Source organism: Balaenoptera borealis (assembly GCF_965194805.1).
Source record: "Balaenoptera borealis genome assembly, chromosome: 7".
Lineage (NCBI taxonomy): Eukaryota > Metazoa > Chordata > Mammalia > Artiodactyla > Balaenopteridae > Balaenoptera > Balaenoptera borealis.
Window position 1 is genome coordinate 3,958,822 of NC_138864.1, and position 72,089 is coordinate 4,030,910.

General features: G+C 46.2%; 9 long non-coding RNA genes across 9 annotated transcripts; all 9 read right to left on the reverse strand.

Moving 5' to 3' along the window:
• Positions 1 to 2,050: 2,050 nt before the first annotated feature.
• LOC309631902 lies at positions 2,051 to 3,443 on the reverse strand. Its single transcript, XR_014246634.1, has 2 exons — positions 3,117 to 3,443; positions 2,051 to 2,295 (listed from the first exon to the last, which is right to left on the reverse strand). It is a non-coding gene; the product is annotated as an uncharacterized lncRNA (long non-coding RNA).
• A 4,754-nt stretch (positions 3,444 to 8,197) lies between these two features.
• Positions 8,198 to 9,656, reverse strand: LOC309631502. The gene is made up of 2 exons (XR_014246319.1): positions 9,431 to 9,656; positions 8,198 to 8,609 (listed from the first exon to the last, which is right to left on the reverse strand). It is a non-coding gene; the product is annotated as an uncharacterized lncRNA (long non-coding RNA).
• A 4,032-nt stretch (positions 9,657 to 13,688) lies between these two features.
• Positions 13,689 to 15,123, reverse strand: LOC309631858. Its single transcript, XR_014246619.1, has 2 exons — positions 14,755 to 15,123; positions 13,689 to 13,933 (listed from the first exon to the last, which is right to left on the reverse strand). It is a non-coding gene; the product is annotated as an uncharacterized lncRNA (long non-coding RNA).
• Positions 15,124 to 20,002: 4,879 nt separating this feature from the next.
• On the reverse strand, positions 20,003 to 21,294 carry LOC309632125. The gene is made up of 2 exons (XR_014246746.1): positions 21,069 to 21,294; positions 20,003 to 20,247 (listed from the first exon to the last, which is right to left on the reverse strand). It is a non-coding gene; the product is annotated as an uncharacterized lncRNA (long non-coding RNA).
• Positions 21,295 to 27,011: 5,717 nt separating this feature from the next.
• On the reverse strand, positions 27,012 to 28,446 carry LOC309631600. The gene is made up of 2 exons (XR_014246399.1): positions 28,078 to 28,446; positions 27,012 to 27,256 (listed from the first exon to the last, which is right to left on the reverse strand). It is a non-coding gene; the product is annotated as an uncharacterized lncRNA (long non-coding RNA).
• Positions 28,447 to 33,325: 4,879 nt separating this feature from the next.
• On the reverse strand, positions 33,326 to 34,617 carry LOC309631904. Its single transcript, XR_014246637.1, has 2 exons — positions 34,392 to 34,617; positions 33,326 to 33,570 (listed from the first exon to the last, which is right to left on the reverse strand). It is a non-coding gene; the product is annotated as an uncharacterized lncRNA (long non-coding RNA).
• Positions 34,618 to 38,649: 4,032 nt separating this feature from the next.
• Positions 38,650 to 40,217, reverse strand: LOC309632737. The gene is made up of 2 exons (XR_014247041.1): positions 39,716 to 40,217; positions 38,650 to 38,894 (listed from the first exon to the last, which is right to left on the reverse strand). It is a non-coding gene; the product is annotated as an uncharacterized lncRNA (long non-coding RNA).
• A 4,746-nt stretch (positions 40,218 to 44,963) lies between these two features.
• LOC309631869 lies at positions 44,964 to 46,255 on the reverse strand. Its single transcript, XR_014246626.1, has 2 exons — positions 46,030 to 46,255; positions 44,964 to 45,208 (listed from the first exon to the last, which is right to left on the reverse strand). It is a non-coding gene; the product is annotated as an uncharacterized lncRNA (long non-coding RNA).
• A 9,436-nt stretch (positions 46,256 to 55,691) lies between these two features.
• On the reverse strand, positions 55,692 to 56,964 carry LOC309632126. The gene is made up of 2 exons (XR_014246747.1): positions 56,758 to 56,964; positions 55,692 to 55,936 (listed from the first exon to the last, which is right to left on the reverse strand). It is a non-coding gene; the product is annotated as an uncharacterized lncRNA (long non-coding RNA).
• Between the last annotated feature and the right edge of the window lie 15,125 nt (positions 56,965 to 72,089).

Consider the following 72,089-nt stretch of genomic DNA (forward strand, 5'->3'; position numbering starts at 1 on the left):
ATCAAAATGCCCCATGACACTTGTCATCACAATGCTCCATGGCCTGTGTCCTCACAATGTTCCTTGGCCCCTGTCATCACAATGCTCCATGCCAATGTCATCAAAATGCCCCATGACACTTGTCATCACAATGCTCCATGGCCTTTGTCATCACAATGTTCCATGGCCCCTGTCATCACAGTGCTCCATGATACGTTTCATCACAATTCTAGATGACCACTGTCATCACAATGCCCCATGACAGATGTCATCACAATTCGCCATGGTCCTTGTCATCACAATGCTCCATGAACCGTGACATCACAAGGTTCCAGGACACTTGTCATCACAATGATCCATGATCACTTTCATCACAATGCTCCATGAAACCTGACATCTCAAAGCTTCATAGCCTTTGTATTCACAGTGCTCCATGGCCCCTATAATCACAGTGCTCCATGGCCCCTATAATCACAGTGCTCCATGACCCCTTTCATCACAATGCTCCAAGACCCCTGTCATCACAATGCCCCATGACGCCTGCCATCACAAATCTCCAAGGCCTCTCTAACCAAAAAGCTCCATGTCCACTGTCATCACAAAGATCTCTGCCCATATCATCACAATGCTCCTTGTCACCTTTCATCACAATGCTCCATGCCCTTTCATCACAATGCTCCAGAATTCTTGTCATCGCAATGTTCCTTGACCGTGTCATCACAATGCTCCATGACCCTTGTCATCACAAAGCTCCATGACCCCTGTCCTCACAATGATCCATGACTCCTTTCCTCACAGTGCTCCAGTACCCTTTTCATCACAATGCTCCATGCCATTGTCAGCACAATGCTCCTTGGACCCTGTCATCAAAATACTCCATCCCCTTTTCATCACAATGCTCCAGATAGCCTATCATTACAATGCTCCATGTCCGTGTCATCACAATGCTCCATGCCGTTGTCATCACAATGCTCCAGAACACTTGTCATCATAACACTCCGTTCCCGTGTCATCCCATTGCTCAATGACACTTGTCATCAAAATGTTCCTTGGCCTTTGTCATCACAGTGCTCCATGATAACTTTAATCAAAATTCTACATGACCACTGTCATCACAATGCAAGATGACCAATGTCATCACAATGCCCCAGGACACGTATCATCACATTTCGCCTTGGCCCTTGTCATCTCAAGGCTGTATGAACCGTGTCATCACTAGGTTCGAGGACACTTGTCATCACAGTGATCCATGACCACTTTCATCACAATGCTCCATGAACTCTTTTATCTCAATGCTCCATGGCTTTTGTATTCACAATGCTCCATTTTCCCGATAATCGCGTTGCTCCATGAACACTTTCATCACAATGCTCCTTGACCACTGTCACCATAAGGCCCCATGACGTCTCTCATCACTGTGCTCCGAGGCCACTCTCATCAAAATGCTCCATGATCTGTGTCAGCACAATATTGCATGACACTTGTCATCACAATGCTCCATGATCCCGGTAATCACAATGATCCGGGCCAATGTCATCACAATGCTCCATGTCCCCTGTAATCACAATGCTCCATGCCCTTGTCATCACAATGCTCCAGGTCTGTTGTCATCACCATGCTTCATGCCCATGTCATCACAATGCTCCGTGAATCCTGTCTTCACAATGCTCCATGGCCCATGTCATCACAATGCTCCATGACCACTGTCATCACAATTCTCCAAGGCCCCTCTCATCACAATGCTCCACGACACTTGTCATCACATTGCTCCATAACACCTGTCATCACAGTGTTCCCTGCCCATGTCATCACAATGCTCCATGTCCCATATAATCACAACGCTCCATGCCTGTTTCCTCACAATGCTCCAGAATTCTTGTCATCACAATGTTCCATGACCGTGGCATCACAATGCTCCATGGCCCTTGTCATCACAATGCTCCAGAATTCTTGTCATCACAATGTTCCATGACCGTGGCATCACAATGCTACATGACCCTGGTCATCACAGTTCTCCATGACCTTTGTCATCACAATGCTCTATGTCGCTTATCATCACAATTCTCAATGACCACTTTAATCATAACGCTCGCTGACCATTTTCATCACATTTCTCTATTGTCATTACAATTCCCCATGTCCCCTTTCTTCACAATGCTCCATGATGCCTGTCATCACAAAGCTCCATGGCTTTTGTTATCACAATGCTCCAGGACCAGTTTCATCACAATACTCCATCCCCCTTGTCATCACAATGCACAATGAAACCTTTCATTACAATGCTCCATGACACTTGTCATCACAATGCTCCATGGCCTTTATCGTCACAATGCTCCCAGGCACTTTTCATTACGATGTTCCATGAAAACTTTCATCACATTTCTCCATGACCATTGTCATCACAATAGTCCATACCCTTGTCAACACAATGCTGCATAATCCCTGTCATCACAATTCTCCATGACTGCTGTCATCACAATAATCCAGGACAATTTTCATAACAATGCTTCATGCCCCCAGTCATCACAGTGCTCCATGACACCTTTCAGCACAATTCCTAGATGATCAATGTCATCACAATGCCCCATGACACCTGTCGTCACAATTCGCTATGACCCTTGTCATCACAATACTCGATGAACCGTGTCATCACAGTGTTCCAGGACACATGTCATCACAATGATCCATGACGACTTTCATCACAATGCTCCAATACACCTGTCATCACAATGCTCCATGGCCCCTGTTATCATATTGCTCCATGATCTCTTTCATCACAATGCTCCATGACCACTGTCATCACCATGCCTCATGACGCCTGTCATCTCAATGCTCCATGGCCCCTTTCATCACAATGCTCCATGAACCCAGTCATCACAATGTTCCCTGCCCTTTTCATCACAATGCTCCATGGGCCCTGTCATCACAATGCACCATGCCCTTGTCATCAAAACGCTCCAGAACTCCTGTCATCATAATGCTCCATGCCAATGTCATCAAAATGCCCCATGACACTTGTCATCACAATGCTCAATGGCCTGTGTCCTCACAATGTTCCATGGCCCCTGTCATCACAATGCTCCATGCCAATGTCATCAAAATGCCCCATGACACTTGTCATCACAATGCTCCATGGCCCTTGTCATCACAATGTTCCATGGCCCCTGTCGTCACAGTGCTCCATGATACCTTTCATCACAATTCTAGATGACCCCTGTCATCACAATGCCCCCTGACAGATGTCATCACAATTCGCCATGGTCCTTGTCATCACAATGCTCCATGAACTGTGTCATCACAAGGTTCCAGGACACTTGTCATCACAATGATCCATGATCACTTTCATCACAATGCTCCATGAACCCTGACATCTCAAAGCTCCATAGCCTTTGTATTCACAGTGCTCCATGGCCCCTGTAATCACAGTGCTCCATGACCCCTTTCATCACAATGCTCCAAGACCCCTGTCATCACAGTGCCCCATGACGCCGGCCATCACAAATCTCCAAGGCCTCTGTTACCAAAAAGCTCCATGACCACTCTCATCAGAAAGATCTCTGCCCATATCATCACAATGCTCCTTGTCACCTTTAATCACAATGCTCCATGCCCTTTCATCACAATGCTCCAGAATTCTTGTCATCGCAATGTTCCTTGACCGTGTCATCACAATGCTCCATGACCCTTGTCATCACAAAGCTCCATGACCCCTGTCATCACAATGATCCATGACTCCTTTCCTCACAGTGCTCCAGTACCCTTTTCATCACAATGCTCCATGCCATTGTCAGCACAATGCTCCTTGGACCCTGTCATCAAAATGCTCCATCCCCTTTTCATCACAATGCTCCAGATAGCCTATCATTACAATGCTCCATGTCCGTGTCATCACAATGCTCCATGCCATTGTCATCACAATGCTCCATGGCCCCTGTAATCACAATGCTCCATGCCCTTGTCATCACAATGCTCCAGGTCTGTTGTCATCACCATGCTTCATGACCGTGTCATCACAATGCTCCGTGAATCTTGTCTTCACAATGCTCCATGGCCCATGTCATCACAATGTTCCATTACCACTGTCATCACAATTCTCCAACCCCCTCTCATCACAATGCTCAACGACACTTGTCATCACATTGCTCCATAACACCTGTCATCACAGTGTTCCCTGCCCATGTCATCACAATGTTCCCTTTCCCCTATAATCACAATGCTCCATGCCTGTTTCCTCACAATGCTCCAGAATTCTTGTCATCACAATGTTCCATGACCGTGGCATCACAATGCTCCATGGCCCTTGTCATCACAATGCTCCAGAATTCTTGTCATCACAATGTTCCATGACCGTGGCATCACAATGGTACATGACCCTGGTCATCACAGTTCTCCATGACCTTTGTCATCACAATGCTCTATGTCGCTTATCATCACAATTCTCAATGACCACTTTAATCATAACGCTCGCTGACCATTTTCATCACATTTCTCTATTGTCATTACAATTCCCCATGCCCCTTTCTTCACAATGCTCCATGATGCCTGTCATCACAAAGCTCCATGGCTTTTGTTATCACAATGCTCCAGGACCAGTTTCATCACAATACTCCATCCCCCTTGTCATCACAGTGCACGATGAAACCTGTCATTACAATGCTCCATGACACTTGTCATCACAATGCTTCATGGTCTTTATCGTCACAATGCTCCCAGGCACTTTTCATTACGATGTTCCATGAAAACTTTCATCACATTGCTCCATGACCATTGTCATCACAATAGTCCATACCCTTGTCAACACAATGCTGCATAATCCCTGTCATCACAATTCTCCATGACTGCTGTCATCACAATAATCCAGGACAATTTTCATAACAATGCTTCATGCCCCCAGTCATCACAGTGCTCCATGACACCTTTCATCACAATTCCTAGATGATCAATGTCATCACAATGCCCCATGACACCTGTCGCCACAATTCGCTATGACCCTTGTCATCACAATACTCGATGAACCGTGTCATCACAGTGTTCCAGGACACATGCCATCACAATGATCCATGACGACTTTCATCACAATGCTCCAATACACCTGTCATCACAATGCTCCATGGCCCCTGTTATCATATTGCTCCATGATCTCTTTTATCACAATGCTCCATGACCACTGTCATCACCATGCCTCATGACGCCTGTCATCTCAAAGCTCCATGGCCCCTTTCATCACAATGCTCCATGAACTCAGTCATCACAATGTTCCCTGCCCTTTTCATCACAATGCTCCAGAATTCTTGTCATCGCAATGTTCCTTGACCGTGTCATCACAATGCTCCATGACCCTTGTCATCACAAAGCTCCATGACCCCTGTCCTCACAATGATCCATGACTCCTTTCCTCACAGTGCTCCAGTACCCTTTTCAGCACAATGCTCCATGCCATTGTCAGCACAATGCTCCTTGGACCCTGTCATCAAAATGCTCCATCCCCTTTTCATCACAATGCTCCAGATAGCCTATCATTACAATGCTCCATGTCCGTGTCATCACAATGCTCCATGCCATTGTCATCACAATGCTCCATGGCCCCTGTAATCACAATGCTCCATGCCCTTGTCATCACAATGCTCCATGCCGTTGTCATCACAATGCTCCATGGCCCCTGTAATCACAATGCTCCATGCCAATGTCATCAAAATGCCCCATGACACTTGTCATCACAATGCTCCATGGCCTTTGTCATCACAATGTTCCATGGCCCCTGTCATCACAGTGCTCCATGATACCTTTCATCACAATTCTAGATGACCACTGTCATCACAATGCCCCATGACAGATGTCATCACAATTCGCCATGGTCCTTGTCATCACAATGCTCCATGAACCGTGTCATCACAAGGTTCCAGGACACTTCTCATCACAATGATCCATGATCACTTTCATCACAATGCTCCATGAAACCTGTCATCTCAATGCTCCATAGCCTTTGTATTAACAATGCTCCATGGTCCCTGTTATCACAGTGCTCCATGACCCCTTTCTTCACAATGCTCCAAGACCCCTGTCATCACAATGCTCCATGGCCCCTGTTATCATATTGCTCCATGATCTCTTTCATCACAATGCTCCATGACCACTGTCATCACCATGCCTCATGACGCCTGTCATGTCAATGCTCCATGGCCCCTTTCATCACAATGCTCCATGAACTCAGTCATCACAGTGTTCCCTGCCCTTTTCATCACAATGCTCCATGGGCCCTGTCATCACAATGCTCCATGCCCTTGTCATCAAAATGCTCCAGAACTCTTGTCATCATAATGCTCCATGCCAATGGCATCAAAATGCCCCATGACACTTGTCATCACAATGCTCCATGGCCTGTGTCCTCACAATGTTCCTTGGCCCCTGTCATCACAATGCTCCATGCCAATGTCATCAAAATGCCCCATGACACTTGTCATCACAATGCTCCATGGCCTTTGTCATCACAATGTTCCATGGCCCCTGTCATCACAGTGCTCCATGATACGTTTCATCACAATTCTAGATGACCACTGTCATCACAATGCCCCATGACAGATGTCATCACAATTCGCCATGGTCCTTGTCATCACAATGCTCCATGAACCGTGACATCACAAGGTTCCAGGACACTTGTCATCACAATGATCCATGATCACTTTCATCACAATGCTCCATGAAACCTGACATCTCAAAGCTTCATAGCCTTTGTATTCACAGTGCTCCATGGCCCCTATAATCACAGTGCTCCACGGCCCCTATAATCACAGTGCTCCATGACCCCTTTCATCACAATGCTCCAAGACCCCTGTCATCACAATGCCCCATGACGCCTGCCATCACAAATCTCCAAGGCCTCTCTAACCAAAAAGCTCCATGTCCACTGTCATCACAAAGATCTCTGCCCATATCATCACAATGCTCCTTGTCACCTTTAATCACAATGCTCCATGCCCTTTCATCACAATGCTCCAGAATTCTTGTCATCGCAATGTTCCTTGACCGTGTCATCACAATGCTCCATGACCCTTGTCATCACAAAGCTCCATGACCCCTGTCCTCACAATGATCCATGACTCCTTTCCTCACAGTGCTCCAGTACCCTTTTCATCACAATGCTCCATGCCATTGTCAGCACAATGCTCCTTGGACCCTGTCATCAAAATACTCCATCCCCTTTTCATCACAATGCTCCAGATAGCCTATCATTACAATGCTCCATGTCCGTGTCATCACAATGCTCCATGCCGTTGTCATCACAATGCTCCAGAACACTTGTCATCATAACACTCCGTTCCCGTGTCATCCCATTGCTCAATGACACTTGTCATCAAAATGTTCCTTGGCCTTTGTCATCACAGTGCTCCATGATAACTTTAATCAAAATTCTACATGACCACTGTCATCACAATGCAAGATGACCAATGTCATCACAATGCCCCAGGACACGTATCATCACATTTCGCCTTGGCCCTTGTCATCTCAAGGCTGTATGAACCGTGTCATCACTAGGTTCGAGGACACTTGTCATCACAGTGATCCATGACCACTTTCATCACAATGCTCCATGAACTCTTTTATCTCAATGCTCCATGGCTTTTGTATTCACAATGCTCCATTTTCCCGATAATCGCGTTGCTCCATGAACACTTTCATCACAATGCTCCTTGACCACTGTCACCATAAGGCCCCATGACGTCTCTCATCACTGTGCTCCGAGGCCACTCTCATCAAAATGCTCCATGATCTGTGTCAGCACAATATTGCATGACACTTGTCATCACAATGCTCCATGATCCCGGTAATCACAATGATCCGGGCCAATGTCATCACAATGCTCCATGTCCCCTGTAATCACAATGCTCCATGCCCTTGTCATCACAATGCTCCAGGTCTGTTGTCATCACCATGCTTCATGCCCATGTCATCACAATGCTCCGTGAATCCTGTCTTCACAATGCTCCATGGCCCATGTCATCACAATGCTCCATGACCACTGTCATCACAATTCTCCAAGGCCCCTCTCATCACAATGCTCCACGACACTTGTCATCACATTGCTCCATAACACCTGTCATCACAGTGTTCCCTGCCCATGTCATCACAATGCTCCATGTCCCATATAATCACAACGCTCCATGCCTGTTTCCTCACAATGCTCCAGAATTCTTGTCATCACAATGTTCCATGACCATGGCATCACAATGCTCCATGGCCCTTGTCATCACAATGCTCCAGAATTCTTGTCATCACAATGTTCCATGACCGTGTCATCACAATGGTACATGACCCTGGTCATCACAGTTCTCCATGACCTTTGTCATCACAATGCTCTATGTCGCTTATCATCACAATTCTCAATGACCACTTTAATCATAACGCTCGCTGACCATTTTCATCACATTTCTCTATTGTCATTACAATTCCCCATGTCCCCTTTCTTCACAATGCTCCATGATGCCTGTCATCACAAAGCTCCATGGCTTTTGTTATCACAATGCTCCAGGACCAGTTTCATCACAATACTCCATCCCCCTTGTCATCACAATGCACAATGAAACCTTTCATTACAATGCTCCATGACACTTGTCATCACAATGCTCCATGGCCTTTATCGTCACAATGCTCCCAGGCACTTTTCATTACGATGTTCCATGAAAACTTTCATCACATTTCTCCATGACCATTGTCATCACAATAGTCCATACCCTTGTCAACACAATGCTGCATAATCCCTGTCATCACAATTCTCCATGACTGCTGTCATCACAATAATCCAGGACAATTTTCATAACAATGCTTCATGCCCCCAGTCATCACAGTGCTCCATGACACCTTTCAGCACAATTCCTAGATGATCAATGTCATCACAATGCCCCATGACACCTGTCGTCACAATTCGCTATGACCCTTGTCATCACAATACTCGATGAACCGTGTCATCACAGTGTTCCAGGACACATGTCATCACAATGATCCATGACGACTTTCATCACAATGCTCCAATACACCTGTCATCACAATGCTCCATGGCCCCTGTTATCATATTGCTCCATGATCTCTTTCATCACAATGCTCCATGACCACTGTCATCACCATGCCTCATGACGCCTGTCATCTCAATGCTCCATGGCCCCTTTCATCACAATGCTCCATGAACCCAGTCATCACAATGTTCCCTGCCCTTTTCATCACAATGCTCCATGGGCCCTGTCATCACAATGCACCATGCCCTTGTCATCAAAACGCTCCAGAACTCCTGTCATCATAATGCTCCATGCCAATGTCATCAAAATGCCCCATGACACTTGTCATCACAATGCTCAATGGCCTGTGTCCTCACAATGTTCCATGGCCCCTGTCATCACAATGCTCCATGCCAATGTCATCAAAATGCCCCATGACACTTGTCATCACAATGCTCCATGGCCCTTGTCATCACAATGTTCCATGGCCCCTGTCGTCACAGTGCTCCATGATACCTTTCATCACAATTCTAGATGACCACTGTCATCACAATGGCCCCTGACAGATGTCATCACAATTCGCCATGGTCCTTGTCATCACAATGCTCCATGAACTGTGTCATCACAAGGTTCCAGGACACTTCTCATCACAATGATCCATGATCACTTTCATCACAATGCTCCATGAAACCTGTCATCTCAATGCTCCATAGCCTTTGTATTAACAATGCTCCATGGTCCCTGTAATCACAGTGCTCCATGACCCCTGTCATCACAATGCCCCATGACTCCTGCCATCACAAATCTCCAAGGCCTCTCTTACCAAAAAGCTCCATGACCACTCTCATCACAAAGATCTCTGCCCATATCATCACAATGCTCCTTGTCACCTTTAATCACAATGCTCCATGCCCTTTCATCACAATGCTCCAGAATTCTTGTCATCGCAATGTTCCTTGACCGTGTCATCACAATGCTCCATGACCCTTGTCATCACAAAGCTCCATGACCCCTGTCATCACAATGATCCATGACTCCTTTCCTCACAGTGCTCCAGTACCCTTTTCATCACAATGCTCCATGCCATTGTCAGCACAATGCTCCTTGGACCCTGTCATCAAAATGCTCCATCCCCTTTTCATCACAATGCTCCAGATAGCCTATCATTACAATGCTCCATGTCCGTGTCATCACAATGCTCCATGCCATTGTCATCACAATGCTCCATGGCCCCTGTAATCACAATGCTCCATGCCCTTGTCATCACAATGCTCCAGGTCTGTTGTCATCACCATGCTTCATGACCGTGTCATCACAATGCTCCGTGAATCTTGTCTTCACAATGCTCCATGGCCCATGTCATCACAATGCTCCATGACCACTGTCATCACAATTCTCCAAGGCCCCTCTCATCACAATGCTCAACGACACTTGTCATCACATTGCTCCATAACACCTGTCATCACAGTGTTCCCTGCCCATGTCATCACAATGTTCCCTTTCCCCTATAATCACAATGCTCCATGCCTGTTTCCTCACAATGCTCCAGAATTCTTGTCATCACAATGTTCCATGACCGTGGCATCACAATGCTCCATGGCCCTTGTCATCACAATGCTCCAGAATTCTTGTCATCACAATGTTCCATGACCGTGGCATCACAATGGTACATGACCCTGGTCATCACAGTTCTCCATGACCTTTGTCATCACAATGCTCTATGTCGCTTATCATCACAATTCTCAATGACCACTTTAATCATAACGCTCGCTGACCATTTTCATCACATTTCTCTATTGTCATTACAATTCCCCATGCCCCTTTCTTCACAATGCTCCATGATGCCTGTCATCACAAAGCTCCATGGCTTTTGTTATCACAATGCTCCAGGACCAGTTTCATCACAATACTCCATCCCCCTTGTCATCCCAGTGCACGATGAAACCATTCATTACAATGCTCCATGACACTTGTCATCACAATGCTCCATGGTCTTTATCGTCACAATGCTCCCAGGCACTTTTCATTACGATGTTCCATGAAAACATTCATCACATTTCTCCATGACCATTGTCATCACAATAGTCCATACCCTTGTCAACACAATGCTGCATAATCCCTGTCATCACAATTCTCCATGACTGCTGTCATCACAATAATCCAGGACAATTTTCATAACAATGCTTCATGCCCCCAGTCATCACAGTGCTCCATGACACCTTTCATCACAATTCCTAGATGATCAATGTCATCAGAATGCCCCATGACACCTGTCGTCACAATTCGCTATGACCCTTGTCATCACAATACTCGATGAACCGTGTCATCACAGTGTTCCAGGACACATGTCATCACAATGATCCATGACGACTTTCATCACAATGCTCCAATACACCTGTCATCACAATGCTCCATGGCCCCTGTTATCATATTGCTCCATGATCTCTTTCATCACAATGCTCCATGACCACTGTCATCACCATGCCTCATGACGCCTGTCATCTCAATGCTCCATGGCCCCTTTCATCACAATGCTCCATGAACTCAGTCATCACAATGTTCCCTGCCCTTTTCATCACAATGCTCCATGGGCCCTGTCATCACAATGCTCCATGCCCTTGTCATCAAAATGCTCCAGAACTCTTGTCATCATAATGCTCCATGCCAATGGCATCAAAATGCCCCATGACACTTGTCATCACAATGCTCCATGGCCTGTGTCCTCACAATGTTCCATGGCCCCTGTCATCACAATGCTCCATGCCAATGTCATCAAAATGCCCCATGACACTTGTCATCACAATGCTCCATGGCCTTTGTCATCACAATGTTCCATGGCCCCTGTCATCACAGTGCTCCTTGATACGTTTCATCACAATTCTAGATGACCACTGTCATCACAATGCCCCATGACAGATGTCATCACAATTCGCCATGGTCCTTGTCATCACAATGCTCCATGAACCGTGACATCACAAGGTTCCAGGACACTTGTCATCACAATGATCCATGATCACTTTCATCACAATGCTCCATGAAACCTGACATCTCAAAGCTTCATAGCCTTTGTATTCACAGTGCTCCATGGCCCCTATAATCACAGTGCTCCATGGCCCCTATAATCACAGTGCTCCATGACCCCTTTCATCACAATGCTCCAAGACCCCTGTCATCACAATGCCCCATGACGCCTGCCATCACAAATCTCCAAGGCCTCTCTAACCAAAAAGCTCCATGTCCACTGTCATCACAAAGATCTCTGCCCATATCATCACAATGCTCCTTGTCACCTTTAATCACAATGCTCCATGCCCTTTCATCACAATGCTCCAGAATTCTTGTCATCGCAATGTTCCTTGACCGTGTCATCACAATGCTCCATGACCCTTGTCATCACAAAGCTCCATGACCCCTGTCCTCACAATGATCCATGACTCCTTTCCTCACAGTGCTCCAGTACCCTTTTCATCACAATGCTCCATGCCATTGTCAGCACAATGCTCCTTGGACCCTGTCATCAAAATACTCCATCCCCTTTTCATCACAATGCTCCAGATAGCCTATCATTACAATGCTCCATGTCCGTGTCATCACAATGCTCCATGCCGTTGTCATCACAATGCTCCAGAACACTTGTCATCATAACACTCCGTTCCCGTGTCATCCCATTGCTCAATGACACTTGTCATCAAAATGTTCCTTGGCCTTTGTCATCACAGTGCTCCATGATAACTTTAATCAAAATTCTACATGACCACTGTCATCACAATGCAAGATGACCAATGTCATCACAATGCCCCAGGACACGTATCATCACATTTCGCCTTGGCCCTTGTCATCTCAAGGCTGTATGAACCGTGTCATCACTAGGTTCGAGGACACTTGTCATCACAGTGATCCATGACCACTTTCATCACAATGCTCCATGAACTCTTTTATCTCAATGCTCCATGGCTTTTGTATTCACAATGCTCCATTTTCCCGATAATCGCGTTGCTCCATGAACACTTTCATCACAATGCTCCTTGACCACTGTCACCATAAGGCCCCATGACGTCTCTCATCACTGTGCTCCGAGGCCACTCTCATCAAAATGCTCCATGATCTGTGTCAGCACAATATTGCATGACACTTGTCATCACAATGCTCCATGATCCCGGTAATCACAATGATCCGGGCCAATGTCATCACAATGCTCCATGTCCCCTGTAATCACAATGCTCCATGCCCTTGTCATCACAATGCTCCAGGTCTGTTGTCATCACCATGCTTCATGCCCATGTCATCACAATGCTCCGTGAATCCTGTCTTCACAATGCTCCATGGCCCATGTCATCACAATGCTCCATGACCACTGTCATCACAATTCTCCAAGGCCCCTCTCATCACAATGCTCCACGACACTTGTCATCACATTGCTCCATAACACCTGTCATCACAGTGTTCCCTGCCCATGTCATCACAATGCTCCATGTCCCATATAATCACAACGCTCCATGCCTGTTTCCTCACAATGCTCCAGAATTCTTGTCATCACAATGTTCCATGACCGTGGCATCACAATGCTCCATGGCCCTTGTCATCACAATGCTCCAGAATTCTTGTCATCACAATGTTCCATGACCGTGGCATCACAATGCTACATGACCCTGGTCATCACAGTTCTCCATGACCTTTGTCATCACAATGCTCTATGTCGCTTATCATCACAATTCTCAATGACCACTTTAATCATAACGCTCGCTGACCATTTTCATCACATTTCTCTATTGTCATTACAATTCCCCATGTCCCCTTTCTTCACAATGCTCCATGATGCCTGTCATCACAAAGCTCCATGGCTTTTGTTATCACAATGCTCCAGGACCAGTTTCATCACAATACTCCATCCCCCTTGTCATCACAATGCACAATGAAACCTTTCATTACAATGCTCCATGACACTTGTCATCACAATGCTCCATGGCCTTTATCGTCACAATGCTCCCAGGCACTTTTCATTACGATGTTCCATGAAAACTTTCATCACATTTCTCCATGACCATTGTCATCACAATAGTCCATACCCTTGTCAACACAATGCTGCATAATCCCTGTCATCACAATTCTCCATGACTGCTGTCATCACAATAATCCAGGACAATTTTCATAACAATGCTTCATGCCCCCAGTCATCACAGTGCTCCATGACACCTTTCAGCACAATTCCTAGATGATCAATGTCATCACAATGCCCCATGACACCTGTCGTCACAATTCGCTATGACCCTTGTCATCACAATACTCGATGAACCGTGTCATCACAGTGTTCCAGGACACATGTCATCACAATGATCCATGACGACTTTCATCACAATGCTCCAATACACCTGTCATCACAATGCTCCATGGCCCCTGTTATCATATTGCTCCATGATCTCTTTCATCACAATGCTCCATGACCACTGTCATCACCATGCCTCATGACGCCTGTCATCTCAATGCTCCATGGCCCCTTTCATCACAATGCTCCATGAACCCAGTCATCACAATGTTCCCTGCCCTTTTCATCACAATGCTCCATGGGCCCTGTCATCACAATGCACCATGCCCTTGTCATCAAAACGCTCCAGAACTCCTGTCATCATAATGCTCCATGCCAATGTCATCAAAATGCCCCATGACACTTGTCATCACAATGCTCAATGGCCTGTGTCCTCACAATGTTCCATGGCCCCTGTCATCACAATGCTCCATGCCAATGTCATCAAAATGCCCCATGACACTTGTCATCACAATGCTCCATGGCCCTTGTCATCACAATGTTCCATGGCCCCTGTCGTCACAGTGCTCCATGATACCTTTCATCACAATTCTAGATGACCCCTGTCATCACAATGCCCCCTGACAGATGTCATCACAATTCGCCATGGTCCTTGTCATCACAATGCTCCATGAACTGTGTCATCACAAGGTTCCAGGACACTTGTCATCACAATGATCCATGATCACTTTCATCACAATGCTCCATGAACCCTGACATCTCAAAGCTCCATAGCCTTTGTATTCACAGTGCTCCATGGCCCCTGTAATCACAGTGCTCCATGACCCCTTTCATCACAATGCTCCAAGACCCCTGTCATCACAGTGCCCCATGACGCCGGCCATCACAAATCTCCAAGGCCTCTGTTACCAAAAAGCTCCATGACCACTCTCATCAGAAAGATCTCTGCCCATATCATCACAATGCTCCTTGTCACCTTTAATCACAATGCTCCATGCCCTTTCATCACAATGCTCCAGAATTCTTGTCATCGCAATGTTCCTTGACCGTGTCATCACAATGCTCCATGACCCTTGTCATCACAAAGCTCCATGACCCCTGTCATCACAATGATCCATGACTCCTTTCCTCACAGTGCTCCAGTACCCTTTTCATCACAATGCTCCATGCCATTGTCAGCACAATGCTCCTTGGACCCTGTCATCAAAATGCTCCATCCCCTTTTCATCACAATGCTCCAGATAGCCTATCATTACAATGCTCCATGTCCGTGTCATCACAATGCTCCATGCCATTGTCATCACAATGCTCCATGGCCCCTGTAATCACAATGCTCCATGCCCTTGTCATCACAATGCTCCAGGTCTGTTGTCATCACCATGCTTCATGACCGTGTCATCACAATGCTCCGTGAATCTTGTCTTCACAATGCTCCATGGCCCATGTCATCACAATGTTCCATTACCACTGTCATCACAATTCTCCAACCCCCTCTCATCACAATGCTCAACGACACTTGTCATCACATTGCTCCATAACACCTGTCATCACAGTGTTCCCTGCCCATGTCATCACAATGTTCCCTTTCCCCTATAATCACAATGCTCCATGCCTGTTTCCTCACAATGCTCCAGAATTCTTGTCATCACAATGTTCCATGACCGTGGCATCACAATGCTCCATGGCCCTTGTCATCACAATGCTCCAGAATTCTTGTCATCACAATGTTCCATGACCGTGGCATCACAATGGTACATGACCCTGGTCATCACAGTTCTCCATGACCTTTGTCATCACAATGCTCTATGTCGCTTATCATCACAATTCTCAATGACCACTTTAATCATAACGCTCGCTGACCATTTTCATCACATTTCTCTATTGTCATTACAATTCCCCATGCCCCTTTCTTCACAATGCTCCATGATGCCTGTCATCACAAAGCTCCATGGCTTTTGTTATCACAATGCTCCAGGACCAGTTTCATCACAATACTCCATCCCCCTTGTCATCACAGTGCACGATGAAACCTGTCATTACAATGCTCCATGACACTTGTCATCACAATGCTTCATGGTCTTTATCGTCACAATGCTCCCAGGCACTTTTCATTACGATGTTCCATGAAAACTTTCATCACATTGCTCCATGACCATTGTCATCACAATAGTCCATACCCTTGTCAACACAATGCTGCATAATCCCTGTCATCACAATTCTCCATGACTGCTGTCATCACAATAATCCAGGACAATTTTCATAACAATGCTTCATGCCCCCAGTCATCACAGTGCTCCATGACACCTTTCATCACAATTCCTAGATGATCAATGTCATCACAATGCCCCATGACACCTGTCGCCACAATTCGCTATGACCCTTGTCATCACAATACTCGATGAACCGTGTCATCACAGTGTTCCAGGACACATGCCATCACAATGATCCATGACGACTTTCATCACAATGCTCCAATACACCTGTCATCACAATGCTCCATGGCCCCTGTTATCATATTGCTCCATGATCTCTTTTATCACAATGCTCCATGACCACTGTCATCACCATGCCTCATGACGCCTGTCATCTCAAAGCTCCATGGCCCCTTTCATCACAATGCTCCATGAACTCAGTCATCACAATGTTCCCTGCCCTTTTCATCACAATGCTCCAGAATTCTTGTCATCGCAATGTTCCTTGACCGTGTCATCACAATGCTCCATGACCCTTGTCATCACAAAGCTCCATGACCCCTGTCCTCACAATGATCCATGACTCCTTTCCTCACAGTGCTCCAGTACCCTTTTCAGCACAATGCTCCATGCCATTGTCAGCACAATGCTCCTTGGACCCTGTCATCAAAATGCTCCATCCCCTTTTCATCACAATGCTCCAGATAGCCTATCATTACAATGCTCCATGTCCGTGTCATCACAATGCTCCATGCCATTGTCATCACAATGCTCCATGGCCCCTGTAATCACAATGCTCCATGCCCTTGTCATCACAATGCTCCATGCCGTTGTCATCACAATGCTCCATGGCCCCTGTAATCACAATGCTCCATGCCAATGTCATCAAAATGCCCCATGACACTTGTCATCACAATGCTCCATGGCCTTTGTCATCACAATGTTCCATGGCCCCTGTCATCACAGTGCTCCATGATACCTTTCATCACAATTCTAGATGACCACTGTCATCACAATGCCCCATGACAGATGTCATCACAATTCGCCATGGTCCTTGTCATCACAATGCTCCATGAACCGTGTCATCACAAGGTTCCAGGACACTTCTCATCACAATGATCCATGATCACTTTCATCACAATGCTCCATGAAACCTGTCATCTCAATGCTCCATAGCCTTTGTATTAACAATGCTCCATGGTCCCTGTTATCACAGTGCTCCATGACCCCTTTCTTCACAATGCTCCAAGACCCCTGTCATCACAATGCTCCATGGCCCCTGTTATCATATTGCTCCATGATCTCTTTCATCACAATGCTCCATGACCACTGTCATCACCATGCCTCATGACGCCTGTCATGTCAATGCTCCATGGCCCCTTTCATCACAATGCTCCATGAACTCAGTCATCACAGTGTTCCCTGCCCTTTTCATCACAATGCTCCATGGGCCCTGTCATCACAATGCTCCATGCCCTTGTCATCAAAATGCTCCAGAACTCTTGTCATCATAATGCTCCATGCCAATGGCATCAAAATGCCCCATGACACTTGTCATCACAATGCTCCATGGCCTGTGTCCTCACAATGTTCCATGGCCCCTGTCATCACAATGCTCCATGCCAATGTCATCAAAATGCCCCATGACACTTGTCATCACAATGCTCCATGGCCTTTGTCATCACAATGTTCCATGGCCCCTGTCATCACAGTGCTCCATGATACGTTTCATCACAATTCTAGATGACCACTGTCATCACAATGCCCCATGACAGATGTCATCACAATTCGCCATGGTCCTTGTCATCACAATGCTCCATGAACCGTGACATCACAAGGTTCCAGGACACTTGTCATCACAATGATCCATGATCACTTTCATCACAATGCTCCATGAAACCTGACATCTCAAAGCTTCATAGCCTTTGTATTCACAGTGCTCCATGGCCCCTATAATCACAGTGCTCCACGGCCCCTATAATCACAGTGCTCCATGACCCCTTTCATCACAATGCTCCAAGACCCCTGTCATCACAATGCCCCATGACGCCTGCCATCACAAATCTCCAAGGCCTCTCTAACCAAAAAGCTCCATGTCCACTGTCATCACAAAGATCTCTGCCCATATCATCACAATGCTCCTTGTCACCTTTAATCACAATGCTCCATGCCCTTTCATCACAATGCTCCAGAATTCTTGTCATCGCAATGTTCCTTGACCGTGTCATCACAATGCTCCATGACCCTTGTCATCACAAAGCTCCATGACCCCTGTCCTCACAATGATCCATGACTCCTTTCCTCACAGTGCTCCAGTACCCTTTTCATCACAATGCTCCATGCCATTGTCAGCACAATGCTCCTTGGACCCTGTCATCAAAATACTCCATCCCCTTTTCATCACAATGCTCCAGATAGCCTATCATTACAATGCTCCATGTCCGTGTCATCACAATGCTCCATGCCGTTGTCATCACAATGCTCCAGAACACTTGTCATCATAACACTCCGTTCCCGTGTCATCCCATTGCTCAATGACACTTGTCATCAAAATGTTCCTTGGCCTTTGTCATCACAGTGCTCCATGATAACTTTAATCAAAATTCTACATGACCACTGTCATCACAATGCAAGATGACCAATGTCATCACAATGCCCCAGGACACGTATCATCACATTTCGCCTTGGCCCTTGTCATCTCAAGGCTGTATGAACCGTGTCATCACTAGGTTCGAGGACACTTGTCATCACAGTGATCCATGACCACTTTCATCACAATGCTCCATGAACTCTTTTATCTCAATGCTCCATGGCTTTTGTATTCACAATGCTCCATTTTCCCGATAATCGCGTTGCTCCATGAACACTTTCATCACAATGCTCCTTGACCACTGTCACCATAAGGCCCCATGACGTCTCTCATCACTGTGCTCCGAGGCCACTCTCATCAAAATGCTCCATGATCTGTGTCAGCACAATATTGCATGACACTTGTCATCACAATGCTCCATGATCCCGGTAATCACAATGATCCGGGCCAATGTCATCACAATGCTCCATGTCCCCTGTAATCACAATGCTCCATGCCCTTGTCATCACAATGCTCCAGGTCTGTTGTCATCACCATGCTTCATGCCCATGTCATCACAATGCTCCGTGAATCCTGTCTTCACAATGCTCCATGGCCCATGTCATCACAATGCTCCATGACCACTGTCATCACAATTCTCCAAGGCCCCTCTCATCACAATGCTCCACGACACTTGTCATCACATTGCTCCATAACACCTGTCATCACAGTGTTCCCTGCCCATGTCATCACAATGCTCCATGTCCCATATAATCACAACGCTCCATGCCTGTTTCCTCACAATGCTCCAGAATTCTTGTCATCACAATGTTCCATGACCATGGCATCACAATGCTCCATGGCCCTTGTCATCACAATGCTCCAGAATTCTTGTCATCACAATGTTCCATGACCGTGTCATCACAATGGTACATGACCCTGGTCATCACAGTTCTCCATGACCTTTGTCATCACAATGCTCTATGTCGCTTATCATCACAATTCTCAATGACCACTTTAATCATAACGCTCGCTGACCATTTTCATCACATTTCTCTATTGTCATTACAATTCCCCATGTCCCCTTTCTTCACAATGCTCCATGATGCCTGTCATCACAAAGCTCCATGGCTTTTGTTATCACAATGCTCCAGGACCAGTTTCATCACAATACTCCATCCCCCTTGTCATCACAATGCACAATGAAACCTTTCATTACAATGCTCCATGACACTTGTCATCACAATGCTCCATGGCCTTTATCGTCACAATGCTCCCAGGCACTTTTCATTACGATGTTCCATGAAAACTTTCATCACATTTCTCCATGACCATTGTCATCACAATAGTCCATACCCTTGTCAACACAATGCTGCATAATCCCTGTCATCACAATTCTCCATGACTGCTGTCATCACAATAATCCAGGACAATTTTCATAACAATGCTTCATGCCCCCAGTCATCACAGTGCTCCATGACACCTTTCAGCACAATTCCTAGATGATCAATGTCATCACAATGCCCCATGACACCTGTCGTCACAATTCGCTATGACCCTTGTCATCACAATACTCGATGAACCGTGTCATCACAGTGTTCCAGGACACATGTCATCACAATGATCCATGACGACTTTCATCACAATGCTCCAATACACCTGTCATCACAATGCTCCATGGCCCCTGTTATCATATTGCTCCATGATCTCTTTCATCACAGTGCTCCATGACCACTGTCATCACCATGCCTCATGACGCCTGTCATCTCAATGCTCCATGGCCCCTTTCATCACAATGCTCCATGAACCCAGTCATCACAATGTTCCCTGCCCTTTTCATCACAATGCTCCATGGGCCCTGTCATCACAATGCACCATGCCCTTGTCATCAAAACGCTCCAGAACTCCTGTCATCATAATGCTCCATGCCAATGTCATCAAAATGCCCCATGACACTTGTCATCACAATGCTCAATGGCCTGTGTCCTCACAATGTTCCATGGCCCCTGTCATCACAATGCTCCATGCCAATGTCATCAAAATGCCCCATGACACTTGTCATCACAATGCTCCATGGCCCTTGTCATCACAATGTTCCATGGCCCCTGTCGTCACAGTGCTCCATGATACCTTTCATCACAATTCTAGATGACCACTGTCATCACAATGGCCCCTGACAGATGTCATCACAATTCGCCATGGTCCTTGTCATCACAATGCTCCATGAACTGTGTCATCACAAGGTTCCAGGACACTTCTCATCACAATGATCCATGATCACTTTCATCACAATGCTCCATGAAACCTGTCATCTCAATGCTCCATAGCCTTTGTATTAACAATGCTCCATGGTCCCTGTAATCACAGTGCTCCATGACCCCTGTCATCACAATGCCCCATGACTCCTGCCATCACAAATCTCCAAGGCCTCTCTTACCAAAAAGCTCCATGACCACTCTCATCACAAAGATCTCTGCCCATATCATCACAATGCTCCTTGTCACCTTTAATCACAATGCTCCATGCCCTTTCATCACAATGCTCCAGAATTCTTGTCATCGCAATGTTCCTTGACCGTGTCATCACAATGCTCCATGACCCTTGTCATCACAAAGCTCCATGACCCCTGTCATCACAATGATCCATGACTCCTTTCCTCACAGTGCTCCAGTACCCTTTTCATCACAATGCTCCATGCCATTGTCAGCACAATGCTCCTTGGACCCTGTCATCAAAATGCTCCATCCCCTTTTCATCACAATGCTCCAGATAGCCTATCATTACAATGCTCCATGTCCGTGTCATCACAATGCTCCATGCCATTGTCATCACAATGCTCCATGGCCCCTGTAATCACAATGCTCCATGCCCTTGTCATCACAATGCTCCAGGTCTGTTGTCATCACCATGCTTCATGACCGTGTCATCACAATGCTCCGTGAATCTTGTCTTCACAATGCTCCATGGCCCATGTCATCACAATGCTCCATGACCACTGTCATCACAATTCTCCAAGGCCCCTCTCATCACAATGCTCAACGACACTTGTCATCACATTGCTCCATAACACCTGTCATCACAGTGTTCCCTGCCCATGTCATCACAATGTTCCCTTTCCCCTATAATCACAATGCTCCATGCCTGTTTCCTCACAATGCTCCAGAATTCTTGTCATCACAATGTTCCATGACCGTGGCATCACAATGCTCCATGGCCCTTGTCATCACAATGCTCCAGAATTCTTGTCATCACAATGTTCCATGACCGTGGCATCACAATGGTACATGACCCTGGTCATCACAGTTCTCCATGACCTTTGTCATCACAATGCTCTATGTCGCTTATCATCACAATTCTCAATGACCACTTTAATCATAACGCTCGCTGACCATTTTCATCACATTTCTCTATTGTCATTACAATTCCCCATGCCCCTTTCTTCACAATGCTCCATGATGCCTGTCATCACAAAGCTCCATGGCTTTTGTTATCACAATGCTCCAGGACCAGTTTCATCACAATACTCCATCCCCCTTGTCATCCCAGTGCACGATGAAACCATTCATTACAATGCTCCATGACACTTGTCATCACAATGCTCCATGGTCTTTATCGTCACAATGCTCCCAGGCACTTTTCATTACGATGTTCCATGAAAACATTCATCACATTTCTCCATGACCATTGTCATCACAATAGTCCATACCCTTGTCAACACAATGCTGCATAATCCCTGTCATCACAATTCTCCATGACTGCTGTCATCACAATAATCCAGGACAATTTTCATAACAATGCTTCATGCCCCCAGTCATCACAGTGCTCCATGACACCTTTCATCACAATTCCTAGATGATCAATGTCATCAGAATGCCCCATGACACCTGTCGTCACAATTCGCTATGACCCTTGTCATCACAATACTCGATGAACCGTGTCATCACAGTGTTCCAGGACACATGTCATCACAATGATCCATGACGACTTTCATCACAATGCTCCAATACACCTGTCATCACAATGCTCCATGGCCCCTGTTATCATATTGCTCCATGATCTCTTTCATCACAATGCTCCATGACCACTGTCATCACCATGCCTCATGACGCCTGTCATCTCAATGCTCCATGGCCCCTTTCATCACAATGCTCCATGAACTCAGTCATCACAATGTTCCCTGCCCTTTTCATCACAATGCTCCATGGGCCCTGTCATCACAATGCTCCATGCCCTTGTCATCAAAATGCTCCAGAACTCTTGTCATCATAATGCTCCATGCCAATGGCATCAAAATGCCCCATGACACTTGTCATCACAATGCTCCATGGCCTGTGTCCTCACAATGTTCCATGGCCCCTGTCATCACAATGCTCCATGCCAATGTCATCAAAATGCCCCATGACACTTGTCATCACAATGCTCCATGGCCTTTGTCATCACAATGTTCCATGGCCCCTGTCATCACAGTGCTCCTTGATACGTTTCATCACAATTCTAGATGACCACTGTCATCACAATGCCCCATGACAGATGTCATCACAATTCGCCATGGTCCTTGTCATCACAATGCTCCATGAACCGTGACATCACAAGGTTCCAGGACACTTGTCATCTCAATGATCCATGATCACTTTCATCACAATGCTCCATGAAACCTGACATCTCAAAGCTTCATAGCCTTTGTATTCACAGTGCTCCATGGCCCCTGTAATCACAGTGCTCCATGACCCCTTTCATCACAATGCTCCAAGACCCCTGTCATCACAATGCCCCATGACGCCTGCCATCACAAATCTCCAAGGCCTCTCTTACCAAAAAGCTCCATGTCCACGGTCATCACAAAGATCTCTGCCCATATCATCACAATGCTCCTTGTCACCTTTAATCACAATGCTCCATGCCCTTTCATCACAATGCTCCAGAATTCTTGTCATCGCAATGTTCCTTGACCGTGTCATCACAATGCTCCATGACCCTTGTCATCACAAAGCTCCATGACCCCTGTCCTCACAATGATCCATGACTCCTTTCCTCACAGTGCTCCAGTACCCTTTTCAGCACAATGCTCCATGCCATTGTCAGCACAATGCTCCTTGGACCCTGTCATCAAAATGCTCCATCCCCTTTTCATCACAATGCTCCAGATAGCCTATCATTACAATGCTCCATGTCCGTGTCATCACAATGCTCCATGCCATTGTCATCACAATGCTCCATGGCCCCTGTAATCACAATGCTCCATGCCCTTGTCATCACAATGCTCCATGCCGTTGTCATCACAATGCTCCATGGCCCCTGTAATCACAATGCTCCATGCCAATGTCATCAAAATGCCCCATGACACTTGTCATCACAATGCTCCATGGCCTTTGTCATCACAATGTTCCATGGCCCCTGTCATCACAGTGCTCCATGATACCTTTCATCACAATTCTAGATGACCACTGTCATCACAATGCCCCATGACAGATGTCATCACAATTCGCCATGGTCCTTGTCATCACAATGCTCCATGAACCGTGTCATCACAAGGTTCCAGGACACTTCTCATCACAATGATCCATGATCACTTTCATCACAATGCTCCATGAAACCTGTCATCTCAATGCTCCATAGCCTTTGTATTAACAATGCTCCATGGTCCCTGTTATCACAGTGCTCCATGACCCCTTTCTTCACAATGCTCCAAGACCCCTGTCATCACAATGCTCCATGGCCCCTGTTATCATATTGCTCCATGATCTCTTTCATCACAATGCTCCATGACCACTGTCATCACCATGCCTCATGACGCCTGTCATCTCAATGCTCCATGGCCCCTTTCATCACAATGCTCCATGAACTCAGTCATCACAGTGTTCCCTGCCCTTTTCATCACAATGCTCCATGGGCCCTGTCATCACAATGCTCCATGCCCTTGTCATCAAAATGCTCCAGAACTCTTGTCATCATAATGCTCCATGCCAATGGCATCAAAATGCCCCATGACACTTGTCATCACAATGCTCCATGGCCTGTGTCCTCACAATGTTCCTTGGCCCCTGTCATCACAATGCTCCATGCCAATGTCATCAAAATGCCCCATGACACTTGTCATCACAATGCTCCATGGCCTTTGTCATCACAATGTTCCATGGCCCCTGTCATCACAGTGCTCCATGATACGTTTCATCACAATTCTAGATGACCACTGTCATCACAATGCCCCATGACAGATGTCATCACAATTCGCCATGGTCCTTGTCATCACAATGCTCCATGAACCGTGACATCACAAGGTTCCAGGACACTTGTCATCACAATGATCCATGATCACTTTCATCACAATGCTCCATGAAACCTGACATCTCAAAGCTTCATAGCCTTTGTATTCACAGTGCTCCATGGCCCCTATAATCACAGTGCTCCATGGCCCCTATAATCACAGTGCTCCATGACCCCTTTCATCACAATGCTCCAAGACCCCTGTCATCACAATGCCCCATGACGCCTGCCATCACAAATCTCCAAGGCCTCTCTAACCAAAAAGCTCCATGTCCACTGTCATCACAAAGATCTCTGCCCATATCATCACAATGCTCCTTGTCACCTTTAATCACAATGCTCCATGCCCTTTCATCACAATGCTCCAGAATTCTTGTCATCGCAATGTTCCTTGACCGTGTCATCACAATGCTCCATGACCCTTGTCATCACAAAGCTCCATGACCCCTGTCCTCACAATGATCCATGACTCCTTTCCTCACAGTGCTCCAGTACCCTTTTCATCACAATGCTCCATGCCATTGTCAGCACAATGCTCCTTGGACCCTGTCATCAAAATACTCCATCCCCTTTTCATCACAATGCTCCAGATAGCCTATCATTACAATGCTCCATGTCCGTGTCATCACAATGCTCCATGCCGTTGTCATCACAATGCTCCAGAACACTTGTCATCATAACACTCCGTTCCCGTGTCATCCCATTGCTCAATGACACTTGTCATCAAAATGTTCCTTGGCCTTTGTCATCACAGTGCTCCATGATAACTTTAATCAAAATTCTACATGACCACTGTCATCACAATGCAAGATGACCAATGTCATCACAATGCCCCAGGACACGTATCATCACATTTCGCCTTGGCCCTTGTCATCTCAAGGCTGTATGAACCGTGTCATCACTAGGTTCGAGGACACTTGTCATCACAGTGATCCATGACCACTTTCATCACAATGCTCCATGAACTCTTTTATCTCAATGCTCCATGGCTTTTGTATTCACAATGCTCCATTTTCCCGATAATCGCGTTGCTCCATGAACACTTTCATCACAATGCTCCTTGACCACTGTCACCATAAGGCCCCATGACGTCTCTCATCACTGTGCTCCGAGGCCACTCTCATCAAAATGCTCCATGATCTGTGTCAGCACAATATTGCATGACACTTGTCATCACAATGCTCCATGATCCCGGTAATCACAATGATCCGGGCCAATGTCATCACAATGCTCCATGTCCCCTGTAATCACAATGCTCCATGCCCTTGTCATCACAATGCTCCAGGTCTGTTGTCATCACCATGCTTCATGCCCATGTCATCACAATGCTCCGTGAATCCTGTCTTCACAATGCTCCATGGCCCATGTCATCACAATGCTCCATGACCACTGTCATCACAATTCTCCAAGGCCCCTCTCATCACAATGCTCCACGACACTTGTCATCACATTGCTCCATAACACCTGTCATCACAGTGTTCCCTGCCCATGTCATCACAATGCTCCATGTCCCATATAATCACAACGCTCCATGCCTGTTTCCTCACAATGCTCCAGAATTCTTGTCATCACAATGTTCCATGACCGTGGCATCACAATGCTCCATGGCCCTTGTCATCACAATGCTCCAGAATTCTTGTCATCACAATGTTCCATGACCGTGGCATCACAATGCTACATGACCCTGGTCATCACAGTTCTCCATGACCTTTGTCATCACAATGCTCTATGTCGCTTATCATCACAATTCTCAATGACCACTTTAATCATAACGCTCGCTGACCATTTTCATCACATTTCTCTATTGTCATTACAATTCCCCATGTCCCCTTTCTTCACAATGCTCCATGATGCCTGTCATCACAAAGCTCCATGGCTTTTGTTATCACAATGCTCCAGGACCAGTTTCATCACAATACTCCATCCCCCTTGTCATCACAATGCACAATGAAACCTTTCATTACAATGCTCCATGACACTTGTCATCACAATGCTCCATGGCCTTTATCGTCACAATGCTCCCAGGCACTTTTCATTACGATGTTCCATGAAAACTTTCATCACATTTCTCCATGACCATTGTCATCACAATAGTCCATACCCTTGTCAACACAATGCTGCATAATCCCTGTCATCACAATTCTCCATGACTGCTGTCATCACAATAATCCAGGACAATTTTCATAACAATGCTTCATGCCCCCAGTCATCACAGTGCTCCATGACACCTTTCAGCACAATTCCTAGATGATCAATGTCATCACAATGCCCCATGACACCTGTCGTCACAATTCGCTATGACCCTTGTCATCACAATACTCGATGAACCGTGTCATCACAGTGTTCCAGGACACATGTCATCACAATGATCCATGACGACTTTCATCACAATGCTCCAATACACCTGTCATCACAATGCTCCATGGCCCCTGTTATCATATTGCTCCATGATCTCTTTCATCACAATGCTCCATGACCACTGTCATCACCATGCCTCATGACGCCTGTCATCTCAATGCTCCATGGCCCCTTTCATCACAATGCTCCATGAACCCAGTCATCACAATGTTCCCTGCCCTTTTCATCACAATGCTCCATGGGCCCTGTCATCACAATGCACCATGCCCTTGTCATCAAAACGCTCCAGAACTCCTGTCATCATAATGCTCCATGCCAATGTCATCAAAATGCCCCATGACACTTGTCATCACAATGCTCAATGGCCTGTGTCCTCACAATGTTCCATGGCCCCTGTCATCACAATGCTCCATGCCAATGTCATCAAAATGCCCCATGACACTTGTCATCACAATGCTCCATGGCCCTTGTCATCACAATGTTCCATGGCCCCTGTCGTCACAGTGCTCCATGATACCTTTCATCACAATTCTAGATGACCCCTGTCATCACAATGCCCCCTGACAGATGTCATCACAATTCGCCATGGTCCTTGTCATCACAATGCTCCATGAACTGTGTCATCACAAGGTTCCAGGACACTTGTCATCACAATGATCCATGATCACTTTCATCACAATGCTCCATGAACCCTGACATCTCAAAGCTCCATAGCCTTTGTATTCACAGTGCTCCATGGCCCCTGTAATCACAGTGCTCCATGACCCCTTTCATCACAATGCTCCAAGACCCCTGTCATCACAGTGCCCCATGACGCCGGCCATCACAAATCTCCAAGGCCTCTGTTACCAAAAAGCTCCATGACCACTCTCATCAGAAAGATCTCTGCCCATATCATCACAATGCTCCTTGTCACCTTTAATCACAATGCTCCATGCCCTTTCATCACAATGCTCCAGAATTCTTGTCATCGCAATGTTCCTTGACCGTGTCATCACAATGCTCCATGACCCTTGTCATCACAAAGCTCCATGACCCCTGTCATCACAATGATCCATGACTCCTTTCCTCACAGTGCTCCAGTACCCTTTTCATCACAATGCTCCATGCCATTGTCAGCACAATGCTCCTTGGACCCTGTCATCAAAATGCTCCATCCCCTTTTCATCACAATGCTCCAGATAGCCTATCATTACAATGCTCCATGTCCGTGTCATCACAATGCTCCATGCCATTGTCATCACAATGCTCCATGGCCCCTGTAATCACAATGCTCCATGCCCTTGTCATCACAATGCTCCAGGTCTGTTGTCATCACCATGCTTCATGACCGTGTCATCACAATGCTCCGTGAATCTTGTCTTCACAATGCTCCATGGCCCATGTCATCACAATGTTCCATTACCACTGTCATCACAATTCTCCAACCCCCTCTCATCACAATGCTCAACGACACTTGTCATCACATTGCTCCATAACACCTGTCATCACAGTGTTCCCTGCCCATGTCATCACAATGTTCCCTTTCCCCTATAATCACAATGCTCCATGCCTGTTTCCTCACAATGCTCCAGAATTCTTGTCATCACAATGTTCCATGACCGTGGCATCACAATGCTCCATGGCCCTTGTCATCACAATGCTCCAGAATTCTTGTCATCACAATGTTCCATGACCGTGGCATCACAATGGTACATGACCCTGGTCATCACAGTTCTCCATGACCTTTGTCATCACAATGCTCTATGTCGCTTATCATCACAATTCTCAATGACCACTTTAATCATAACGCTCGCTGACCATTTTCATCACATTTCTCTATTGTCATTACAATTCCCCATGCCCCTTTCTTCACAATGCTCCATGATGCCTGTCATCACAAAGCTCCATGGCTTTTGTTATCACAATGCTCCAGGACCAGTTTCATCACAATACTCCATCCCCCTTGTCATCACAGTGCACGATGAAACCTGTCATTACAATGCTCCATGACACTTGTCATCACAATGCTTCATGGTCTTTATCGTCACAATGCTCCCAGGCACTTTTCATTACGATGTTCCATGAAAACTTTCATCACATTGCTCCATGACCATTGTCATCACAATAGTCCATACCCTTGTCAACACAATGCTGCATAATCCCTGTCATCACAATTCTCCATGACTGCTGTCATCACAATAATCCAGGACAATTTTCATAACAATGCTTCATGCCCCCAGTCATCACAGTGCTCCATGACACCTTTCATCACAATTCCTAGATGATCAATGTCATCACAATGCCCCATGACACCTGTCGCCACAATTCGCTATGACCCTTGTCATCACAATACTCGATGAACCGTGTCATCACAGTGTTCCAGGACACATGCCATCACAATGATCCATGACGACTTTCATCACAATGCTCCAATACACCTGTCATCACAATGCTCCATGGCCCCTGTTATCATATTGCTCCATGATCTCTTTTATCACAATGCTCCATGACCACTGTCATCACCATGCCTCATGACGCCTGTCATCTCAAAGCTCCATGGCCCCTTTCATCACAATGCTCCATGAACTCAGTCATCACAATGTTCCCTGCCCTTTTCATCACAATGCTCCAGAATTCTTGTCATCGCAATGTTCCTTGACCGTGTCATCACAATGCTCCATGACCCTTGTCATCACAAAGCTCCATGACCCCTGTCCTCACAATGATCCATGACTCCTTTCCTCACAGTGCTCCAGTACCCTTTTCAGCACAATGCTCCATGCCATTGTCAGCACAATGCTCCTTGGACCCTGTCATCAAAATGCTCCATCCCCTTTTCATCACAATGCTCCAGATAGCCTATCATTACAATGCTCCATGTCCGTGTCATCACAATGCTCCATGCCATTGTCATCACAATGCTCCATGGCCCCTGTAATCACAATGCTCCATGCCCTTGTCATCACAATGCTCCATGCCGTTGTCATCACAATGCTCCATGGCCCCTGTAATCACAATGCTCCATGCCAATGTCATCAAAATGCCCCATGACACTTGTCATCACAATGCTCCATGGCCTTTGTCATCACAATGTTCCATGGCCCCTGTCATCACAGTGCTCCATGATACCTTTCATCACAATTCTAGATGACCACTGTCATCACAATGCCCCATGACAGATGTCATCACAATTCGCCATGGTCCTTGTCATCACAATGCTCCATGAACCGTGTCATCACAAGGTTCCAGGACACTTCTCATCACAATGATCCATGATCACTTTCATCACAATGCTCCATGAAACCTGTCATCTCAATGCTCCATAGCCTTTGTATTAACAATGCTCCATGGTCCCTGTTATCACAGTGCTCCATGACCCCTTTCTTCACAATGCTCCAAGACCCCTGTCATCACAATGCTCCATGGCCCCTGTTATCATATTGCTCCATGATCTCTTTCATCACAATGCTCCATGACCACTGTCATCACCATGCCTCATGACGCCTGTCATGTCAATGCTCCATGGCCCCTTTCATCACAATGCTCCATGAACTCAGTCATCACAGTGTTCCCTGCCCTTTTCATCACAATGCTCCATGGGCCCTGTCATCACAATGCTCCATGCCCTTGTCATCAAAATGCTCCAGAACTCTTGTCATCATAATGCTCCATGCCAATGGCATCAAAATGCCCCATGACACTTGTCATCACAATGCTCCATGGCCTGTGTCCTCACAATGTTCCATGGCCCCTGTCATCACAATGCTCCATGCCAATGTCATCAAAATGCCCCATGACACTTGTCATCACAATGCTCCATGGCCTTTGTCATCACAATGTTCCATGGCCCCTGTCATCACAGTGCTCCATGATACGTTTCATCACAATTCTAGATGACCACTGTCATCACAATGCCCCATGACAGATGTCATCACAATTCGCCATGGTCCTTGTCATCACAATGCTCCATGAACCGTGACATCACAAGGTTCCAGGACACTTGTCATCACAATGATCCATGATCACTTTCATCACAATGCTCCATGAAACCTGACATCTCAAAGCTTCATAGCCTTTGTATTCACAGTGCTCCATGGCCCCTATAATCACAGTGCTCCACGGCCCCTATAATCACAGTGCTCCATGACCCCTTTCATCACAATGCTCCAAGACCCCTGTCATCACAATGCCCCATGACGCCTGCCATCACAAATCTCCAAGGCCTCTCTAACCAAAAAGCTCCATGTCCACTGTCATCACAAAGATCTCTGCCCATATCATCACAATGCTCCTTGTCACCTTTAATCACAATGCTCCATGCCCTTTCATCACAATGCTCCAGAATTCTTGTCATCGCAATGTTCCTTGACCGTGTCATCACAATGCTCCATGACCCTTGTCATCACAAAGCTCCATGACCCCTGTCCTCACAATGATCCATGACTCCTTTCCTCACAGTGCTCCAGTACCCTTTTCATCACAATGCTCCATGCCATTGTCAGCACAATGCTCCTTGGACCCTGTCATCAAAATACTCCATCCCCTTTTCATCACAATGCTCCAGATAGCCTATCATTACAATGCTCCATGTCCGTGTCATCACAATGCTCCATGCCGTTGTCATCACAATGCTCCAGAACACTTGTCATCATAACACTCCGTTCCCGTGTCATCCCATTGCTCAATGACACTTGTCATCAAAATGTTCCTTGGCCTTTGTCATCACAGTGCTCCATGATAACTTTAATCAAAATTCTACATGACCACTGTCATCACAATGCAAGATGACCAATGTCATCACAATGCCCCAGGACACGTATCATCACATTTCGCCTTGGCCCTTGTCATCTCAAGGCTGTATGAACCGTGTCATCACTAGGTTCGAGGACACTTGTCATCACAGTGATCCATGACCACTTTCATCACAATGCTCCATGAACTCTTTTATCTCAATGCTCCATGGCTTTTGTATTCACAATGCTCCATTTTCCCGATAATCGCGTTGCTCCATGAACACTTTCATCACAATGCTCCTTGACCACTGTCACCATAAGGCCCCATGACGTCTCTCATCACTGTGCTCCGAGGCCACTCTCATCAAAATGCTCCATGATCTGTGTCAGCACAATATTGCATGACACTTGTCATCACAATGCTCCATGATCCCGGTAATCACAATGATCCGGGCCAATGTCATCACAATGCTCCATGTCCCCTGTAATCACAATGCTCCATGCCCTTGTCATCACAATGCTCCAGGTCTGTTGTCATCACCATGCTTCATGCCCATGTCATCACAATGCTCCGTGAATCCTGTCTTCACAATGCTCCATGGCCCATGTCATCACAATGCTCCATGACCACTGTCATCACAATTCTCCAAGGCCCCTCTCATCACAATGCTCCACGACACTTGTCATCACATTGCTCCATAACACCTGTCATCACAGTGTTCCCTGCCCATGTCATCACAATGCTCCATGTCCCATATAATCACAACGCTCCATGCCTGTTTCCTCACAATGCTCCAGAATTCTTGTCATCACAATGTTCCATGACCATGGCATCACAATGCTCCATGGCCCTTGTCATCACAATGCTCCAGAATTCTTGTCATCACAATGTTCCATGACCGTGTCATCACAATGGTACATGACCCTGGTCATCACAGTTCTCCATGACCTTTGTCATCACAATGCTCTATGTCGCTTATCATCACAATTCTCAATGACCACTTTAATCATAACGCTCGCTGACCATTTTCATCACATTTCTCTATTGTCATTACAATTCCCCATGTCCCCTTTCTTCACAATGCTCCATGATGCCTGTCATCACAAAGCTCCATGGCTTTTGTTATCACAATGCTCCAGGACCAGTTTCATCACAATACTCCATCCCCCTTGTCATCACAATGCACAATGAAACCTTTCATTACAATGCTCCATGACACTTGTCATCACAATGCTCCATGGCCTTTATCGTCACAATGCTCCCAGGCACTTTTCATTACGATGTTCCATGAAAACTTTCATCACATTTCTCCATGACCATTGTCATCACAATAGTCCATACCCTTGTCAACACAATGCTGCATAATCCCTGTCATCACAATTCTCCATGACTGCTGTCATCACAATAATCCAGGACAATTTTCATAACAATGCTTCATGCCCCCAGTCATCACAGTGCTCCATGACACCTTTCAGCACAATTCCTAGATGATCAATGTCATCACAATGCCCCATGACACCTGTCGTCACAATTCGCTATGACCCTTGTCATCACAATACTCGATGAACCGTGTCATCACAGTGTTCCAGGACACATGTCATCACAATGATCCATGACGACTTTCATCACAATGCTCCAATACACCTGTCATCACAATGCTCCATGGCCCCTGTTATCATATTGCTCCATGATCTCTTTCATCACAATGCTCCATGACCACTGTCATCACCATGCCTCATGACGCCTGTCATCTCAATGCTCCATGGCCCCTTTCATCACAATGCTCCATGAACCCAGTCATCACAATGTTCCCTGCCCTTTTCATCACAATGCTCCATGGGCCCTGTCATCACAATGCACCATGCCCTTGTCATCAAAACGCTCCAGAACTCCTGTCATCATAATGCTCCATGCCAATGTCATCAAAATGCCCCATGACACTTGTCATCACAATGCTCAATGGCCTGTGTCCTCACAATGTTCCATGGCCCCTGTCATCACAATGCTCCATGCCAATGTCATCAAAATGCCCCATGACACTTGTCATCACAATGCTCCATGGCCCTTGTCATCACAATGTTCCATGGCCCCTGTCGTCACAGTGCTCCATGATACCTTTCATCACAATTCTAGATGACCACTGTCATCACAATGGCCCCTGACAGATGTCATCACAATTCGCCATGGTCCTTGTCATCACAATGCTCCATGAACTGTGTCATCACAAGGTTCCAGGACACTTCTCATCACAATGATCCATGATCACTTTCATCACAATGCTCCATGAAACCTGTCATCTCAATGCTCCATAGCCTTTGTATTAACAATGCTCCATGGTCCCTGTAATCACAGTGCTCCATGACCCCTGTCATCACAATGCCCCATGACTCCTGCCATCACAAATCTCCAAGGCCTCTCTTACCAAAAAGCTCCATGACCACTCTCATCACAAAGATCTCTGCCCATATCATCACAATGCTCCTTGTCACCTTTAATCACAATGCTCCATGCCCTTTCATCACAATGCTCCAGAATTCTTGTCATCGCAATGTTCCTTGACCGTGTCATCACAATGCTCCATGACCCTTGTCATCACAAAGCTCCATGACCCCTGTCATCACAATGATCCATGACTCCTTTCCTCACAGTGCTCCAGTACCCTTTTCATCACAATGCTCCATGCCATTGTCAGCACAATGCTCCTTGGACCCTGTCATCAAAATGCTCCATCCCCTTTTCATCACAATGCTCCAGATAGCCTATCATTACAATGCTCCATGTCCGTGTCATCACAATGCTCCATGCCATTGTCATCACAATGCTCCATGGCCCCTGTAATCACAATGCTCCATGCCCTTGTCATCACAATGCTCCAGGTCTGTTGTCATCACCATGCTTCATGACCGTGTCATCACAATGCTCCGTGAATCTTGTCTTCACAATGCTCCATGGCCCATGTCATCACAATGCTCCATGACCACTGTCATCACAATTCTCCAAGGCCCCTCTCATCACAATGCTCAACGACACTTGTCATCACATTGCTCCATAACACCTGTCATCACAGTGTTCCCTGCCCATGTCATCACAATGTTCCCTTTCCCCTATAATCACAATGCTCCATGCCTGTTTCCTCACAATGCTCCAGAATTCTTGTCATCACAATGTTCCATGACCGTGGCATCACAATGCTCCATGGCCCTTGTCATCACAATGCTCCAGAATTCTTGTCATCACAATGTTCCATGACCGTGGCATCACAATGGTACATGACCCTGGTCATCACAGTTCTCCATGACCTTTGTCATCACAATGCTCTATGTCGCTTATCATCACAATTCTCAATGACCACTTTAATCATAACGCTCGCTGACCATTTTCATCACATTTCTCTATTGTCATTACAATTCCCCATGCCCCTTTCTTCACAATGCTCCATGATGCCTGTCATCACAAAGCTCCATGGCTTTTGTTATCACAATGCTCCAGGACCAGTTTCATCACAATACTCCATCCCCCTTGTCATCCCAGTGCACGATGAAACCATTCATTACAATGCTCCATGACACTTGTCATCACAATGCTCCATGGTCTTTATCGTCACAATGCTCCCAGGCACTTTTCATTACGATGTTCCATGAAAACATTCATCACATTTCTCCATGACCATTGTCATCACAATAGTCCATACCCTTGTCAACACAATGCTGCATAATCCCTGTCATCACAATTCTCCATGACTGCTGTCATCACAATAATCCAGGACAATTTTCATAACAATGCTTCATGCCCCCAGTCATCACAGTGCTCCATGACACCTTTCATCACAATTCCTAGATGATCAATGTCATCACAATGCCCCATGACACCTGTCGTCACAATTCGCTATGACCCTTGTCATCACAATACTCGATGAACCGTGTCATCACAGTGTTCCAGGACACATGTCATCACAATGATCCATGACGACTTTCATCACAATGCTCCAATACACCTGTCATCACAATGCTCCATGGCCCCTGTTATCATATTGCTCCATGATCTCTTTCATCACAATGCTCCATGACCACTGTCATCACCATGCCTCATGATGCCTGTCATCTCAATGCTCCATGGCCCCTTTCATCACAATGCTCCATGAACTCAGTCATCACAATGTTCCCTGCCCTTTTCATCACAATGCTCCATGGGCCCTGTCATCACAATGCTCCATGCCCTTGTCATCAAAATGCTCCAGAACTCTTGTCATCATAATGCTCCATGCCAATGGCATCAAAATGCCCCATGACACTTGTCATCACAATGCTCCATGGCCTGTGTCCTCACAATGTTCCATGGCCCCTGTCATCACAATGCTCCATGCCAATGTCATCAAAATGCCCCATGACACTTGTCATCACAATGCTCCATGGCCTTTGTCATCACAATGTTCCATGGCCCCTGTCATCACAGTGCTCCTTGATACGTTTCATCACAATTCTAGATGACCACTGTCATCACAATGCCCCATGACAGATGTCATCACAATTCGCCATGGTCCTTGTCATCACAATGCTCCATGAACCGTGACATCACAAGGTTCCAGGACACTTGTCATCACAATGATCCATGATCACTTTCATCACAATGCTCCATGAAACCTGACATCTCAAAGCTTCATAGCCTTTGTATTCACAGTGCTCCATGGCCCCTATAATCACAGTGCTCCATGGCCCCTATAATCACAGTGCTCCATGACCCCTTTCATCACAATGCTCCAAGACCCCTGTCATCACAATGCCCCATGACGCCTGCCATCACAAATCTCCAAGGCCTCTCTAACCAAAAAGCTCCATGTCCACTGTCATCACAAAGATCTCTGCCCATATCATCACAATGCTCCTTGTCACCTTTAATCACAATGCTCCATGCCCTTTCATCACAATGCTCCAGAATTCTTGTCATCGCAATGTTCCTTGACCGTGTCATCACAATGCTCCATGACCCTTGTCATCACAAAGCTCCATGACCCCTGTCCTCACAATGATCCATGACTCCTTTCCTCACAGTGCTCCAGTACCCTTTTCATCACAATGCTCCATGCCATTGTCAGCACAATGCTCCTTGGACCCTGTCATCAAAATACTCCATCCCCTTTTCATCACAATGCTCCAGATAGCCTATCATTACAATGCTCCATGTCCGTGTCATCACAATGCTCCATGCCGTTGTCATCACAATGCTCCAGAACACTTGTCATCATAACACTCCGTTCCCGTGTCATCCCATTGCTCAATGACACTTGTCATCAAAATGTTCCTTGGCCTTTGTCATCACAGTGCTCCATGATAACTTTAATCAAAATTCTACATGACCACTGTCATCACAATGCAAGATGACCAATGTCATCACAATGCCCCAGGACACGTATCATCACATTTCGCCTTGGCCCTTGTCATCTCAAGGCTGTATGAACCGTGTCATCACTAGGTTCGAGGACACTTGTCATCACAGTGATCCATGACCACTTTCATCACAATGCTCCATGAACTCTTTTATCTCAATGCTCCATGGCTTTTGTATTCACAATGCTCCATTTTCCCGATAATCGCGTTGCTCCATGAACACTTTCATCACAATGCTCCTTGACCACTGTCACCATAAGGCCCCATGACGTCTCTCATCACTGTGCTCCGAGGCCACTCTCATCAAAATGCTCCATGATCTGTGTCAGCACAATATTGCATGACACTTGTCATCACAATGCTCCATGATCCCGGTAATCACAATGATCCGGGCCAATGTCATCACAATGCTCCATGTCCCCTGTAATCACAATGCTCCATGCCCTTGTCATCACAATGCTCCAGGTCTGTTGTCATCACCATGCTTCATGCCCATGTCATCACAATGCTCCGTGAATCCTGTCTTCACAATGCTCCATGGCCCATGTCATCACAATGCTCCATGACCACTGTCATCACAATTCTCCAAGGCCCCTCTCATCACAATGCTCCACGACACTTGTCATCACATTGCTCCATAACACCTGTCATCACAGTGTTCCCTGCCCATGTCATCACAATGCTCCATGTCCCATATAATCACAACGCTCCATGCCTGTTTCCTCACAATGCTCCAGAATTCTTGTCATCACAATGTTCCATGACCGTGGCATCACAATGCTCCATGGCCCTTGTCATCACAATGCTCCAGAATTCTTGTCATCACAATGTTCCATGACCGTGGCATCACAATGCTACATGACCCTGGTCATCACAGTTCTCCATGACCTTTGTCATCACAATGCTCTATGTCGCTTATCATCACAATTCTCAATGACCACTTTAATCATAACGCTCGCTGACCATTTTCATCACATTTCTCTATTGTCATTACAATTCCCCATGTCCCCTTTCTTCACAATGCTCCATGATGCCTGTCATCACAAAGCTCCATGGCTTTTGTTATCACAATGCTCCAGGACCAGTTTCATCACAATACTCCATCCCCCTTGTCATCACAATGCACAATGAAACCTTTCATTACAATGCTCCATGACACTTGTCATCACAATGCTCCATGGCCTTTATCGTCACAATGCTCCCAGGCACTTTTCATTACGATGTTCCATGAAAACTTTCATCACATTTCTCCATGACCATTGTCATCACAATAGTCCATACCCTTGTCAACACAATGCTGCATAATCCCTGTCATCACAATTCTCCATGACTGCTGTCATCACAATAATCCAGGACAATTTTCATAACAATGCTTCATGCCCCCAGTCATCACAGTGCTCCATGACACCTTTCAGCACAATTCCTAGATGATCAATGTCATCACAATGCCCCATGACACCTGTCGTCACAATTCGCTATGACCCTTGTCATCACAATACTCGATGAACCGTGTCATCACAGTGTTCCAGGACACATGTCATCACAATGATCCATGACGACTTTCATCACAATGCTCCAATACACCTGTCATCACAATGCTCCATGGCCCCTGTTATCATATTGCTCCATGATCTCTTTCATCACAATGCTCCATGACCACTGTCATCACCATGCCTCATGACGCCTGTCATCTCAATGCTCCATGGCCCCTTTCATCACAATGCTCCATGAACCCAGTCATCACAATGTTCCCTGCCCTTTTCATCACAATGCTCCATGGGCCCTGTCATCACAATGCACCATGCCCTTGTCATCAAAACGCTCCAGAACTCCTGTCATCATAATGCTCCATGCCAATGTCATCAAAATGCCCCATGACACTTGTCATCACAATGCTCAATGGCCTGTGTCCTCACAATGTTCCATGGCCCCTGTCATCACAATGCTCCATGCCAATGTCATCAAAATGCCCCATGACACTTGTCATCACAATGCTCCATGGCCCTTGTCATCACAATGTTCCATGGCCCCTGTCGTCACAGTGCTCCATGATACCTTTCATCACAATTCTAGATGACCCCTGTCATCACAATGCCCCCTGACAGATGTCATCACAATTCGCCATGGTCCTTGTCATCACAATGCTCCATGAACTGTGTCATCACAAGGTTCCAGGACACTTGTCATCACAATGATCCATGATCACTTTCATCACAATGCTCCATGAACCCTGACATCTCAAAGCTCCATAGCCTTTGTATTCACAGTGCTCCATGGCCCCTGTAATCACAGTGCTCCATGACCCCTTTCATCACAATGCTCCAAGACCCCTGTCATCACAGTGCCCCATGACGCCGGCCATCACAAATCTCCAAGGCCTCTGTTACCAAAAAGCTCCATGACCACTCTCATCAGAAAGATCTCTGCCCATATCATCACAATGCTCCTTGTCACCTTTAATCACAATGCTCCATGCCCTTTCATCACAATGCTCCAGAATTCTTGTCATCGCAATGTTCCTTGACCGTGTCATCACAATGCTCCATGACCCTTGTCATCACAAAGCTCCATGACCCCTGTCATCACAATGATCCATGACTCCTTTCCTCACAGTGCTCCAGTACCCTTTTCATCACAATGCTCCATGCCATTGTCAGCACAATGCTCCTTGGACCCTGTCATCAAAATGCTCCATCCCCTTTTCATCACAATGCTCCAGATAGCCTATCATTACAATGCTCCATGTCCGTGTCATCACAATGCTCCATGCCATTGTCATCACAATGCTCCATGGCCCCTGTAATCACAATGCTCCATGCCCTTGTCATCACAATGCTCCAGGTCTGTTGTCATCACCATGCTTCATGACCGTGTCATCACAATGCTCCGTGAATCTTGTCTTCACAATGCTCCATGGCCCATGTCATCACAATGTTCCATTACCACTGTCATCACAATTCTCCAACCCCCTCTCATCACAATGCTCAACGACACTTGTCATCACATTGCTCCATAACACCTGTCATCACAGTGTTCCCTGCCCATGTCATCACAATGTTCCCTTTCCCCTATAATCACAATGCTCCATGCCTGTTTCCTCACAATGCTCCAGAATTCTTGTCATCACAATGTTCCATGACCGTGGCATCACAATGCTCCATGGCCCTTGTCATCACAATGCTCCAGAATTCTTGTCATCACAATGTTCCATGACCGTGGCATCACAATGGTACATGACCCTGGTCATCACAGTTCTCCATGACCTTTGTCATCACAATGCTCTATGTCGCTTATCATCACAATTCTCAATGACCACTTTAATCATAACGCTCGCTGACCATTTTCATCACATTTCTCTATTGTCATTACAATTCCCCATGCCCCTTTCTTCACAATGCTCCATGATGCCTGTCATCACAAAGCTCCATGGCTTTTGTTATCACAATGCTCCAGGACCAGTTTCATCACAATACTCCATCCCCCTTGTCATCACAGTGCACGATGAAACCTGTCATTACAATGCTCCATGACACTTGTCATCACAATGCTTCATGGTCTTTATCGTCACAATGCTCCCAGGCACTTTTCATTACGATGTTCCATGAAAACTTTCATCACATTGCTCCATGACCATTGTCATCACAATAGTCCATACCCTTGTCAACACAATGCTGCATAATCCCTGTCATCACAATTCTCCATGACTGCTGTCATCACAATAATCCAGGACAATTTTCATAACAATGCTTCATGCCCCCAGTCATCACAGTGCTCCATGACACCTTTCATCACAATTCCTAGATGATCAATGTCATCACAATGCCCCATGACACCTGTCGCCACAATTCGCTATGACCCTTGTCATCACAATACTCGATGAACCGTGTCATCACAGTGTTCCAGGACACATGCCATCACAATGATCCATGACGACTTTCATCACAATGCTCCAATACACCTGTCATCACAATGCTCCATGGCCCCTGTTATCATATTGCTCCATGATCTCTTTTATCACAATGCTCCATGACCACTGTCATCACCATGCCTCATGACGCCTGTCATCTCAAAGCTCCATGGCCCCTTTCATCACAATGCTCCATGAACTCAGTCATCACAATGTTCCCTGCCCTTTTCATCACAATGCTCCAGAATTCTTGTCATCGCAATGTTCCTTGACCGTGTCATCACAATGCTCCATGACCCTTGTCATCACAAAGCTCCATGACCCCTGTCCTCACAATGATCCATGACTCCTTTCCTCACAGTGCTCCAGTACCCTTTTCAGCACAATGCTCCATGCCATTGTCAGCACAATGCTCCTTGGACCCTGTCATCAAAATGCTCCATCCCCTTTTCATCACAATGCTCCAGATAGCCTATCATTACAATGCTCCATGTCCGTGTCATCACAATGCTCCATGCCATTGTCATCACAATGCTCCATGGCCCCTGTAATCACAATGCTCCATGCCCTTGTCATCACAATGCTCCATGCCGTTGTCATCACAATGCTCCATGGCCCCTGTAATCACAATGCTCCATGCCAATGTCATCAAAATGCCCCATGACACTTGTCATCACAATGCTCCATGGCCTTTGTCATCACAATGTTCCATGGCCCCTGTCATCACAGTGCTCCATGATACCTTTCATCACAATTCTAGATGACCACTGTCATCACAATGCCCCATGACAGATGTCATCACAATTCGCCATGGTCCTTGTCATCACAATGCTCCATGAACCGTGTCATCACAAGGTTCCAGGACACTTCTCATCACAATGATCCATGATCACTTTCATCACAATGCTCCATGAAACCTGTCATCTCAATGCTCCATAGCCTTTGTATTAACAATGCTCCATGGTCCCTGTTATCACAGTGCTCCATGACCCCTTTCTTCACAATGCTCCAAGACCCCTGTCATCACAATGCTCCATGGCCCCTGTTATCATATTGCTCCATGATCTCTTTCATCACAATGCTCCATGACCACTGTCATCACCATGCCTCATGACGCCTGTCATGTCAATGCTCCATGGCCCCTTTCATCACAATGCTCCATGAACTCAGTCATCACAGTGTTCCCTGCCCTTTTCATCACAATGCTCCATGGGCCCTGTCATCACAATGCTCCATGCCCTTGTCATCAAAATGCTCCAGAACTCTTGTCATCATAATGCTCCATGCCAATGGCATCAAAATGCCCCATGACACTTGTCATCACAATGCTCCATGGCCTGTGTCCTCACAATGTTCCATGGCCCCTGTCATCACAATGCTCCATGCCAATGTCATCAAAATGCCCCATGACACTTGTCATCACAATGCTCCATGGCCTTTGTCATCACAATGTTCCATGGCCCCTGTCATCACAGTGCTCCATGATACGTTTCATCACAATTCTAGATGACCACTGTCATCACAATGCCCCATGACAGATGTCATCACAATTCGCCATGGTCCTTGTCATCACAATGCTCCATGAACCGTGACATCACAAGGTTCCAGGACACTTGTCATCACAATGATCCATGATCACTTTCATCACAATGCTCCATGAAACCTGACATCTCAAAGCTTCATAGCCTTTGTATTCACAGTGCTCCATGGCCCCTATAATCACAGTGCTCCACGGCCCCTATAATCACAGTGCTCCATGACCCCTTTCATCACAATGCTCCAAGACCCCTGTCATCACAATGCCCCATGACGCCTGCCATCACAAATCTCCAAGGCCTCTCTAACCAAAAAGCTCCATGTCCACTGTCATCACAAAGATCTCTGCCCATATCATCACAATGCTCCTTGTCACCTTTAATCACAATGCTCCATGCCCTTTCATCACAATGCTCCAGAATTCTTGTCATCGCAATGTTCCTTGACCGTGTCATCACAATGCTCCATGACCCTTGTCATCACAAAGCTCCATGACCCCTGTCCTCACAATGATCCATGACTCCTTTCCTCACAGTGCTCCAGTACCCTTTTCATCACAATGCTCCATGCCATTGTCAGCACAATGCTCCTTGGACCCTGTCATCAAAATACTCCATCCCCTTTTCATCACAATGCTCCAGATAGCCTATCATTACAATGCTCCATGTCCGTGTCATCACAATGCTCCATGCCGTTGTCATCACAATGCTCCAGAACACTTGTCATCATAACACTCCGTTCCCGTGTCATCCCATTGCTCAATGACACTTGTCATCAAAATGTTCCTTGGCCTTTGTCATCACAGTGCTCCATGATAACTTTAATCAAAATTCTACATGACCACTGTCATCACAATGCAAGATGACCAATGTCATCACAATGCCCCAGGACACGTATCATCACATTTCGCCTTGGCCCTTGTCATCTCAAGGCTGTATGAACCGTGTCATCACTAGGTTCGAGGACACTTGTCATCACAGTGATCCATGACCACTTTCATCACAATGCTCCATGAACTCTTTTATCTCAATGCTCCATGGCTTTTGTATTCACAATGCTCCATTTTCCCGATAATCGCGTTGCTCCATGAACACTTTCATCACAATGCTCCTTGACCACTGTCACCATAAGGCCCCATGACGTCTCTCATCACTGTGCTCCGAGGCCACTCTCATCAAAATGCTCCATGATCTGTGTCAGCACAATATTGCATGACACTTGTCATCACAATGCTCCATGATCCCGGTAATCACAATGATCCGGGCCAATGTCATCACAATGCTCCATGTCCCCTGTAATCACAATGCTCCATGCCCTTGTCATCACAATGCTCCAGGTCTGTTGTCATCACCATGCTTCATGCCCATGTCATCACAATGCTCCGTGAATCCTGTCTTCACAATGCTCCATGGCCCATGTCATCACAATGCTCCATGACCACTGTCATCACAATTCTCCAAGGCCCCTCTCATCACAATGCTCCACGACACTTGTCATCACATTGCTCCATAACACCTGTCATCACAGTGTTCCCTGCCCATGTCATCACAATGCTCCATGTCCCATATAATCACAACGCTCCATGCCTGTTTCCTCACAATGCTCCAGAATTCTTGTCATCACAATGTTCCATGACCATGGCATCACAATGCTCCATGGCCCTTGTCATCACAATGCTCCAGAATTCTTGTCATCACAATGTTCCATGACCGTGTCATCACAATGGTACATGACCCTGGTCATCACAGTTCTCCATGACCTTTGTCATCACAATGCTCTATGTCGCTTATCATCACAATTCTCAATGACCACTTTAATCATAACGCTCGCTGACCATTTTCATCACATTTCTCTATTGTCATTACAATTCCCCATGTCCCCTTTCTTCACAATGCTCCATGATGCCTGTCATCACAAAGCTCCATGGCTTTTGTTATCACAATGCTCCAGGACCAGTTTCATCACAATACTCCATCCCCCTTGTCATCACAATGCACAATGAAACCTTTCATTACAATGCTCCATGACACTTGTCATCACAATGCTCCATGGCCTTTATCGTCACAATGCTCCCAGGCACTTTTCATTACGATGTTCCATGAAAACTTTCATCACATTTCTCCATGACCATTGTCATCACAATAGTCCATACCCTTGTCAACACAATGCTGCATAATCCCTGTCATCACAATTCTCCATGACTGCTGTCATCACAATAATCCAGGACAATTTTCATAACAATGCTTCATGCCCCCAGTCATCACAGTGCTCCATGACACCTTTCAGCACAATTCCTAGATGATCAATGTCATCAGAATGCCCCATGACACCTGTCGTCACAATTCGCTATGACCCTTGTCATCACAATACTCGATGAACCGTGTCATCACAGTGTTCCAGGACACATGTCATCACAATGATCCATGACGACTTTCATCACAATGCTCCAATACACCTGTCATCACAATGCTCCATGGCCCCTGTTATCATATTGCTCCATGATCTCTTTCATCACAATGCTCCATGACCACTGTCATCACCATGCCTCATGACGCCTGTCATCTCAATGCTCCATGGCCCCTTTCATCACAATGCTCCATGAACCCAGTCATCACAATGTTCCCTGCCCTTTTCATCACAATGCTCCATGGGCCCTGTCATCACAATGCACCATGCCCTTGTCATCAAAACGCTCCAGAACTCCTGTCATCATAATGCTCCATGCCAATGTCATCAAAATGCCCCATGACACTTGTCATCACAATGCTCAATGGCCTGTGTCCTCACAATGTTCCATGGCCCCTGTCATCACAATGCTCCATGCCAATGTCATCAAAATGCCCCATGACACTTGTCATCACAATGCTCCATGGCCCTTGTCATCACAATGTTCCATGGCCCCTGTCGTCACAGTGCTCCATGATACCTTTCATCACAATTCTAGATGACCACTGTCATCACAATGGCCCCTGACAGATGTCATCACAATTCGCCATGGTCCTTGTCATCACAATGCTCCATGAACTGTGTCATCACAAGGTTCCAGGACACTTCTCATCACAATGATCCATGATCACTTTCATCACAATGCTCCATGAAACCTGTCATCTCAATGCTCCATAGCCTTTGTATTAACAATGCTCCATGGTCCCTGTAATCACAGTGCTCCATGACCCCTGTCATCACAATGCCCCATGACTCCTGCCATCACAAATCTCCAAGGCCTCTCTTACCAAAAAGCTCCATGACCACTCTCATCACAAAGATCTCTGCCCATATCATCACAATGCTCCTTGTCACCTTTAATCACAATGCTCCATGCCCTTTCATCACAATGCTCCAGAATTCTTGTCATCGCAATGTTCCTTGACCGTGTCATCACAATGCTCCATGACCCTTGTCATCACAAAGCTCCATGACGCCTGTCATCACAATGATCCATGACTCCTTTCCTCACAGTGCTCCAGTACCCTTTTCATCACAATGCTCCATGCCATTGTCAGCACAATGCTCCTTGGACCCTGTCATCAAAATGCTCCATCCCCTTTTCATCACAATGCTCCAGATAGCCTATCATTACAATGCTCCATGTCCGTGTCATCACAATGCTCCATGCCATTGTCATCACAATGCTCCATGGCCCCTGTAATCACAATGCTCCATGCCCTTGTCATCACAATGCTCCAGGTCTGTTGTCATCACCATGCTTCATGACCGTGTCATCACAATGCTCCGTGAATCTTGTCTTCACAATGCTCCATGGCCCATGTCATCACAATGCTCCATGACCACTGTCATCACAATTCTCCAAGGCCCCTCTCATCACAATGCTCAACGACACTTGTCATCACATTGCTCCATAACACCTGTCATCACAGTGTTCCCTGCCCATGTCATCACAATGTTCCCTTTCCCCTATAATCACAATGCTCCATGCCTGTTTCCTCACAATGCTCCAGAATTCTTGTCATCACAATGTTCCATGACCGTGGCATCACAATGCTCCATGGCCCTTGTCATCACAATGCTCCAGAATTCTTGTCATCACAATGTTCCATGACCGTGGCATCACAATGGTACATGACCCTGGTCATCACAGTTCTCCATGACCTTTGTCATCACAATGCTCTATGTCGCTTATCATCACAATTCTCAATGACCACTTTAATCATAACGCTCGCTGACCATTTTCATCACATTTCTCTATTGTCATTACAATTCCCCATGCCCCTTTCTTCACAATGCTCCATGATGCCTGTCATCACAAAGCTCCATGGCTTTTGTTATCACAATGCTCCAGGTCCAGTTTCATCACAATACTCCATCCCCCTTGTCATCCCAGTGCACGATGAAACCATTCATTACAATGCTCCATGACACTTGTCATCACAATGCTCCATGGTCTTTATCGTCACAATGCTCCCAGGCACTTTTCATTACGATGTTCCATGAAAACATTCATCACATTTCTCCATGACCATTGTCATCACAATAGTCCATACCCTTGTCAACACAATGCTGCATAATCCCTGTCATCACAATTCTCCATGACTGCTGTCATCACAATAATCCAGGACAATTTTCATAACAATGCTTCATGCCCCCAGTCATCACAGTGCTCCATGACACCTTTCATCACAATTCCTAGATGATCAATGTCATCAGAATGCCCCATGACACCTGTCGTCACAATTCGCTATGACCCTTGTCATCACAATACTCGATGAACCGTGTCATCACAGTGTTCCAGGACACATGTCATCACAATGATCCATGACGACTTTCATCACAATGCTCCAATACACCTGTCATCACAATGCTCCATGGCCCCTGTTATCATATTGCTCCATGATCTCTTTCATCACAATGCTCCATGACCACTGTCATCACCATGCCTCATGACGCCTGTCATCTCAATGCTCCATGGCCCCTTTCATCACAATGCTCCATGAACTCAGTCATCACAATGTTCCCTGCCCTTTTCATCACAATGCTCCATGGGCCCTGTCATCACAATGCTCCATGCCCTTGTCATCAAAATGCTCCAGAACTCTTGTCATCATAATGCTCCATGCCAATGGCATCAAAATGCCCCATGACACTTGTCATCACAATGCTCCATGGCCTGTGTCCTCACAATGTTCCATGGCCCCTGTCATCACAATGCTCCATGCCAATGTCATCAAAATGCCCCATGACACTTGTCATCACAATGCTCCATGGCCTTTGTCATCACAATGTTCCATGGCCCCTGTCATCACAGTGCTCCTTGATACGTTTCATCACAATTCTAGATGACCACTGTCATCACAATGCCCCATGACAGATGTCATCACAATTCGCCATGGTCCTTGTCATCACAATGCTCCATGAACCGTGACATCACAAGGTTCCAGGACACTTGTCATCTCAATGATCCATGATCACTTTCATCACAATGCTCCATGAAACCTGACATCTCAAAGCTTCATAGCCTTTGTATTCACAGTGCTCCATGGCCCCTGTAATCACAGTGCTCCATGACCCCTTTCATCACAATGCTCCAAGACCCCTGTCATCACAATGCCCCATGACGCCTGCCATCACAAATCTCCAAGGCCTCTCTTACCAAAAAGCTCCATGTCCACGGTCATCACAAAGATCTCTGCCCATATCATCACAATGCTCCTTGTCACCTTTAATCACAATGCTCCATGCCCTTTCATCACAATGCTCCAGAATTCTTGTCATCGCAATGTTCCTTGACCGTGTCATCACAATGCTCCATGACCCTTGTCATCACAAAGCTCCATGACCCCTGTCCTCACAATGATCCATGACTCCTTTCCTCACAGTGCTCCAGTACCCTTTTCAGCACAATGCTCCATGCCATTGTCAGCACAATGCTCCTTGGACCCTGTCATCAAAATGCTCCATCCCCTTTTCATCACAATGCTCCAGATAGCCTATCATTACAATGCTCCATGTCCGTGTCATCACAATGCTCCATGCCATTGTCATCACAATGCTCCATGGCCCCTGTAATCACAATGCTCCATGCCCTTGTCATCACAATGCTCCATGCCGTTGTCATCACAATGCTCCATGGCCCCTGTAATCACAATGCTCCATGCCAATGTCATCAAAATGCCCCATGACACTTGTCATCACAATGCTCCATGGCCTTTGTCATCACAATGTTCCATGGCCCCTGTCATCACAGTGCTCCATGATACCTTTCATCACAATTCTAGATGACCACTGTCATCACAATGCCCCATGACAGATGTCATCACAATTCGCCATGGTCCTTGTCATCACAATGCTCCATGAACCGTGTCATCACAAGGTTCCAGGACACTTCTCATCACAATGATCCATGATCACTTTCATCACAATGCTCCATGAAACCTGTCATCTCAATGCTCCATAGCCTTTGTATTAACAATGCTCCATGGTCCCTGTTATCACAGTGCTCCATGACCCCTTTCTTCACAATGCTCCAAGACCCCTGTCATCACAATGCTCCATGGCCCCTGTTATCATATTGCTCCATGATCTCTTTCATCACAATGCTCCATGACCACTGTCATCACCATGCCTCATGACGCCTGTCATGTCAATGCTCCATGGCCCCTTTCATCACAATGCTCCATGAACTCAGTCATCACAGTGTTCCCTGCCCTTTTCATCACAATGCTCCATGGGCCCTGTCATCACAATGCTCCATGCCCTTGTCATCAAAATGCTCCAGAACTCTTGTCATCATAATGCTCCATGCCAATGGCATCAAAATGCCCCATGACACTTGTCATCACAATGCTCCATGGCCTGTGTCCTCACAATGTTCCATGGCCCCTGTCATCACAATGCTCCATGCCAATGTCATCAAAATGCCCCATGACACTTGTCATCACAATGCTCCATGGCCTTTGTCATCACAATGTTCCATGGCCCCTGTCATCACAGTGCTCCATGATACGTTTCATCACAATTCTAGATGACCACTGTCATCACAATGCCCCATGACAGATGTCATCACAATTCGCCATGGTCCTTGTCATCACAATGCTCCATGAACCGTGACATCACAAGGTTCCAGGACACTTGTCATCACAATGATCCATGATCACTTTCATCACAATGCTCCATGAAACCTGACATCTCAAAGCTTCATAGCCTTTGTATTCACAGTGCTCCATGGCCCCTATAATCACAGTGCTCCACGGCCCCTATAATCACAGTGCTCCATGACCCCTTTCATCACAATGCTCCAAGACCCCTGTCATCACAATGCCCCATGACGCCTGCCATCACAAATCTCCAAGGCCTCTCTAACCAAAAAGCTCCATGTCCACTGTCATCACAAAGATCTCTGCCCATATCATCACAATGCTCCTTGTCACCTTTAATCACAATGCTCCATGCCCTTTCATCACAATGCTCCAGAATTCTTGTCATCGCAATGTTCCTTGACCGTGTCATCACAATGCTCCATGACCCTTGTCATCACAAAGCTCCATGACCCCTGTCCTCACAATGATCCATGACTCCTTTCCTCACAGTGCTCCAGTACCCTTTTCATCACAATGCTCCATGCCATTGTCAGCACAATGCTCCTTGGACCCTGTCATCAAAATACTCCATCCCCTTTTCATCACAATGCTCCAGATAGCCTATCATTACAATGCTCCATGTCCGTGTCATCACAATGCTCCATGCCGTTGTCATCACAATGCTCCAGAACACTTGTCATCATAACACTCCGTTCCCGTGTCATCCCATTGCTCAATGACACTTGTCATCAAAATGTTCCTTGGCCTTTGTCATCACAGTGCTCCATGATAACTTTAATCAAAATTCTACATGACCACTGTCATCACAATGCAAGATGACCAATGTCATCACAATGCCCCAGGACACGTATCATCACATTTCGCCTTGGCCCTTGTCATCTCAAGGCTGTATGAACCGTGTCATCACTAGGTTCGAGGACACTTGTCATCACAGTGATCCATGACCACTTTCATCACAATGCTCCATGAACTCTTTTATCTCAATGCTCCATGGCTTTTGTATTCACAATGCTCCATTTTCCCGATAATCGCGTTGCTCCATGAACACTTTCATCACAATGCTCCTTGACCACTGTCACCATAAGGCCCCATGACGTCTCTCATCACTGTGCTCCGAGGCCACTCTCATCAAAATGCTCCATGATCTGTGTCAGCACAATATTGCATGACACTTGTCATCACAATGCTCCATGATCCCGGTAATCACAATGATCCGGGCCAATGTCATCACAATGCTCCATGTCCCCTGTAATCACAATGCTCCATGCCCTTGTCATCACAATGCTCCAGGTCTGTTGTCATCACCATGCTTCATGCCCATGTCATCACAATGCTCCGTGAATCCTGTCTTCACAATGCTCCATGGCCCATGTCATCACAATGCTCCATGACCACTGTCATCACAATTCTCCAAGGCCCCTCTCATCACAATGCTCCACGACACTTGTCATCACATTGCTCCATAACACCTGTCATCACAGTGTTCCCTGCCCATGTCATCACAATGCTCCATGTCCCATATAATCACAACGCTCCATGCCTGTTTCCTCACAATGCTCCAGAATTCTTGTCATCACAATGTTCCATGACCGTGGCATCACAATGCTCCATGGCCCTTGTCATCACAATGCTCCAGAATTCTTGTCATCACAATGTTCCATGACCGTGGCATCACAATGCTACATGACCCTGGTCATCACAGTTCTCCATGACCTTTGTCATCACAATGCTCTATGTCGCTTATCATCACAATTCTCAATGACCACTTTAATCATAACGCTCGCTGACCATTTTCATCACATTTCTCTATTGTCATTACAATTCCCCATGCCCCTTTCTTCACAATGCTCCATGATGCCTGTCATCACAAAGCTCCATGGCTTTTGTTATCACAATGCTCCAGGACCAGTTTCATCACAATACTCCATCCCCCTTGTCATCCCAGTGCACGATGAAACCTTTCATTACAATGCTCCATGACACTTGTCATCACAATGCTCCATGGTCTTTATCGTCACAATGCTCCCAGGCACTTTTCATTACGATGTTCCATGAAAACATTCATCACATTTCTCCATGACCATTGTCATCACAATAGTCCATACCCTTGTCAACACAATGCTGCATAATCCCTGTCATCACAATTCTCCATGACTGCTGTCATCACAATAATCCAGGACAATTTTCATAACAATGCTTCATGCCCCCAGTCATCACAGTGCTCCATGACACCTTTCAGCACAATTCCTAGATGATCAATGTCATCACAATGCCCCATGACACCTGTCGTCACAATTCGCTATGACCCTTGTCATCACAATACTCGATGAACCGTGTCATCACAGTGTTCCAGGACACATGTCATCACAATGATCCATGACGACTTTCATCACAATGCTCCAATACACCTGTCATCACAATGCTCCATGGCCCCTGTTATCATATTGCTCCATGATCACTTTCATCACAATGCTCCATGACCACTGTCATCACCATGCCTCATGACGCCTGTCATCTCAATGCTCCATGGCCCCTTTCATCACAATGCTCCATGAACTCAGTCATCACAATGTTCCCTGCCCTTTTCATCACAATGCTCCATGGGCCCTGTCATCACAATGCTCCATGCCCTTGTCATCAAAATGCTCCAGAACTCTTGTCATCATAATGCTCCATGCCAATGGCATCAAAATGCCCCATGACACTTGTCATCACAATGCTCCATGGCCTGTGTCCTCACAATGTTCCATGGCCCCTGTCATCACAATGCTCCATGCCAATGTCATCAAAATGCCCCATGACACTTGTCATCACAATGCTCCATGGCCTTTGTCATCACAATGTTCCATGGCCCCTGTCATCACAGTGCTCCTTGATACGTTTCATCACAATTCTAGATGACCACTGTCATCACAATGCCCCATGACAGATGTCATCACAATTCGCCATGGTCCTTGTCATCACAATGCTCCATGAACCGTGTCATCACAAGGTTCCAGGACACTTCTCATCACAATGATCCATGATCACTTTCATCACAATGCTCCATGAAACCTGTCATCTCAATGCTCCATAGCCTTTGTATTAACAATGCTCCATGGTCCCTGTTATCACAGTGCTCCATGACCCCTTTCTTCACAATGCTCCAAGACCCCTGTCATCACAATGCTCCATGGCCCCTGTTATCATATTGCTCCATGATCTCTTTCATCACAATGCTCCATGACCACTGTCATCACCATGCCTCATGACGCCTGTCATCTCAATGCTCCATGGCCCCTTTCATCACAATGCTCCATGAACTCAGTCATCACAGTGTTCCCTGCCCTTTTCATCACAATGCTCCATGGGCCCTGTCATCACAATGCTCCATGCCCTTGTCATCAAAATGCTCCAGAACTCTTGTCATCATAATGCTCCATGCCAATGGCATCAAAATGCCCCATGACACTTGTCATCACAATGCTCCATGGCCTGTGTCCTCACAATGTTCCATGGCCCCTGTCATCACAATGCTCCATGCCAATGTCATCAAAATGCCCCATGACACTTGTCATCACAATGCTCCATGGCCTTTGTCATCACAATGTTCCATGGCCCCTGTCATCACAGTGCTCCATGATACGTTTCATCACAATTCTAGATGACCACTGTCATCACAATGCCCCATGACAGATGTCATCACAATTCGCCATGGTCCTTGTCATCACAATGCTCCATGAACCGTGACATCACAAGGTTCCAGGACACTTGTCATCACAATGATCCATGATCACTTTCATCACAATGCTCCATGAAACCTGACATCTCAAAGCTTCATAGCCTTTGTATTCACAGTGCTCCATGGCCCCTATAATCACAGTGCTCCACGGCCCCTATAATCACAGTGCTCCATGACCCCTTTCATCACAATGCTCCAAGACCCCTGTCATCACAATGCCCCATGACGCCTGCCATCACAAATCTCCAAGGCCTCTCTAACCAAAAAGCTCCATGTCCACTGTCATCACAAAGATCTCTGCCCATATCATCACAATGCTCCTTGTCACCTTTAATCACAATGCTCCATGCCCTTTCATCACAATGCTCCAGAATTCTTGTCATCGCAATGTTCCTTGACCGTGTCATCACAATGCTCCATGACCCTTGTCATCACAAAGCTCCATGACCCCTGTCCTCACAATGATCCATGACTCCTTTCCTCACAGTGCTCCAGTACCCTTTTCATCACAATGCTCCATGCCATTGTCAGCACAATGCTCCTTGGACCCTGTCATCAAAATACTCCATCCCCTTTTCATCACAATGCTCCAGATAGCCTATCATTACAATGCTCCATGTCCGTGTCATCACAATGCTCCATGCCGTTGTCATCACAATGCTCCAGAACACTTGTCATCATAACACTCCGTTCCCGTGTCATCCCATTGCTCAATGACACTTGTCATCAAAATGTTCCTTGGCCTTTGTCATCACAGTGCTCCATGATAACTTTAATCAAAATTCTACATGACCACTGTCATCACAATGCAAGATGACCAATGTCATCACAATGCCCCAGGACACGTATCATCACATTTCGCCTTGGCCCTTGTCATCTCAAGGCTGTATGAACCGTGTCATCACTAGGTTCGAGGACACTTGTCATCACAGTGATCCATGACCACTTTCATCACAATGCTCCATGAACTCTTTTATCTCAATGCTCCATGGCTTTTGTATTCACAATGCTCCATTTTCCCGATAATCGCGTTGCTCCATGAACACTTTCATCACAATGCTCCTTGACCACTGTCACCATAAGGCCCCATGACGTCTCTCATCACTGTGCTCCGAGGCCACTCTCATCAAAATGCTCCATGATCTGTGTCAGCACAATATTGCATGACACTTGTCATCACAATGCTCCATGATCCCGGTAATCACAATGATCCGGGCCAATGTCATCACAATGCTCCATGTCCCCTGTAATCACAATGCTCCATGCCCTTGTCATCACAATGCTCCAGGTCTGTTGTCATCACCATGCTTCATGCCCATGTCATCACAATGCTCCGTGAATCCTGTCTTCACAATGCTCCATGGCCCATGTCATCACAATGCTCCATGACCACTGTCATCACAATTCTCCAAGGCCCCTCTCATCACAATGCTCCACGACACTTGTCATCACATTGCTCCATAACACCTGTCATCACAGTGTTCCCTGCCCATGTCATCACAATGCTCCATGTCCCATATAATCACAACGCTCCATGCCTGTTTCCTCACAATGCTCCAGAATTCTTGTCATCACAATGTTCCATGACCATGGCATCACAATGCTCCATGGCCCTTGTCATCACAATGCTCCAGAATTCTTGTCATCACAATGTTCCATGACCGTGTCATCACAATGGTACATGACCCTGGTCATCACAGTTCTCCATGACCTTTGTCATCACAATGCTCTATGTCGCTTATCATCACAATTCTCAATGACCACTTTAATCATAACGCTCGCTGACCATTTTCATCACATTTCTCTATTGTCATTACAATTCCCCATGTCCCCTTTCTTCACAATGCTCCATGATGCCTGTCATCACAAAGCTCCATGGCTTTTGTTATCACAATGCTCCAGGACCAGTTTCATCACAATACTCCATCCCCCTTGTCATCACAATGCACAATGAAACCTTTCATTACAATGCTCCATGACACTTGTCATCACAATGCTCCATGGCCTTTATCGTCACAATGCTCCCAGGCACTTTTCATTACGATGTTCCATGAAAACTTTCATCACATTTCTCCATGACCATTGTCATCACAATAGTCCATACCCTTGTCAACACAATGCTGCATAATCCCTGTCATCACAATTCTCCATGACTGCTGTCATCACAATAATCCAGGACAATTTTCATAACAATGCTTCATGCCCCCAGTCATCACAGTGCTCCATGACACCTTTCAGCACAATTCCTAGATGATCAATGTCATCAGAATGCCCCATGACACCTGTCGTCACAATTCGCTATGACCCTTGTCATCACAATACTCGATGAACCGTGTCATCACAGTGTTCCAGGACACATGTCATCACAATGATCCATGACGACTTTCATCACAATGCTCCAATACACCTGTCATCACAATGCTCCATGGCCCCTGTTATCATATTGCTCCATGATCTCTTTCATCACAATGCTCCATGACCACTGTCATCACCATGCCTCATGACGCCTGTCATCTCAATGCTCCATGGCCCCTTTCATCACAATGCTCCATGAACCCAGTCATCACAATGTTCCCTGCCCTTTTCATCACAATGCTCCATGGGCCCTGTCATCACAATGCACCATGCCCTTGTCATCAAAACGCTCCAGAACTCCTGTCATCATAATGCTCCATGCCAATGTCATCAAAATGCCCCATGACACTTGTCATCACAATGCTCAATGGCCTGTGTCCTCACAATGTTCCATGGCCCCTGTCATCACAATGCTCCATGCCAATGTCATCAAAATGCCCCATGACACTTGTCATCACAATGCTCCATGGCCCTTGTCATCACAATGTTCCATGGCCCCTGTCGTCACAGTGCTCCATGATACCTTTCATCACAATTCTAGATGACCACTGTCATCACAATGGCCCCTGACAGATGTCATCACAATTCGCCATGGTCCTTGTCATCACAATGCTCCATGAACTGTGTCATCACAAGGTTCCAGGACACTTCTCATCACAATGATCCATGATCACTTTCATCACAATGCTCCATGAAACCTGTCATCTCAATGCTCCATAGCCTTTGTATTAACAATGCTCCATGGTCCCTGTAATCACAGTGCTCCATGACCCCTGTCATCACAATGCCCCATGACTCCTGCCATCACAAATCTCCAAGGCCTCTCTTACCAAAAAGCTCCATGACCACTCTCATCACAAAGATCTCTGCCCATATCATCACAATGCTCCTTGTCACCTTTAATCACAATGCTCCATGCCCTTTCATCACAATGCTCCAGAATTCTTGTCATCGCAATGTTCCTTGACCGTGTCATCACAATGCTCCATGACCCTTGTCATCACAAAGCTCCATGACGCCTGTCATCACAATGATCCATGACTCCTTTCCTCACAGTGCTCCAGTACCCTTTTCATCACAATGCTCCATGCCATTGTCAGCACAATGCTCCTTGGACCCTGTCATCAAAATGCTCCATCCCCTTTTCATCACAATGCTCCAGATAGCCTATCATTACAATGCTCCATGTCCGTGTCATCACAATGCTCCATGCCATTGTCATCACAATGCTCCATGGCCCCTGTAATCACAATGCTCCATGCCCTTGTCATCACAATGCTCCAGGTCTGTTGTCATCACCATGCTTCATGACCGTGTCATCACAATGCTCCGTGAATCTTGTCTTCACAATGCTCCATGGCCCATGTCATCACAATGCTCCATGACCACTGTCATCACAATTCTCCAAGGCCCCTCTCATCACAATGCTCAACGACACTTGTCATCACATTGCTCCATAACACCTGTCATCACAGTGTTCCCTGCCCATGTCATCACAATGTTCCCTTTCCCCTATAATCACAATGCTCCATGCCTGTTTCCTCACAATGCTCCAGAATTCTTGTCATCACAATGTTCCATGACCGTGGCATCACAATGCTCCATGGCCCTTGTCATCACAATGCTCCAGAATTCTTGTCATCACAATGTTCCATGACCGTGGCATCACAATGCTACATGACCCTGGTCATCACAGTTCTCCATGACCTTTGTCATCACAATGCTCTATGTCGCTTATCATCACAATTCTCAATGACCACTTTAATCATAACGCTCGCTGACCATTTTCATCACATTTCTCTATTGTCATTACAATTCCCCATGCCCCTTTCTTCACAATGCTCCATGATGCCTGTCATCACAAAGCTCCATGGCTTTTGTTATCACAATGCTCCAGGACCAGTTTCATCACAATACTCCATCCCCCTTGTCATCCCAGTGCACGATGAAACCATTCATTACAATGCTCCATGACACTTGTCATCACAATGCTCCATGGTCTTTATCGTCACAATGCTCCCAGGCACTTTTCATTACGATGTTCCATGAAAACATTCATCACATTTCTCCATGACCATTGTCATCACAATAGTCCATACCCTTGTCAACACAATGCTGCATAATCCCTGTCATCACAATTCTCCATGACTGCTGTCATCACAATAATCCAGGACAATTTTCATAACAATGCTTCATGCCCCCAGTCATCACAGTGCTCCATGACACCTTTCAGCACAATTCCTAGATGATCAATGTCATCACAATGCCCCATGACACCTGTCGTCACAATTCGCTATGACCCTTGTCATCACAATACTCGATGAACCGTGTCATCACAGTGTTCCAGGACACATGTCATCACAATGATCCATGACGACTTTCATCACAATGCTCCAATACACCTGTCATCACAATGCTCCATGGCCCCTGTTATCATATTGCTCCATGATCTCTTTCATCACAATGCTCCATGACCACTGTCATCACCATGCCTCATGACGCCTGTCATCTCAATGCTCCATGGCCCCTTTCATCACAATGCTCCATGAACTCAGTCATCACAATGTTCCCTGCCCTTTTCATCACAATGCTCCATGGGCCCTGTCATCACAATGCTCCATGCCCTTGTCATCAAAATGCTCCAGAACTCTTGTCATCATAATGCTCCATGCCAATGGCATCAAAATGCCCCATGACACTTGTCATCACAATGCTCCATGGCCTGTGTCCTCACAATGTTCCATGGCCCCTGTCATCACAATGCTCCATGCCAATGTCATCAAAATGCCCCATGACACTTGTCATCACAATGCTCCATGGCCTTTGTCATCACAATGTTCCATGGCCCCTGTCATCACAGTGCTCCTTGATACGTTTCATCACAATTCTAGATGACCACTGTCATCACAATGCCCCATGACAGATGTCATCACAATTCGCCATGGTCCTTGTCATCACAATGCTCCATGAACCGTGACATCACAAGGTTCCAGGACACTTGTCATCTCAATGATCCATGATCACTTTCATCACAATGCTCCATGAAACCTGACATCTCAAAGCTTCATAGCCTTTGTATTCACAGTGCTCCATGGCCCCTGTAATCACAGTGCTCCATGACCCCTTTCATCACAATGCTCCAAGACCCCTGTCATCACAATGCCCCATGACGCCTGCCATCACAAATCTCCAAGGCCTCTCTTACCAAAAAGCTCCATGTCCACGGTCATCACAAAGATCTCTGCCCATATCATCACAATGCTCCTTGTCACCTTTAATCACAATGCTCCATGCCCTTTCATCACAATGCTCCAGAATTCTTGTCATCGCAATGTTCCTTGACCGTGTCATCACAATGCTCCATGACCCTTGTCATCACAAAGCTCCATGACCCCTGTCCTCACAATGATCCATGACTCCTTTCCTCACAGTGCTCCAGTACCCTTTTCAGCACAATGCTCCATGCCATTGTCAGCACAATGCTCCTTGGACCCTGTCATCAAAATGCTCCATCCCCTTTTCATCACAATGCTCCAGATAGCCTATCATTACAATGCTCCATGTCCGTGTCATCACAATGCTCCATGCCATTGTCATCACAATGCTCCATGGCCCCTGTAATCACAATGCTCCATGCCCTTGTCATCACAATGCTCCATGCCGTTGTCATCACAATGCTCCATGGCCCCTGTAATCACAATGCTCCATGCCAATGTCATCAAAATGCCCCATGACACTTGTCATCACAATGCTCCATGGCCTTTGTCATCACAATGTTCCATGGCCCCTGTCATCACAGTGCTCCATGATACCTTTCATCACAATTCTAGATGACCACTGTCATCACAATGCCCCATGACAGATGTCATCACAATTCGCCATGGTCCTTGTCATCACAATGCTCCATGAACCGTGTCATCACAAGGTTCCAGGACACTTCTCATCACAATGATCCATGATCACTTTCATCACAATGCTCCATGAAACCTGTCATCTCAATGCTCCATAGCCTTTGTATTAACAATGCTCCATGGTCCCTGTTATCACAGTGCTCCATGACCCCTTTCTTCACAATGCTCCAAGACCCCTGTCATCACAATGCTCCATGGCCCCTGTTATCATATTGCTCCATGATCTCTTTCATCACAATGCTCCATGACCACTGTCATCACCATGCCTCATGACGCCTGTCATGTCAATGCTCCATGGCCCCTTTCATCACAATGCTCCATGAACTCAGTCATCACAGTGTTCCCTGCCCTTTTCATCACAATGCTCCATGGGCCCTGTCATCACAATGCTCCATGCCCTTGTCATCAAAATGCTCCAGAACTCTTGTCATCATAATGCTCCATGCCAATGGCATCAAAATGCCCCATGACACTTGTCATCACAATGCTCCATGGCCTGTGTCCTCACAATGTTCCATGGCCCCTGTCATCACAATGCTCCATGCCAATGTCATCAAAATGCCCCATGACACTTGTCATCACAATGCTCCATGGCCTTTGTCATCACAATGTTCCATGGCCCCTGTCATCACAGTGCTCCATGATACGTTTCATCACAATTCTAGATGACCACTGTCATCACAATGCCCCATGACAGATGTCATCACAATTCGCCATGGTCCTTGTCATCACAATGCTCCATGAACCGTGACATCACAAGGTTCCAGGACACTTGTCATCACAATGATCCATGATCACTTTCATCACAATGCTCCATGAAACCTGACATCTCAAAGCTTCATAGCCTTTGTATTCACAGTGCTCCATGGCCCCTATAATCACAGTGCTCCACGGCCCCTATAATCACAGTGCTCCATGACCCCTTTCATCACAATGCTCCAAGACCCCTGTCATCACAATGCCCCATGACGCCTGCCATCACAAATCTCCAAGGCCTCTCTTACCAAAAAGCTCCATGTCCACTGTCATCACAAAGATCTCTGCCCATATCATCACAATGCTCCTTGTCACCTTTAATCACAATGCTCCATGCCCTTTCATCACAATGCTCCAGAATTCTTGTCATCGCAATGTTCCTTGACCGTGTCATCACAATGCTCCATGACCCTTGTCATCACAAAGCTCCATGACCCCTGTCCTCACAATGATCCATGACTCCTTTCCTCACAGTGCTCCAGTACCCTTTTCATCACAATGCTCCATGCCATTGTCAGCACAATGCTCCTTGGACCCTGTCATCAAAATACTCCATCCCCTTTTCATCACAATGCTCCAGATAGCCTATCATTACAATGCTCCATGTCCGTGTCATCACAATGCTCCATGCCGTTGTCATCACAATGCTCCAGAACACTTGTCATCATAACACTCCGTTCCCGTGTCATCCCATTGCTCAATGACACTTGTCATCAAAATGTTCCTTGGCCTTTGTCATCACAGTGCTCCATGATAACTTTAATCAAAATTCTACATGACCACTGTCATCACAATGCAAGATGACCAATGTCATCACAATGCCCCAGGACACGTATCATCACATTTCGCCTTGGCCCTTGTCATCTCAAGGCTGTATGAACCGTGTCATCACTAGGTTCGAGGACACTTGTCATCACAGTGATCCATGACCACTTTCATCACAATGCTCCATGAACTCTTTTATCTCAATGCTCCATGGCTTTTGTATTCACAATGCTCCATTTTCCCGATAATCGCGTTGCTCCATGAACACTTTCATCACAATGCTCCTTGACCACTGTCACCATAAGGCCCCATGACGTCTCTCATCACTGTGCTCCGAGGCCACTCTCATCAAAATGCTCCATGATCTGTGTCAGCACAATATTGCATGACACTTGTCATCACAATGCTCCATGATCCCGGTAATCACAATGATCCGGGCCAATGTCATCACAATGCTCCATGTCCCCTGTAATCACAATGCTCCATGCCCTTGTCATCACAATGCTCCAGGTCTGTTGTCATCACCATGCTTCATGCCCATGTCATCACAATGCTCCGTGAATCCTGTCTTCACAATGCTCCATGGCCCATGTCATCACAATGCTCCATGACCACTGTCATCACAATTCTCCAAGGCCCCTCTCATCACAATGCTCCACGACACTTGTCATCACATTGCTCCATAACACCTGTCATCACAGTGTTCCCTGCCCATGTCATCACAATGCTCCATGTCCCATATAATCACAACGCTCCATGCCTGTTTCCTCACAATGCTCCAGAATTCTTGTCATCACAATGTTCCATGACCGTGGCATCACAATGCTCCATGGCCCTTGTCATCACAATGCTCCAGAATTCTTGTCATCACAATGTTCCATGACCGTGGCATCACAATGCTACATGACCCTGGTCATCACAGTTCTCCATGACCTTTGTCATCACAATGCTCTATGTCGCTTATCATCACAATTCTCAATGACCACTTTAATCATAACGCTCGCTGACCATTTTCATCACATTTCTCTATTGTCATTACAATTCCCCATGCCCCTTTCTTCACAATGCTCCATGATGCCTGTCATCACAAAGCTCCATGGCTTTTGTTATCACAATGCTCCAGGACCAGTTTCATCACAATACTCCATCCCCCTTGTCATCCCAGTGCACGATGAAACCTTTCATTACAATGCTCCATGACACTTGTCATCACAATGCTCCATGGTCTTTATCGTCACAATGCTCCCAGGCACTTTTCATTACGATGTTCCATGAAAACATTCATCACATTTCTCCATGACCATTGTCATCACAATAGTCCATACCCTTGTCAACACAATGCTGCATAATCCCTGTCATCACAATTCTCCATGACTGCTGTCATCACAATAATCCAGGACAATTTTCATAACAATGCTTCATGCCCCCAGTCATCACAGTGCTCCATGACACCTTTCAGCACAATTCCTAGATGATCAATGTCATCACAATGCCCCATGACACCTGTCGTCACAATTCGCTATGACCCTTGTCATCACAATACTCGATGAACCGTGTCATCACAGTGTTCCAGGACACATGTCATCACAATGATCCATGACGACTTTCATCACAATGCTCCAATACACCTGTCATCACAATGCTCCATGGCCCCTGTTATCATATTGCTCCATGATCACTTTCATCACAATGCTCCATGACCACTGTCATCACCATGCCTCATGACGCCTGTCATCTCAATGCTCCATGGCCCCTTTCATCACAATGCTCCATGAACTCAGTCATCACAATGTTCCCTGCCCTTTTCATCACAATGCTCCATGGGCCCTGTCATCACAATGCTCCATGCCCTTGTCATCAAAATGCTCCAGAACTCTTGTCATCATAATGCTCCATGCCAATGGCATCAAAATGCCCCATGACACTTGTCATCACAATGCTCCATGGCCTGTGTCCTCACAATGTTCCATGGCCCCTGTCATCACAATGCTCCATGCCAATGTCATCAAAATGCCCCATGACACTTGTCATCACAATGCTCCATGGCCTTTGTCATCACAATGTTCCATGGCCCCTGTCATCACAGTGCTCCATGATACCTTTCATCACAATTCTAGATGACCACTGTCATCACAATGCCCCATGACAGATGTCATCACAATTCGCCATGGTCCTTGTCATCACAATGCTCCATGAACCGTGTCATCACAAGGTTCCAGGACACTTCTCATCACAATGATCCATGATCACTTTCATCACAATGCTCCATGAAACCTGTCATCTCAATGCTCCATAGCCTTTGTATTAACAATGCTCCATGGTCCCTGTTATCACAGTGCTCCATGACCCCTTTCTTCACAATGCTCCAAGACCCCTGTCATCACAATGCTCCATGGCCCCTGTTATCATATTGCTCCATGATCTCTTTCATCACAATGCTCCATGACCACTGTCATCACCATGCCTCATGACGCCTGTCATCTCAATGCTCCATGGCCCCTTTCATCACAATGCTCCATGAACTCAGTCATCACAGTGTTCCCTGCCCTTTTCATCACAATGCTCCATGGGCCCTGTCATCACAATGCTCCATGCCCTTGTCATCAAAATGCTCCAGAACTCTTGTCATCATAATGCTCCATGCCAATGGCATCAAAATGCCCCATGACACTTGTCATCACAATGCTCCATGGCCTGTGTCCTCACAATGTTCCATGGCCCCTGTCATCACAATGCTCCATGCCAATGTCATCAAAATGCCCCATGACACTTGTCATCACAATGCTCCATGGCCTTTGTCATCACAATGTTCCATGGCCCCTGTCATCACAGTGCTCCATGATACCTTTCATCACAATTCTAGATGACCACTGTCATCACAATGCCCCATGACAGATGTCATCACAATTCGCCATGGTCCTTGTCATCACAATGCTCCATGAACCGTGACATCACAAGGTTCCAGGACACTTGTCATCACAATGATCCATGATCACTTTCATCACAATGCTCCATGAAACCTGACATCTCAAAGCTTCATAGCCTTTGTATTCACAGTGCTCCATGGCCCCTATAATCACAGTGCTCCACGGCCCCTATAATCACACTGCTCCATGACCCCTTTCATCACAATGCTCCAAGACCCCTGTCATCACAATGCCCCATGACGCCTGCCATCACAAATCTCCAAGGCCTCTCTAACCAAAAAGCTCCATGTCCACTGTCATCACAAAGATCTCTGCCCATATCATCACAATGCTCCTTGTCACCTTTAATCACAATGCTCCATGCCCTTTCATCACAATGCTCCAGAATTCTTGTCATCGCAATGTTCCTTGACCGTGTCATCACAATGCTCCATGACCCTTGTCATCACAAAGCTCCATGACCCCTGTCCTCACAATGATCCATGACTCCTTTCCTCACAGTGCTCCAGTACCCTTTTCATCACAATGCTCCATGCCATTGTCAGCACAATGCTCCTTGGACCCTGTCATCAAAATACTCCATCCCCTTTTCATCACAATGCTCCAGATAGCCTATCATTACAATGCTCCATGTCCGTGTCATCACAATGCTCCATGCCGTTGTCATCACAATGCTCCAGAACACTTGTCATCATAACACTCCGTTCCCGTGTCATCCCATTGCTCAATGACACTTGTCATCAAAATGTTCCTTGGCCTTTGTCATCACAGTGCTCCATGATAACTTTAATCAAAATTCTACATGACCACTGTCATCACAATGCAAGATGACCAATGTCATCACAATGCCCCAGGACACGTATCATCACATTTCGCCTTGGCCCTTGTCATCTCAAGGCTGTATGAACCGTGTCATCACTAGGTTCGAGGACACTTGTCATCACAGTGATCCATGACCACTTTCATCACAATGCTCCATGAACTCTTTTATCTCAATGCTCCATGGCTTTTGTATTCACAATGCTCCATTTTCCCGATAATCGCGTTGCTCCATGAACACTTTCATCACAATGCTCCTTGACCACTGTCACCATAAGGCCCCATGACGTCTCTCATCACTGTGCTCCGAGGCCACTCTCATCAAAATGCTCCATGATCTGTGTCAGCACAATATTGCATGACACTTGTCATCACAATGCTCCATGATCCCGGTAATCACAATGATCCGGGCCAATGTCATCACAATGCTCCATGTCCCCTGTAATCACAATGCTCCATGCCCTTGTCATCACAATGCTCCAGGTCTGTTGTCATCACCATGCTTCATGCCCATGTCATCACAATGCTCCGTGAATCCTGTCTTCACAATGCTCCATGGCCCATGTCATCACAATGCTCCATGACCACTGTCATCACAATTCTCCAAGGCCCCTCTCATCACAATGCTCCACGACACTTGTCATCACATTGCTCCATAACACCTGTCATCACAGTGTTCCCTGCCCATGTCATCACAATGCTCCATGTCCCATATAATCACAACGCTCCATGCCTGTTTCCTCACAATGCTCCAGAATTCTTGTCATCACAATGTTCCATGACCATGGCATCACAATGCTCCATGGCCCTTGTCATAACAATGCTCCAGAATTCTTGTCATCACAATGTTCCATGACCGTGTCATCACAATGGTACATGACCCTGGTCATCACAGTTCTCCATGACCTTTGTCATCACAATGCTCTATGTCGCTTATCATCACAATTCTCAATGACCACTTTAATCATAACGCTCGCTGACCATTTTCATCACATTTCTCTATTGTCATTACAATTCCCCATGTCCCCTTTCTTCACAATGCTCCATGATGCCTGTCATCACAAAGCTCCATGGCTTTTGTTATCACAATGCTCCAGGACCAGTTTCATCACAATACTCCATCCCCCTTGTCATCACAATGCACAATGAAACCTTTCATTACAATGCTCCATGACACTTGTCATCACAATGCTCCATGGCCTTTATCGTCACAATGCTCCCAGGCACTTTTCATTACGATGTTCCATGAAAACTTTCATCACATTTCTCCATGACCATTGTCATCACAATAGTCCATACCCTTGTCAACACAATGCTGCATAATCCCTGTCATCACAATTCTCCATGACTGCTGTCATCACAATAATCCAGGACAATTTTCATAACAATGCTTCATGCCCCCAGTCATCACAGTGCTCCATGACACCTTTCAGCACAATTCCTAGATGATCAATGTCATCACAATGCCCCATGACACCTGTCGTCACAATTCGCTATGACCCTTGTCATCACAATACTCGATGAACCGTGTCATCACAGTGTTCCAGGACACATGTCATCACAATGATCCATGACGACTTTCATCACAATGCTCCAATACACCTGTCATCACAATGCTCCATGGCCCCTTTCATCACAATGCTCCATGAACCCAGTCATCACAATGTTCCCTGCCCTTTTCATCACAATGCTCCATGGGCCCTGTCATCACAATGCACCATGCCCTTGTCATCAAAACGCTCCAGAACTCCTGTCATCATAATGCTCCATGCCAATGTCATCAAAATGCCCCATGACACTTGTCATCACAATGCTCAATGGCCTGTGTCCTCACAATGTTCCATGGCCCCTGTCATCACAATGCTCCATGCCAATGTCATCAAAATGCCCCATGACACTTGTCATCACAATGCTCCATGGCCCTTGTCATCACAATGTTCCATGGCCCCTGTCGTCACAGTGCTCCATGATACCTTTCATCACAATTCTAGATGACCACTGTCATCACAATGCCCCCTGACAGATGTCATCACAATTCGCCATGGTCCTTGTCATCACAATGCTCCATGAACTGTGTCATCACAAGGTTCCAGGACACTTCTCATCACAATGATCCATGATCACTTTCATCACAATGCTCCATGAAACCTGTCATCTCAATGCTCCATAGCCTTTGTATTAACAATGCTCCATGGTCCCTGTAATCACAGTGCTCCATGACCCCTGTCATCACAATGCCCCATGACTCCTGCCATCACAAATCTCCAAGGCCTCTCTTACCAAAAAGCTCCATGACCACTCTCATCACAAAGATCTCTGCCCATATCATCACAATGCTCCTTGTCACCTTTAATCACAATGCTCCATGCCCTTTCATCACAATGCTCCAGAATTCTTGTCATCGCAATGTTCCTTGACCGTGTCATCACAATGCTCCATGACCCTTGTCATCACAAAGCTCCATGACCCCTGTCATCACAATGATCCATGACTCCTTTCCTCACAGTGCTCCAGTACCCTTTTCATCACAATGCTCCATGCCATTGTCAGCACAATGCTCCTTGGACCCTGTCATCAAAATGCTCCATCCCCTTTTCATCACAATGCTCCAGATAGCCTATCATTACAATGCTCCATGTCCGTGTCATCACAATGCTCCATGCCATTGTCATCACAATGCTCCATGGCCCCTGTAATCACAATGCTCCATGCCCTTGTCATCACAATGCTCCAGGTCTGTTGTCATCACCATGCTTCATGACCGTGTCATCACAATGCTCCGTGAATCTTGTCTTCACAATGCTCCATGGCCCATGTCATCACAATGCTCCATGACCACTGTCATCACAATTCTCCAAGGCCCCTCTCATCACAATGCTCAACGACACTTGTCATCACATTGCTCCATAACACCTGTCATCACAGTGTTCCCTGCCCATGTCATCACAATGTTCCCTTTCCCCTATAATCACAATGCTCCATGCCTGTTTCCTCACAATGCTCCAGAATTCTTGTCATCACAATGTTCCATGACCGTGGCATCACAATGCTCCATGGCCCTTGTCATCACAATGCTCCAGAATTCTTGTCATCACAATGTTCCATGACCGTGGCATCACAATGCTACATGACCCTGGTCATCACAGTTCTCCATGACCTTTGTCATCACAATGCTCTATGTCGCTTATCATCACAATTCTCAATGACCACTTTAATCATAACGCTCGCTGACCATTTTCATCACATTTCTCTATTGTCATTACAATTCCCCATGCCCCTTTCTTCACAATGCTCCATGATGCCTGTCATCACAAAGCTCCATGGCTTTTGTTATCACAATGCTCCAGGACCAGTTTCATCACAATACTCCATCCCCCTTGTCATCCCAGTGCACGATGAAACCATTCATTACAATGCTCCATGACACTTGTCATCACAATGCTCCATGGTCTTTATCGTCACAATGCTCCCAGGCACTTTTCATTACGATGTTCCATGAAAACATTCATCACATTTCTCCATGACCATTGTCATCACAATAGTCCATACCCTTGTCAACACAATGCTGCATAATAGCTGTCATCACAATTCTCCATGACTGCTGTCATCACAATAATCCAGGACAATTTTCATAACAATGCTTCATGCCCCCAGTCATCACAGTGCTCCATGACACCTTTCAGCACAATTCCTAGATGATCAATGTCATCACAATGCCCCATGACACCTGTCGTCACAATTCGCTATGACCCTTGTCATCACAATACTCGATGAACCGTGTCATCACTAGGTTCCAGGACACATGTCATCACAATGATCCATGACGACTTTCATCACAATGCTCCAATACACCTGTCATCACAATGCTCCATGGCCCCTGTTATCATATTGCTCCATGATCTCTTTCATCACAATGCTCCATGACCACTGTCATCACCATGCCTCATGACGCCTGTCATCTCAATGCTCCATGGCCCCTTTCATCACAATGCTCCATGAACTCAGTCATCACAATGTTCCCTGCCCTTTTCATCACAATGCTCCATGGGCCCTGTCATCACAATGCTCCATGCCCTTGTCATCAAAATGCTCCAGAACTCTTGTCATCATAATGCTCCATGCCAATGGCATCAAAATGCCCCATGACACTTGTCATCACAATGCTCCATGGCCTGTGTCCTCACAATGTTCCATGGCCCCTGTCATCACAATGCTCCATGCCAATGTCATCAAAATGCCCCATGACACTTGTCATCACAATGCTCCATGGCCTTTGTCATCACAATGTTCCATGGCCCCTGTCATCACAGTGCTCCTTGATACGTTTCATCACAATTCTAGATGACCACTGTCATCACAATGCCCCATGACAGATGTCATCACAATTCGCCATGGTCCTTGTCATCACAATGCTCCATGAACCGTGACATCACAAGGTTCCAGGACACTTGTCATCTCAATGATCCATGATCACTTTCATCACAATGCTCCATGAAACCTGACATCTCAAAGCTTCATAGCCTTTGTATTCACAGTGCTCCATGGCCCCTGTAATCACAGTGCTCCATGACCCCTTTCATCACAATGCTCCAAGACCCCTGTCATCACAATGCCCCATGACGCCTGCCATCACAAATCTCCAAGGCCTCTCTTACCAAAAAGCTCCATGTCCACGGTCATCACAAAGATCTCTGCCCATATCATCACAATGCTCCTTGTCACCTTTAATCACAATGCTCCATGCCCTTTCATCACAATGCTCCAGAATTCTTGTCATCGCAATGTTCCTTGACCGTGTCATCACAATGCTCCATGACCCTTGTCATCACAAAGCTCCATGACCCCTGTCCTCACAATGATCCATGACTCCTTTCCTCACAGTGCTCCAGTACCCTTTTCAGCACAATGCTCCATGCCATTGTCAGCACAATGCTCCTTGGACCCTGTCATCAAAATGCTCCATCCCCTTTTCATCACAATGCTCCAGATAGCCTATCATTACAATGCTCCATGTCCGTGTCATCACAATGCTCCATGCCATTGTCATCACAATGCTCCATGGCCCCTGTAATCACAATGCTCCATGCCCTTGTCATCACAATGCTCCATGCCGTTGTCATCACAATGCTCCATGGCCCCTGTAATCACAATGCTCCATGCCAATGTCATCAAAATGCCCCATGACACTTGTCATCACAATGCTCCATGGCCTTTGTCATCACAATGTTCCATGGCCCCTGTCATCACAGTGCTCCATGATACCTTTCATCACAATTCTAGATGACCACTGTCATCACAATGCCCCATGACAGATGTCATCACAATTCGCCATGGTCCTTGTCATCACAATGCTCCATGAACCGTGTCATCACAAGGTTCCAGGACACTTCTCATCACAATGATCCATGATCACTTTCATCACAATGCTCCATGAAACCTGTCATCTCAATGCTCCATAGCCTTTGTATTAACAATGCTCCATGGTCCCTGTTATCACAGTGCTCCATGACCCCTTTCTTCACAATGCTCCAAGACCCCTGTCATCACAATGCTCCATGGCCCCTGTTATCATATTGCTCCATGATCTCTTTCATCACAATGCTCCATGACCACTGTCATCACCATGCCTCATGACGCCTGTCATGTCAATGCTCCATGGCCCCTTTCATCACAATGCTCCATGAACTCAGTCATCACAGTGTTCCCTGCCCTTTTCATCACAATGCTCCATGGGCCCTGTCATCACAATGCTCCATGCCCTTGTCATCAAAATGCTCCAGAACTCTTGTCATCATAATGCTCCATGCCAATGGCATCAAAATGCCCCATGACACTTGTCATCACAATGCTCCATGGCCTGTGTCCTCACAATGTTCCATGGCCCCTGTCATCACAATGCTCCATGCCAATGTCATCAAAATGCCCCATGACACTTGTCATCACAATGCTCCATGGCCTTTGTCATCACAATGTTCCATGGCCCCTGTCATCACAGTGCTCCATGATACGTTTCATCACAATTCTAGATGACCACTGTCATCACAATGCCCCATGACAGATGTCATCACAATTCGCCATGGTCCTTGTCATCACAATGCTCCATGAACCGTGACATCACAAGGTTCCAGGACACTTGTCATCACAATGATCCATGATCACTTTCATCACAATGCTCCATGAAACCTGACATCTCAAAGCTTCATAGCCTTTGTATTCACAGTGCTCCATGGCCCCTATAATCACAGTGCTCCATGGCCCCTATAATCACAGTGCTCCATGACCCCTTTCATCACAATGCTCCAAGACCCCTGTCATCACAATGCCCCATGACGCCTGCCATCACAAATCTCCAAGGCCTCTCTTACCAAAAAGCTCCATGTCCACTGTCATCACAAAGATCTCTGCCCATATCATCACAATGCTCCTTGTCACCTTTAATCACAATGCTCCATGCCCTTTCATCACAATGCTCCAGAATTCTTGTCATCGCAATGTTCCTTGACCGTGTCATCACAATGCTCCATGACCCTTGTCATCACAAAGCTCCATGACCCCTGTCCTCACAATGATCCATGACTCCTTTCCTCACAGTGCTCCAGTACCCTTTTCATCACAATGCTCCATG